Source organism: Artemia sp. Qi Xiang Cuo, chromosome 8, assembly GCF_049724085.1.
Source record: "Artemia sp. Qi Xiang Cuo chromosome 8, ASM4972408v1, whole genome shotgun sequence".
Classification (NCBI taxonomy): Eukaryota; Metazoa; Arthropoda; class Branchiopoda; order Anostraca; family Artemiidae; genus Artemia; species Artemia sp. Qi Xiang Cuo.
The window spans coordinates 4716680-4788768 of NC_142801.1; the positions used below are offsets into that span (position 1 = coordinate 4716680).

General features: G+C 36.6%; 1 protein-coding gene across 1 annotated transcript; it reads right to left on the reverse strand.

Annotated features, from left to right (window-relative positions):
* Positions 1-29272: 29272 nt before the first annotated feature.
* Positions 29273-49133, reverse strand: LOC148949087 (peptidyl-prolyl cis-trans isomerase-like 3). The gene is made up of 5 exons (XM_089093162.1): positions 49080-49133; positions 46395-46469; positions 43999-44160; positions 36111-36229; positions 29273-29399 (listed from the first exon to the last, which is right to left on the reverse strand). The coding sequence occupies exons 1-5, from the start codon at positions 49116-49118 to the stop codon at positions 29273-29275; spliced, it is 522 nt and encodes a 173-aa protein (XP_088949288.1). The 5' UTR covers positions 49119-49133.
* Positions 49134-72089: the final 22956 nt, after the last annotated feature.

A 72089-nucleotide genomic window follows, 5' to 3' on the forward strand; every position in this document is an offset into this window, starting at 1 on the left:
ATAGTGTTATTATCAATAAAGGGAGGCATGTTCGACCCTTGGGTCTAAAATCCCAAGGACATTCTGGTGAAACTTTCAGGGCCTACTGAGGGGGTACGTGATTAAATCAAAACACACTATATGCATACGGGTAGCCGAAAGGGCGTATATCAGAAGTGGTTTCGTGTATTAAATTGGAACTTTCAGGGAATGATGTGGGGGATGATCAACTGACCAAAAGGCAATATGTGCAAGCTACTGCTACTACTACTCACAACTACTACTTCTACCACGACTGTTACTAAGGCTAAGGGTATTAAAGTGAAAACTTAAGGAAATATTGAGTGGAGGAAGTGAAACTAAATCAAAACATACTGTACTATATGCAAAAAGGTTGTCAAAGGGTGTATCAGCAATACCTTAGGAACAACTTAGAGTGTTAAATTGAACCTTTCAGAGTATGTGGAGGGGGGTGTTGAAAAAAGGCGCTATCTGCATGCTGCTAGTAATACTACTACTACTACTGCCACTATTGTCACACTTGAGGTTTAAGGTGCAGCTTTCAGAGAATATTTTGGAGAAACACGCTATGTGGATGTAGGTTGTCAAAAGGATGCTACCACTACTACTGAGGCTAAGGATATAACGCTGCAACTTCCAGAGCATATAGAGGGTGATTTTACATGGGCACCAGCAGGGGGGCGGAAGGGGGGCTTCCCCCTGAAAATTTGGGACTGTAATTTGGGACTTCATATACTTTCAAAAAATAGAAAATCAAAGTCTATACCTATTCGCCTTAAAGACACAAATGGTAGATTAATTGACCCTTTACATGCACCTGATGCATTTAATAATTATTTTTTGAATGTTCCTCATACTGACTCCCACTCCTCCTCACAGGCTGTATTCCTTTGCTTCAATTTTAGATCCATGTTTTTTTGCCCAACTGATAGCAATGAGGTACTTCAAATCATCGGTTCTCTCCCTATTAGTTTTACTCCTGACTGTCTTGGATTAAGCAATCAGCTCCTGAAGACCATATCTCTTTTGTTTACGAGGCCATCGAGCATATTGCCAACCTATCTTTAACGCACGGAGTTTTCCCTGATTTACTAAAGTCAGCCATTGTCATTCCAGTTCTTAAAAAGGGCGATCCAACTGAGATAGGTAATTATCGTCCAATCTCAATTCTTCCTGATATATCCAAAGTGCTCGAGAGAATCATCTCCAGACGTCTGTCTCCCTTTCTGTTTGACAGTCAGCACTCCGTATCCTTGATTTCTCCTCACCCATATGGCTTTAGGCCGAAATTCTCAACTTCCCATGCTCTAATTGACGCCACACAGTTCATACGCTCACAACTCGACCTTAAAAAAACTGCGTTGGGCTCATTTTTCGATTTTTCTAAGGCCTTTGACACGGTCGATCATAGTATTTTAATAAGTAAATTAAATAGTTACGGTATTCGTGGTGTTCCTCTCTCTTGGTTTGATTCTTATCTATCTGGAAGGTTACAGAGTGTGAGCCTGGGTGGAGTATCCTCTCAGCCCTTACCTGTTAGGAGGGGTGTCCCGCAAGGCTCCGTTCTAGGCCCTATTTTATTTCTCCTGTATATCAATGATCTTGTTATAGACCTGGGCCCTTCAGTGTATCATGTATTATTTGCTGATGACAGCAACTTCTTCATCACTGGCACCCATCTACCATTGGCAATAACCTCTGCCCAAGTCCTTCTGAACAGAGTCCAGACGTGGTGCCTTACGAATAACATGACCATTAATAGCAAAAAAAGCCAAATAGTGTTATTCAGAACCCCCTACAACAAAGACGTTATTCAACCTGCTCTTGGTCTCAGGTACTCCTCCGACATCCTCCCACACGTGGAGGTTGCCAAGTTTCTTGGTGTATTTATTGACTCATGCTTGTCATTCTCTAATCATATTTTTTACATAACAGCAATAATTTTGAGACAAGTTGCTATGATTAACCGTGTGAATTATTTTTTTCCTCCTGACATCCTAGTTACCCTCTACTATTCCTTTATTTTTCCTTACCTTTCTTATTGCGGATCAGCTTGGGGAAATACAAAACGGTCCTTCATTAAAAAACTCAAATTTGCCCAAAACCGCGCCATTAAAACAGTTTTTCGGCTTCCCCGTCTATATCCAACTCGTGATTTGTATTCAGACTTTGGCATAGCTCCACTTGATCAAATCATACAAAAACTAAATTTATCGCTTGCTTACTCTGCTTTCCACAATAATCTTCCCCCTCAACTACTAACCTTTTATGACATTAATAATTCGGAAGCCCACTGTCTCTGTTCATTTAATAGAGCCTTTAAAATTCCTAAATGTATTTCAAGTGCTGCCCAGCAATCTCTCATTTACAAATCCATTATTCAATGGAACAAAATACCCTCCAACGTTGAACTAGCCACAAGTTCTTGCCAGTTGTATAAAAATGTAACAAAACTTGATAGTATAATTTAATATTTCCATTTTTAACAAATTTGTTCTAATTAGCCATGTTTTATTCTTCTATATTTTTTTTTCAGTGTTGCTTTAATTTTTTTCTTCTTTTGGTCCTTAACAAGTTATCTTCTAGGATCTTTATTGTTATTGATGTTTGTGTTATGTTTTTATTCGAATAAAATTGAATTGAATTAAAGTAATTGTATGAAAGCCAAAGGATAGAGGATAGAAAAGGGAAAAACCATGGAAAAAATGGTCTCTACCCCATTGCTGGCCATCTACCAATAGATTTTGACCCTTAATAATAAAAATATAAGTTCTAATTTTTGACTGAGTGACCCTTTTCCCGTTTTTCACAAACAAATTCTGTATGATTTGGTTTGAGTAACAAAAAAAAAAAAAATCAAATTCTTCATAGTAATGAATGGTAAGTAATTAAGGATCCTTGTCAATAACAAAAAAGCTCAATTATTGATAAAATTTAATCAAAGAATCAGCTTTTTGTGGTGATCCTAAATATGTATTTGTTTATTTGTAATTATTGCATTTACTGGAGCACAAGAAAGTTCGTTTAATTATAGAAAACACAAGGTAAATAACTTAAAAGGGGCAATTTCGGTAAAAAATATGCCGTCAACTTTTGCTTGCATTGCAAGAGTACCAATGAGCTGATATATGAAGCAACTATAATCAGAAATGTTTCCCCTGAACAGAATTCTGGGAATTTCTAGGAATTTCCCCTGAACGGATACGTTTTTTGTGTCTTATTAACTTTTTTTTTCAAGAGTGATTGTATTTATCTAGTTGTCAGTTTGAAAAATATTTAATTTTTTACAGTTACGAAGCATAAAGATGTCAAATATATTGGTTTTTGGTATTCAAAATGAAACTAAAAATATGAGGGAGGGAGGCAACTCCCCTCATATAATTAATAATCTAATTAATAATTTCAATTCGTTTTAAGTTTTAATGTTGCTCCTTACTTCCATTTGAAAAAAGTTGTTTTTTTTTATTTAGTTTCTGATCGTTTTTTAAATAGCGCCAGGATACGGGGCTCCAATTCAGCGGAAAAATCCCCCTCCCCACAGAAAAATCCTCTGGACAATTCAATTCTGGCGGAAACTACCCCTGACAATTATCCTTAACATCTCCATGTGTAAAATTGAATCAGTAAAGAGAAAGCGAGATATTTAAATAAAATTCTGTATAGGATTTCTGGCAAATTCACCCAGTGCAAAATTTCCCCTGAAAAATTCACCCCCCTGGTAGCTTCCCTGTACATAGAAAATTTTGCCCGTGCAAAATACTCCCAGCAGAAAATTCGTCCTCCCCTCCCCACCCGAAAAAGGTATGCATATTTCCCAATAACAAATACTACACGTAAACAATGGGCTAATTTCATAACTTAAAAATGTATCCCCGGGGACTGTAGGGGGTCATGTTATCTCCAAAAACATAGTTGTTGGGCCTTTCAACTATGCTGAACAAAATAGCTATCTCAAACTTTTGATCGGACGATTTTGGGAAAAAAGGCGTGGGAGGTGCCTAGTTGCCCTCCAATTTTTTGGTAAATTAAAAAGGGTACTAGAACTTTATATTTCCGTTAGAATTTGCCCTCTCTCGACGTTCTAGGCGCACTGAGTTGATACGATCACCCCTGGGAAAAAAATAATTATACAAGATAAACAAGCATCGATGGTCTTTCTTCTGGCAAAACAAAAAAAAATACAAGATTCCACATTTTTGGAGGTATGAGCTTGAAACCTCTACAGTAGGGTTCTTTGATACGCTGAATCTGATGATATGATTTACTTCAAATTCTATTACTTCAAAGGGGTGTTTCCCCCTGTTTTCGAAAATCAGACAAATTTTCTCAGGCTCGTAGCTTTTGATGGGTAAGATTAAACTTAAGGAAACGGCTGATTCCATATTTGAAATCAGCATAATAAGCCAATTCTTTTGATATATCTATTGGTATCAAAATTCCGTTTTTTAAAGTTTCGGTTACTATTGAGCCGGGTCGCTCCTTACTTACAGTTCATTACCACGAACTGTTTGATTACCCATCAAAATCAAAACAGAGATCATTGAAATATTGATCGTTTTTTCTGCGTCCCCAAAAGTATTGGATTCATAAAACTTTACAGTTTCATGAGATGTAATTAAACAAATAGAAAAGGATTTTCCACTAAAATAAGGAGCAAGTTTAAAACTTAAAATAAATATAAATTACTCTGTATATAAGGGGGATTGCCCCTTCTCATCACCTCACTGCACATTAAACAAAAGTTTTTTAGTGCTTTGGAAAATCTTTTTTTTCTAATTGCAAATTTTCTTTAAAAATTTAGACATAAGCCAAACTTCAGTAAAGAGTAAGGAGCTAAGGAGGAGGCAGCCCCCTTCGTATAAAGAATAATCTTTTCAAATAGGTTTCAAATCTGTTCCTTGCTTTCAGTTGAAAAGTTGTTTTTTTTTTATTTAAGTTCTGATTGTTTTCCAAATCATACCCAGGCCTAACCAAGATATAATTTGAGGTACTGATCCCTTAAATCCCTGGTTAATTGCATTTAAAATGTGTGAATCAATAATTGTACGTTGATTAGTACCATCCTACGTTTAAATTTACAATTTAAGATGGATGAAAAGGATTATTATCGTTTGTATGGATGGAAATTCTGTGAGAATTTCGATCTTCAAAATAATTGAAGCCATCACAACCTCCACAAAAGGATTTTCTTATCGATAAATACATTACATTCATTTGTTTAAATGCATTGAAGTACTTCATATAAATAGAAAAAGAAAAATATTACCATTGAAAATTGCTGAAAACTAAATTCCAAGCAGTATTTGCCACCCCAATGAAATTTCCTGGCGGGGCTGATGATGACCTGCCTTGCCTTTTCCACCTCCGTGCTGGTAGATATGGGAAAGTTCTACAGAAAAACATTTTAATTAATTCCTACCCCCCGGTAACTCTTTCAAAATTTATCTGAAGCCTCATGAATAGTAAGCGGTTTGTCCATTAATTTTTTTTTTTAGGAATCTACTCTACCCCTACCTAAACAATGACTCACCCCCTCATTATAGCTGATACGCAATTATAGATCACCAAACGTAGCCTAATTTCATTACAAATTGAGCGAATCAACTTGGTTGAATCCAGTACTGCCGTCGTATGGCATTATTTTTTTGCAACTGGGAAGCCTAAAATATAGTTATTGATAATTTTAAATCAATTAGCTTCTCAGACTTTTAAATTGATTGCAAATTCTTCCTCTTTGGGGTAAAGTCGTAGTTTGGTGCCCTAAAATGGCAGAAAGCAAGAATTTTCCCTGGCCCAGTCTTTATGATCACTTAAAAAAAAACTTTAAATTTACGTTTGAAAAAGCTCCCTTCCAATTATCTTGGACCTTCGGTTTGATGCAATCACCCCTGGAAAAAAAAACACGCATCGACGATGTTTCTTCTGAAAAAAAAAATGTGAAACTCAACATTTTGAAGATTGGAGCTTGAAACCTCTACGGTAGGGTTCTCTGATATGATATATCTAATAAAGGGATTTTCAATAAGATCGCTTGCTTTTTGGGGGTGTTTTCCCTTTTTTCAAAAATCAGGTCAATTTTCTCAGATTATTGGGTTTGGGTGGGTAATAATAAACTGAAAGAATTATATATTAAGAATCAGCACAAAAAACCAATACTGCTGGTGTAGAAATTTTCATGAGAATTTCATTTTTAGTTTTGGTGAATATTGGCCCAAGTCACATTTTCCTTTCAGTTTTTTATCACAAACTATTTGATAAGATTTTCTTGCAACGAAAATTTTTCTGAACCAGTTCATTTTATTTCGTTGAATAGGACAATAAAAAGCGAGATGGTCATTTTGACAGCTGGATAGTAGGTTTAATTTTTTTTTTTTCGCTATTCTATCTTTTTTAAATATCGTATTATATGAGGAATTTAAGTTCGAGGGGGAGAATCGTCCTGTTATGAAAGAAGTACATTTTTTATGGCAGGTATAAAATCAAGACGTGGTACCTATTCAGGCAGGATGATTTTTGAGCATCTCTACTCTTTCTGTAAATTATTCTAAGGCGTAGGATATTGCATAAGGACAAGTCTACATCTGTTATAAGCTTATACGGAAGCAATAAATCTTTTTGTAATTTTGGTTTGAGTTTGAATTTCTTTTTAACATTATATGCCTAATAATTAAATATATTATTGGCTAAATAAGTTGATACCTTTGCCAATAATCCTTGAGATTTAAAATTTACTGTTATTTGTTTCATTTTTCATGCAATTTAATTGCTCTTTTTATTTGAGAGTTTTTTCCTAAAAGTATTTAAACATGGACTTTTTCCTACGAAAAAATGTCATGAAGTTTATTCCCTGTCACCCAACCACCACTGTTATTTTAGCATCTGCCCACGCCCTGGAAAATTTTCTGCCGGCGCCCTTGGGATGTTGAATTAACCAAAAGGCACTATGTGCGTACTACCACTATTGCTTCTACTAGGTAGCAGCTGCTACTATCTCTCCTTACTGCTACTATCACGAACATAATTTGCACTTTACTGAAAAAAATACAAATGTTTTTACTTTTATAACTATAATAAATCAAATAATATTAACATTTTGATAACTAAATATCAGTATATGTATATTAAACTGACAATGCACATTCATTTGTATTTTTTTCAGTAAAGTGCAAATTATGTTCTGGCCTTGGGAAGGCATTGGGGTTTTGAGCCCGACTTATGTTAATTTCTGCTCGTTTTGAGTTTGACTCGGTTATTTATTGTGATTTCTGTTCGTTTTCGGTTTCATTTATTTATCGATGCTGATTTGTGGTAGTTTCACGCTTGGTAGATTATTTGGTATTATTTTTGCTCATTTTTTTGTTTAATGGAGGTCTTTACTTTTCTTTCAGAAAATTATTTTGTGGAAAAAGTTTTTTTTAATTAAATTCTGTTCGTTTTATATTGACATAGTCTTTTCAGGGAAAAAGAAAATAATACTTTAAATCTTTTCGTTTTTTTAAGAATTTATAGTTTGTAGTTTGGCCTACTATTTGTATGCAGGAGAAAAATTTTCAAAAATTTATAACAACATACACTCTTTTAAAAATCTGGACACAAATAGTCGTGTTTAATTTAGTTGGCCTGAAATAGAAAAATTGATACCATTCGCAAAAAAATCTGTTTGCTTTCTTTGATAGCTTTATACACTTACACTATTTTGATTTGGTTAAATTTTAGGAGCAGAAGTAGCCCCGAAAGTTTGAACATAATACCCTCATTCGTTCTTGAGATACTGCTGAGATGCCTTATTGGAAAAGAGCATTAACACAGTGCATTTTGATTTAATCTTAAGACAACATTTATTTTTTCAACATAAAGGCAAATGGGAGGGTGGGCGTGGGAGGGGGATTAGTTACCCTCCGATCACTTTCGACCATTAAAAAGGGCATCAGCCCTTTTTATTTTCAATCGAATGGGCCCTTTTCGAAGTTCCTGCGACAACTCCTTCGATACGAAGTGCCCTGGTCTAAATCACAACAAAAATAATACATTATACCCACATCGATCTTTACTATAAAAATTTTAAGCCTTCCAATCAAAATGGTTAAACAAAATGGCTATCTCAAAATTTTAATTGGACGTGTCTGGGAAAATGGTGGGCGTGAGAGGGGCATTAGTCGCTCTCCAATCACTTTCAACTATTAAAAAAGGCACTAGCCCTTTCAATTTCCAATCAAATGAGCCCTTGTGAGGTTTCTACGACAACGCTTTCAATAAAAACCTTATATGCCCCAAGGGCATAACATACAACCCTTGCCCTGAGGGCTGGGGGGGGGGTCATCCTCAAAGACCTAATTTCCAGAACTTTCTGCAACGTTGAACAAAATGGCTATCTAAAATTTTTGATTGGATGTGTTTGGGGGAATGGCGGGCGTGGGAGGGGGGTTAGTTACCCTCCAATCACTTTCAACTATTAAAAAGGGCACTAGCCCTCTCAATTTCTAATTGAATCAGCCCCTTTTGAAGTTTTTACGACAACTCTATCTAAAAAAAACCTTATATGCCCCCAGGGCACAAGTTACAGCCTCTGCCCTGGGGGCTCTGGGGGGTTTGTCATCATTAAATACATAATTTCCAAAACTTTCAACTGCGTTGAACAAAATGGCTATCTCTAAACTTTGATTGAATGTTTTTGGAGAAATGGTGGGCGTGAGAGGGGGGTTAATTACTCTCCACTCACTTTCGACTATTAAAAGGGGCAATTGCAATTTCCAATTAAATGAGCCCTTTTTGAAATTTCTACAACAACTTTCTATATAAACTTTATATGCCCACAGGGAAAAACTTACAAACGTTGCACAGAGGGCTCTGATGGGGTTATCATCCTAAAAGACCTAATTTCCAGAACTTTCGACTACGTTGAACAAAATGGATATCTCAAAAATTTGATTGGATGTATTTGGGGAGATGGTGGGCGTGAGAGGGGGATTATTTGCCCTTCAATCACTTTTGACTATTAAAGGGGCACTAGCCCTTTTAATTTCCAATTGAATGAGCCCTTTTTAAAGCTTCTACGACAACGCGTTCTATAAAAGCCTTATATGCCCCAAGGGGATAACTTACAACCCTTGCCCTGAGGGCTGTGGGGGGGGGATTGTCATCCGCAAAGACCTAATTTCCAGAACTTTCCACTGCGTTGCACAAAATGGCTATCTTAAAATTTTGATTGGATGTGTTTGGGGAAAAGGTGATTGTGAGAGGGGGGTTAGTTGCCCTCCAATTACTTTCGACTATTAAAAAGGTTACTAGCCCTTTGAATTTCCAATTAAATGAACCTTTTTTGAAGTTTCTACGACAACTCTTTCTATAAAAACCTTATATGCCCCCAGGGCGTAACTTATAACCCGTGCCCTGAGGGCTGTGGGGTTGTCCTCCTCAAAAACATAATTTTTATCTGGAAATCAACTACGCTGAACAAAATGGCTATCTAAAAGTTATGATTGGATGTGTTTGGGGAAAAGGTGGGCATGAGAGGGGGATTAGTTACCCTCAAATCACTTTCGACTATTTAAAAGGACACTAGACCTTTGAATTTCCAATCGAATGAGCCCTTTTTCAAGTTTCTACGACAAAAATTTCAATAAAAACCAATATGCCCCCAGGCCATAAATTAAAACCCTTGCCCTGAAAACTGTGGGGGGAGGGTCCTTCTCAATGGTATAGTTTCCTGAACTAGAAACTGCGTGGAACAAAAAGGCTATCTCAAAATTTTGATTGAATAATTTTCGGGAAATGGTGGGCGTGGAAGGGGTGTTAGTTGCCTTCCAATCACTTTCAACTATTAAAAAGGGCACTAACCATTTCAATTTCCAATCAAATGAGTTCTTTTTGAAGTTTCTACAACAACACGTTCTATAAAAACCTTATATGCATCCAGGGCATAACTTACAACCCTTGCCCTGAGGGCTGTGGGGGGGATTGTCATCCTCAAAAACATAATTTCCTGAACTTTGAACTGCGTTGAACAAAATGGCTATCTTAAAATTTTGATCGAATGTGTTTGGGGAAAAGGTGGGCGTGAGAGGGGGGTTAGTTACCCTCAAATCACTTTCGACTATTAAAAAGGGCACTAGACCTTTGAATTTCCAATCAAATGAGCGTTTTTAAAAGTTTCTACGGCAACGCTTTCTATAAAAATCCTATATGCCCCCATGACATAAATTCAAACCCTTGCCTTGAGGGCTGTTGAGGAGTGTCGTCCTCAAAACATAATGTCTATTTCAAAATCAACTACGCTGAACAAAATGGCTATCTCAAAATTTTGATTGGATATATTTTGGGAAATGGTGGGCGTGGAAGGGGTGTTAGTTGCCTTCCAATCACTTTCGACTATTAAAAAGGGCACAAGCCATTCCGATTACCAATTGAATGAGCCCTTTTTGAAGTTTCTACGACAACTTCTTCGATACGCAGTGCCCTGGTCTAAAGGAAAAAAAAAATAATAGATAGTTCCAACATCGTTCTTATATGCCCTCAAGGCATAACTTAAAACCCTTGCCCTGAGGGTTGTGGGGGAGTATCCTCCTGAAAAGCCTATTTTCTATCTGGAAATCAATTATGCTGAACAAAATAGCTATCTAAAAATTTTGATTGGTTGTGTTTCTGGAATTGGTGGGCGTGGAATGGGTGGGTGTTAGTTGCCTTCCAATCAGTTTTGACTTTTAAAAAGGGCACAAGCCACTCCAATTTCCAATTGAATGAGCCCTTTTCGAAGTTTCTACGACAACTGCTTCGATACAAAGTGCCCTGGTCTAAAGGAAAAAATAATAAATAATATTGTGCCAACATCGTTCTTATATGCCCCCAGGGCATAACTTAAAACCCTTGCCCTGAGGGTTGTGGGGGAGTGATCTCCTCAAAACATATTTTCTATCTGGAAATCAACTAAATGTGTGTGTTCCACTGTCGAATAAAAAAAAATTCCCTACGGAACTGTTATCAATGCTATCGAAACTAGTGAGGCTAAGGGTATTAAGGTGAAACGTTCAGGGTATGTTAAGGGGGATGTTGAAATAACCTAAAGACACTTTGTACATACTGCTACTACTAATACAACTGGTACTATTAGTGCTATTACAACTGCTAACATAACTACTACTATAACTGCTATTATAACTACTACTACCACTACTTATGCTAAGGGTTAAAGATGAAGCATTCAGGGAAAGTTGAGGGGGGCGTTGAACTAAATAAAAACATACTATGTTGATACAGGTTATCAAAAGGGCGTAAGAGCTATATCATATGAATAGCTTAGAGTATTAAGTTGAACCTTTTAGGGCATGCTTAGGGGGGTATTGAAACAACCAAAAGTTACTATATATATACTACTCCTACTGCGTCATCTGCTACTATTACTGCTACTACTTCTACTACGAAGGCTAAGGATATTAAGAAGAAATTTTCAGGAGACTTTGAGGGGATTTTGAATTAAATCTAAACGCGCTATGTGTATGCAGGCTGATAATAGTGTATCAGTAATATGTCAGGAGCAGCTTAGAGTATTATGTTGAAACTTCCGGGGCATGTTGAGGGGGATGTTGAACTAGTAAAAAGAGACTATACTAATGCTGATGGTAATGAGTTAAAACATTCAGGAAATGGTGAGGGCGGTATTGAATTAAATCAAAACACATCATGTGCATGCAGGTTGTCAAAAGGGCGTATCAACAATATTAAAGGAACGACTCAGACTCTAAGTCGTTTGAAAACAAGAAACGGTCCTAGAACTAAGCTTTAGAGTAATAAGTTGAAGCTATGCGGGTGCTTTGAGAGAGATTTTGAACTAAACTAAAACACACTATGTAAATACGGGCTATCAAATAAGCACTATCCCAGAAACGCCACAGGATAATAGAAACTAAGGGCCCCCAAAACCAAGATTTGTCGGGAGTAGTTCCCTCACAAGGGGTAAATTGTTATTAGAATTTTTTTCATTTTAATCCTCCACAGATTTATTAGTAAGGTTTTTCAGGACTTATTTCATAACCCCTCTCCCAGACCCTCTAGCAAAATCTCAAATTGAAAATAATTAGCAGAAATCAGCCCCCCCCCCCACCCAATTCCTATCTACCCTTTTTGAGGTAAATCTGTGTTAAGCATAAAATTTTCCTCTAAACTTCCTTAAGAAACAGCGTCGTAGCTACAGTGTTTTTATTGGCAAGAAGGGCAAGAGGGGGCGCTATTGAAGTAGGTGCTATTCAAGCGGTAGCGAAGAAAAGTAACTATTTAAGAAACACGCGACATGGTGAATTTAAAAATTATGCAATACATTATAAACAATAAACACATATCAAACAATCAGAAATATAAGTTCTAGCGCTTGGCTTTTTACTAAAATTGTCAGCAATGAGCTTCTGCAGACGACAGTAGTATAGCGTAAACAAGCTCTCGGGTGGGCAAAGGTAAATGTCGTATACAATCGGCTTTTTTCCAGCCAGATTCACCATTGTTACTGCACTAAATATCCCCCTCCTTTTCCCCAACCCCACGCCCAGCACAGGATGCTCAATCTTATAACTGAACCAAGCCCTATTGTAATAGTCTATTTGCTCGTAATTTTGAATAAATTTTGACTCTGTAAGATTTAATTTGTTGTACCAAACTTTTAATATACGTGATTTATTGAAATAATTTATGATTTTTTATTAAATTGATTTTTTTGTTGGTTCGCCTAATTATTTTAATAAATAGCATTGATATCAGCGGGCCACATAAAGCCAAAACAAAAATTCATAGGCAGCGCAATAGCGCTGTCTAAGTAAAAATACAGGATAAGTCAAAGTATTACACACAGATTGTTTAACATTATATAATGACATATTCCCCACATTTAAAATTTGAAAGTATTCGAAAAGTTGAAGTTAAAATTTAAACTATTAATTTATTCGTTGGGCATTGTTTGACGAAGAATGTCCAGAAAATCTGAACAACTCTTGACATCATTGCGGCAGAAACCTTAAATTAATCAAAAATTCCCAGGGATGCTAATTGGAAAGTAAAATTGACTCCTAGAGTTTGAAAATTACCTTCCCCTTTGTATCTTTGTTTAAAAAATGAATTCTATAAAAATTACACAAAAGTTTTTCTTGATTAAATCAGGGTATGGGGGGTATACATTTTAGGAGGGCTGTTACGCTGAATATGGTTTTTATGTCTATAATTCCTTAATTCCTATAATTCCTTCACAAGCAAAGCTCGGTCTCCTAGTGCTGCATGATCCAACTGATAACAATAGAAAAAAAGAATGGGTTAATACCGCTTATACGTGCACACAAAATTTCTAAATTGCGAGAAAAATATACGCATTTTGTTTAAATTCACTTTATTCTATTCTCAGTAGACATTTCGTAGAGCATGCTGATGCAGAGATAAATGTCCCACAAGTAGCTCTGGTGTTGTGTGAGATTTTCGCCAATTTTAGTCATAATTCTTAGCACATTTATGTCAATTCTTTTTTTGGAGCTGGTTAAAAGAAATATTTGGAAAAGCGAAAATAGCAAAAAGTCAGCATAGTGTTGCACATAGAGGCAATCCTACATTTGTGGGTTGGTATGTGAATCCAAAACATAAGAAATAGGACTTATGGCTTATTAAGCATTTCAATTACAAATAAGAAAATCGAAGTTTCAATTAAATACTGGAGATAAAAATGAAACAATTAAATGACTATTGGAGCGGATCCCCCTCTACCAAATTCCATGACAAAACTACAACCGATTTAATCTATCTAGTTATGTAGTACAAATATCATTATAAAAAGCACTAAGTCTTATTTTCTTTTTCAATGATTTTTTTTTTAATTTGGGAAATTATATTCACTGCATACCTACCTTCTTATTCTTCAATGGTTCCATTTCTGTCCTATTTGCAGATGTAGAGGGTTTCCCAGTTCACTTAAGCGAGCTCGAGTGATTTTTATATTTGAAGGTAGACTTGGGAGCGATTCAGTTAATTAGCCGATATCTTTATTGTCTGTATTTAGGAAGATTTTTGAAAAGACTGTGCTTTCCTGATTACTTTCCTTTTTAGAAGTAAAGGATTTTCTCATAATTTTAAATTTGGGTTCCGAACTAAGCACTCAACTGACTATGCTTGCGCTACTCTCTGAAACTTTCTACATTTGGCTTTTGCTTCTGGTCTAATCCCCGCTGCTATATTTTTGGACGTCCGAAAAGCTTTCGATTCCTTGACCCGCCATATTCTACTCTTTAAATTCCCTCATTAGGGTATAAGAGGAATTGTTAGCTCTTGATTGGTTCTTATCAAAGTTCGTGGTAACGAACTGAAAGTAAGGAGCGACCCGGCTCAATAGTAACCGAAACTCTAAAAAAGGGAATTTTGATACCAATAGATACATCACAAGAAACAGATTTTAATGCTTCCAGACAAATTAAATAAAAAAACAAGTATTTTTAACTGAAAGTAAGGAGCAACATTAAAACTTAAAACGAACAGAAATTATTCCGTATATGAAAGGGGCTGTCCTCTCCTCAACGCCTCGCTCTTTACGCTAAATTTAAACTCTTTCTCACAACGCTTTTTCTTAAAACAATATAAACTTTAGCGTAAAGAGCGAGGCGTTGAGGAGAGGACAGCCCCTTTCATATACGGAATAATTTCTGTTCGTTTTAAGTTTTAATGTTGCTCCTTACTTTCAGTTAAAAATACTTGTTTTTTTTTTATTTAATTTGTCTGGAAGCGTTATTTTCGTGGATCCTCTTTTCTGCTCACCGTCTCATTCTGAGTTTGGGGCCCCACAGGGCTCAGTTCTAGAGCTCGTTCTGTTTTCGGTTTACGTTAACAATCTTATTTTTAGAGTTACGAACCAAAAACAAACAGCTGGTTGTCGTATATGTCACCCCGAATTTTCCCACGCCCACAAATGTAGATCTTCATCAACTGGTGACGATATTCTAGTTGCCTTTGCTGTACTATTTTGTTTGAGAGAGTAAATCTGTAGCTCGATGGTAATTGCCTGTCATTACATGCCACCAAGTTGAGCTTCCTGATTTTCTCATGAACTGACCCTCAGACTTGACCCTAACTTTCGAAAATTTTTCCTGGATTTATAAATTTTTCCTGGATTGATTTTAAAGATCAACCTTCAATCTTCCTCAGAACAAGCAAAACCTCTGACTTCAAGATGTGGTTTCGATCCCCCAACTGCATTTCATGCTTCCTGGAATACTCTACTTGAGTCAGTAAAAAAGTCTCATCCGTCTGGTTTTTTCAAAATAATTGTCAAAATACTTCTAATCTCTGGATAATAAAAAAAATCTGCTCTTTTTCTGTTTTTAGTCCTCTCTTTATCTATCCTTTTCCCTTAACACTCCCGTGCGGTGGTGTTTCTGGTCAAAATTAGAATTATATGTTAATTTTTTTACTGCGCAGGAAACTTTGCCCCAGCTCAGTTCTCTGTCAATGATTAGTGGTAGGTGGCTGATTGTTATTTTCCTTTTTAATCCGTGTATTTTTTTTGTTCTTTTCTTTCTTTTGTTTTTTTCTCTCCTTTTTTGCCATTTGTTGTTGTTTTTTTTTTCTACATTCCTAACCATAGCTCTATGGATATTTAACACGGGGGTATTTGACGTTGAATTTTCAGATTTTGCTGACTGTTTTTACTGATGATACTGATAGCTATCAATATCGCATATTTATTGTACGTTTTCTTTTTGAAAAATAAACGAAAAACCTCAATCTTAAATCTGGTTCATCGTTTCTGCATTTCCTGTGATATATTTAGACTAAGCGCTAGATATTGTTAGTGAATTTAGTGACATTTCCTATTATTAAAGAAAGATTTTAATGGTTAAATAGAAGATTACATTCACATACTTACGAGCACAGATTATCCTAAAAATCAAGACTTGCCGGGAAAAGCCTGCCCATGTAATACGTTTAAACTAGTCTCTGAAAATTCGCTTTATTTGGTGTTTCAGACACAAGCTTCGAACAGGGTTTTTGTCACTATTGAAAAGCCTTATAAAAAACTTGCAGTGTCCAAGAACACACTCACAAAATGATACGCTTGGATCTCAAGCATATTATTGTACCGTCTATAGTTCACTTATTATCAAACAGCTCGTGGTAACAAACTGCAAGTAAGGAGCGACTCGGCTCCAAAGAAAACGAAACTCTAAAAACCGATTTTGATATTAATTTGATATTAATAGATGCAATAAAACAATCAGCTTATTAGGCTGATTCCAAATATATAAGATTCATCAAGCTTAATGTTACCCATCAAAAGTTACCAACCTCAGAAAATTTGCCTGATTTTCGAAAAAGGGAAGAAACACCCCTTCAAAGTCAAGGAATACTAATGAAAGCCATACTTTCAGATTCACCGTATCAGAGAACCCTACTGTAGAAGTGTCAAAGTCCTATATACAAAAATGTGGAATTTTTGTCAAATAGTAGTCCTAAAAGATCGGAAGAGGGTGCATTCGAACGGAAATTAAAAGTTCTAGTGCCCTAATTAAGCGACCAAAAAAATGGAGGGCAACTAACCCCCATCTCACGCCCTTTTTCCCCAAAGTTGTCCGATCAAGATTTTGACATAGTCATTTTGTTCGGCATACTGGAAAGATTTTAATAACTATTATTTTAGCAGTAACATGACCCCCAACAGTCCGTGGGGAGAGACCTTTAAATTATGACATTTGTCCATTGCTTACGTATAGTATTTGTTATTGGGAAGTATACAGACATTTTTCTGGAGGAGGGGATTCTGATCTTGGGTTGGGTTTCCATAGGGAGAATTTTCCATGGGAAAGAAATTTCCGGAGGATGAACTTTCCAGGGGAAATTTTAACACTGGTGGGATTTGACAGAATTCCTGTAGGAAATTCTTTTTATTTGTCTTAACTTCTCTTGGCCAACTCAACTTTGCATGTGGAGGTGTTCTGGGGAAATTATTCGGGGGCTTTTTTCCGGGAAAAAATACCCACGGAAGGAATATTTCTGGAGTGATGGAGAAAACGATTAGAAAGTAAAGGCTTTTTTAAATGAAAGTATGCTAAGGAGAAGAATTTTTAGGCTGAATCGTCCACAAGAAATTTTACGGGGGGGGGGGTGAATTTCAGCGAGGATGGAACTTTGCGGAAATAATTTTACGGAGGGAGGTGTATTTTACGCGGGAAAAAATTCCCACAGAGAAATTTCCGCGAGGGGGGAGGGAATTTTTTATGGAAGGTGAGCCAGATATACCGACATTATTTGAAAAACGATCAGAAATTAGTAAAAAAAAAGCAGTTTTTTTTAACTGAAAGTGAGGAGCAACACTATAAATCAAAACAAACAGAAATTATTCCGTAAACGAAGGGGCTACCCCCCCCCCCCCCTCGGCAAAACTTTGGCCGTTAAGCTAATGTTTGACTGGTTGTCCCGTTTTTTAAGAACAGCTCCTGAAATGCAAGGGTCATTTAGTTCGAATAGGAATCTTGTTTTTTAAAGTGCTACAAGCTTTAGCGCAAAAAGCAAGATATTGAGGAGGGGGGCAACCCCTTCATATACGGAATAATTTATGTTGTTTTGATTTTTAATGTCGCTTCTTACAACACTCCGTCCTAGCCAAGTGGTTAGCACTCCAGACTTGAAGTCCTGAGGTCAAAGGTTTGAGTCCTGGTGTCGCTGGTTAGCGAAGGTCAATGGTGTGACCCTGTAAGCTCAGCCAGAGTCGACTCAGCTCTAAATGGGTACCTGGAGAAAACTGGGGAGAAAACATGGGAATCGTCAGATGATTTAACACCAACCACGCATTAAACACCCGGCCGAATGCATTGAATCGGGAGATCGGTACCAGCGCAACGGAGAACATTGGTCAGCATGCGAAAAAGATTTAAGTTAGTTCCTTTCTTTCAGTTAAAAAAAAACTTGTTCGTTTATTTAATAAAGAAACTAAGAACGGACAGAATATAAGGGCGACGCGAAACGATATTATTTCTAAATATGATGTCCAGCTCTCCATCACACGTTTTCAGAACTCCAACTTCAATACGAATCTGCTTTGATGCCAACCAACTCAATTATAGCTTCATTATAGTCTAGATAATCTGATGCCAACCATAGCTTCATTCAAATCATGATAGATAAAATGAATATAGATAGATAATCTGATGCCAACCATAGCTTCATTCAAATCTAGATAGATAAAATGAAATGTATCTGTCTTTGTGTCCTATATTTATTACTATACTGTTCGTCCGATCGCCAAGAAACTTTAAGAAGTCGTTGGGAACACTCTTGTAAAGTTCTTGGGTAAAAAAAAATCACCCCCCCCCTGAGTTCTTCTTAATCTTTCGAGCAATTTCAGCAATTTTAAGGAACCCTGAACATAAAATGCTTGGAATAGATGGCAATGAGGTGATAAAGCGGAAGTTAATAAGCCTAACCAAATTTTCAAATACTTTTAAACTTAGAAGTACGATCGTTATTAATACGCAGGGGGAATTTCTGATGTAGGAGGAATTTTCATAAAAGATTTTAAATTTAAAAGGGCGATTTTTATTAATACGCGGGGGAAGAATTTTTGGGAGGTAATTTTCCGCGGGGAGGAATTATCCAAAGATGAATTTTCTGGGGGGGGGGGATTTTCCTAGAATTTACTTTCGGTACTTTTGTGTTATCCCGAACAGATTGAAGAAGTAAAGTTAGGTTAATCATATTGAAATATACCAAATATGACGGAAATATAACACTTTAGTAACAAAATTATGGAAACAACAACAAGGAATTATGGAAATCAGGCAACCCAGAACGCAATAAATTTGATACCTAACCACCTCTATACATTAAATATTTGATTAAAATATACCTGCATCGCAGTTTATTTCACGAAATAATAAACTAATTATAACTGAACGCGAGAGAAAAACCACTTTTAGTCAAATCAAACAAAGCAAACTTCTTGAGTGTGTTCAAGATAATACACAAGTACCTTAGTTTCTTTTGAGATTGTAGAAACGCGCGATAGATACGCTAGCAATTTAATAAATACAAAACACAATATTTTCTTTCATTTGAAGACAAAGGGTAGCATGAAAACTTGAGACGAAAACAAATCATGTAAAATATCAAGATGGCTATTGCCCCCATACCCATCCCATCGTTCCTTATGCTAAAGTTTCCCATGCTTCAAAATTTTTACATCAGGATTGTTCCAGAATGAGGCGGTTGTTTTAGAGCCTCGTTTTCAGACTCAGTGGGTTCAAATACGAGTTAGGCGCGTTTAGCGCAACAAGAGTTTTTACAAAGTGTGTTCTAGAGCCAAAACAAGGTAAAGGAGTCACTCTGCTGAAAATGGTTTATGCTGGGAATAAAGCGGAGATTTTGAAATTGGATACAAGGGCTCAACTGCTAGATATTTGTATTTGTTGTCGAAGGAATTAAAGTATCGGGATGTAATAGTCCACATATCCGGATAAAGATACAACAATCAGGATTGGATCAAGGAATGTATAGATTTGTTAGTATATGACACTTCAGATTTTTGTTAATATCGAGTTCATTAATTTTATTTCAGGCATAAATTATAAATTCAGTGGCTATTGCCATTGATTTTCACCTTTGTAGTTCATCTTTGAATTTGAGCCAGGAATAGTGAAACCCCAAGTTTGAACTAGAGCCCTTTTTTCCGGCCATCCCACATCCAACACGGAGTTGGTCATGGGTTGCACATATTCTCATTTTCAATACCCGTGTTCGGATTTTTCAAAACTTGTGTTTAACCGTACTATTCTGGGGTGTTCTAATTTTGAAGTTACCCGTGTCAATCATGCTTAGAATCCATAAATGAAAACACTTTAAACTTTTGCTGGGTGGAACACCGACTTCATGAAAACTATTTTTTGAAGCCCACTTCCAACTTGATGCCTGAAAACGGGACTCTATTCTGTTGCGTTCTAGTTTTGAAAAACCCGTTTCAAGCACGATTAGAACCCTTTGATGAAAACGCTTTAAAGCCTTACCGGGTTTAACACGAATAACCTGAAAACGTTTTTTATCTAACCCAGAAAAGACATGCTTCTAACCCGGAGCCTGAAAACGGGACTTAAGTATAAAAGCGGGTTCCTGAATCAATAAACCCAGACGATTTTGAGGAAAAAGGGGTGTGGGAGGGGGCCTTGTTGCCCTCCCATCTTTTTAGTCCCTTAAAAAGGGCACTAGAACTTTTAAATGAATGAGCCCTCTCCCGATAGTCTAGGACTACTGGGTCGACACGACCACCTCTGGGAGAGAAAAAAATAAAATAAATACGCATCAGTGATCTTTCTTCTTGCAAAAAAAAAAACACTATTCCACATGTTTGCAGATAGGAGCTTGAAACCTCTACAATAAGGCTCTCTGATACACTAAATCTGATATTGTGATTTTCAATAAGATTCTTTGATTTTTTAGGGGGTGTTTCTTCCTTTTTTCGAAAATCAGGCAAATTTTCTCAGGCTCGTAGCCTTCGATGGGTAAGACTAAATATATTGAAACTTGTATATTTGGAATCAGCAGGATAAGCCAATTCTGTGATATATCTATTGGTATCAAAATTCCGTTTTTTAGAGTTTCGGTTACTATTAAGGCGGGTTGCTCCTTACTTGCAGTTACGTTACCACGAACCGTTTGATTAAAAATGAAAACCTGCCTTCATCCTCGCTTTTCCAAAATATTACTTGGTATCCAAGTGGTTAAAAAATTCGCACTGGGTGATATTATCAGCCATAATAAACCTATTCCCCGATGCTTCCTTAATCTTCACATGGAGAGAGAAAAAAAGACGCGGATACATGGCATTGCCTTTGCAGATTCCTGAGTCTCAAAGATAATCTTAACTTATGTCGCTTTGTAAATATTACCAAGTCATTAATATTAGATGAAATATTAAAAATATTAGATTGGTAAAACAAGGAGATGTCTCAAGTCTCCAAAAAAGCTGAGGGTATTAAGATAACAACCTCAGAAAACATTAAGGGGGATGTTAAAGAATAAATCAAAACACATTATGTGCATAAGGATTGCCTAACGGTGTATCAGCGATATCTTAGGAACGGTTGAGGGTATTAAGTTGAAACCTTCAGGGCATGTTGAGGGGCAGGTTGAACTAACAGCTTCTACTACTACTACTGCTTTTACTACTAATACAGCTGCTACAGCCTCTACTACTACTACAACAACTACTACTGCTGCTACTATTACTACTACTACTAGTACAACTAATATTTCTACAACAAATAGTACTAATTCTACTGCTATTACTACTAATACTACCACTACTACCTCTACTGATACTATCTACCTGCTACTACTGCGACTACTTGCGACAGTAACTACTTGTAACTGCGAACGCAACTTCTTGTGACTGTGGCTACTTGCAATTGCTACTGTGACTGTGACAACTTTTGGACGGGAAGTTTTGAATGAACGTTTCGAGTTTCCGAGTTAAACTATTTTGGATGTTAGATGACGTGTGTGATGTGTTTTTATAAATCTCGTTTATCTTCCAGGAAAATAATGTTAAAATATCCTGGACTGACTTAGATACTCATTATTGATGGTGCAACTGTTGTTACTATTCTACAACATCATCAAGTCTTTTTTCGTGATACAGCTGCGACAATACCTAGCGTTGTCTGCTGTCGAGTGTCGCCTATTCAGAAGTCTGAAATTGTATTTAAAGAAAATTAAACTACAAGTTTAATGAAAACTCAGAAAATTGTTTTTTAAATTAATTAAGATCAAAAGTGGAAGAGATGGCTATAACTCAATTTGACATAACTAAAATCAAAATTTGATTATTCATCGAAAAACTCTTTTTCTGAACACTTTTACTTAAGTTGGTATGTATAGATCAAAGTGTAAGTATCGAACTTGTAATCATCAGATCTTGTAATAAGAATGAGTCCTTAATCTCCCCGACTCTTCCCCAATCCCAAAACTAAATTTAGGTCAAGACCCCGATCGACAATGAAAAGGTTTATAGTAGAAAATCTTACAATTTTTAAGGAAAAGCTTACAGGGAAAAAATCACAGGTTAGAACATAGCTATACAACATTATGTTATGATCAATGAATTCGATATTGTGATCGTTGGATTTTTGGGCTCTGAAAAGGGGGCTACTTGTTGAATATATGAGAATGAGGGGAAAAATCACTAGTTCTTAAATTTAAATTTCGATAATTTGGATTTGCTAGACTTTGACTTACTTGACTTATGTCCCGTACGTCCTCAAGGGTCGCGTTGGGGCCATCTCCTTCACACGTTCCTGGATCAGTTTCCTGTACAAAGCCCAGTCGTCAGCTTGTCTCAGAAGGCATAAGAGGTCACTTCTGCAGTTGTCACGCCATCTCTTTCTAGGTCTTCCAGGTGGGCGGCTACCGTGGACCCTTCCTTCGAAGGCAACTTTTGGCAGGCGCGAGTTCTCCATTCGCTGTAAGCGGCCCAGCCACTTAAGTTGCTGCGGGTGCACTTTTTGGAGAATTGTAATTTCCCGCTTCAGCTGCTTCCGAAGGACTTCGTTCGAAACTCCGTCTTGATATGTGATTCCCGCAATATATCGGATACATTATGTTTCGAAAGCCGAATTTTTGCGTTCATTTTCAACCTTCAGTGTCCAAGTTTCGCAGGCGTACATGGCGACAGGCATGATTAGAGAGTCCAAAAGTCGAAGTTTCAGTTGCATAGAAAGGTGTTTATTTTTAAAGAGGGGGAGTAGCCTCTTGAAGCTTGTACTTCCTAGGGCAAGTCTTCGTTTTATGTCGTCGGACAAGTTGTTGTCTGAAGATATTAGATTCCCTAGGTACACGAACTTGGTCACCAATTCGACTTCTTCGCCACTTACTACGACATGAACAGGGGATGGGTTCGTGTCTTTTGTGATGGCAACACTTTGGTCTTCTTTGGGTTTATGAACATACCAAATCTATTTGCGGCTGTTTCAAGTTTAGAGGCTTGGGCTTGTATACTGGAATCAGTTTCTGCTTGCTTGTCGAGGTCGTCAGCATAAGCTAGGGTATCGATGTTTGTACCGTTAACGGTCACTCCTACATTGTTATAAGGCAGGGACAGTATGGCATGTAAAAAGAGCTTGAAAAGCTGCGGTGAAAGTATGCAGCCTTGTAGCAAGCCCGAAGTTGTAGCAAACTCTTCTATTTTGCCTTCTGGGGTCTAAACACAGCTACGGTAATTGTCATACTTATTTTTGACTATGTTGACTATTTTTCCAGGAACGCCACAGTGGGCTAGTTTATGCCAAAGTCTATTTCGCCATACTAGATCGAAGGCCTGCTTAAAATCAATGAATAGTTGGAGGATTTCTTTGCCAGATTCAAGGTACCTTTCTGCGAGTTGCCTCACTACAAAGATCTGGTTGGTGGTAGACCGTCCAGGGCAAAAACCGGCCTGATAGTCGCTGATGATGTGGTCTGTTATTGCTCTGATTCGGTTTAGAAGGATTCTTGTTATGAATTTGGCTGGATGACTTGTACGGCTTATGGGCCGGTAATTCCCAAAGTCGTTTTTAGGACCTTTCTTGGGGAGCGGTGCAATGACTGCCTTCGCCCTATGCCCATTTTTGGGAAATGGCCTGCTGACCACACGGCGACAGCCACTTTATGTAGTAGGTCCTCTAGCAGAGAAGATCCAACTTTAAGCAGCTCGGCAGGGATACCATCAGGGCCTGGGCTTTTATTTTTCGTGAGACTGTGAATGACCTCTTTTACTTCACTAATTAAAGGTGGGGGGCTAGGGTCTCAGTCCATCTTGAGGAATCCTGATAGTACAGTAGAGTTTCAGAAAACAAGCGTAGTGAGCTTCTCTACAAAGTGGCTTTGCCATCTGTTTTTAATAGCCTCGCTGTCACTGAGGAGCTTACTACCCTTTCTCAGGACACAAGCAGCGATGGTGGACTTTTTCGAAGAGAGTTCTTTGACTGTTTTGTACATTCTGTGGCTGTTTCCTGATTTGAAATCCTTTTCAAGGGACTCGCACTTCTCCCGTACGTAATCTCTGAGGGCAGTCCGGATCTTTTTGTTTATTGTCCGCTGTATCCACTTATACATGTCCCTAATTTCTCGGTCCTGCTTGTTGCAAACCCGTCGCTTTTGGTCGCAAAGATCTAGGATCTCATCTGTGATCCAGGGCTTCTCTGTTTTAGGTTTGTGGCCTAAGATTTCGTTAGCTCTATCTATGAGTGCTGTGTTCAGTTTCTTAACTAGGGCATCTAAGATGCCCTAGTTGGGGTTATGGTCAGGGGTCTAGTCAGGGGTTATGGTCGACGGGAGTGACTCAAGTACAGGACCAAGACTTCCTTCTAGTGACCGCAGGAAAGTGGTGCGTGTGGTGGGTTCTTTCAGTTTATCGATGCGGAAACTTGGGATCTTATTATTCTTTACATGATGGGTTTTGAGTCGGAGTTTTGCCAATGTGCTCATTTCAAGGACATGATCCGAATCGAAATCTCCTCCAGGAAAAGCGGTGGGATTTGTGATAGATAACTTCCACCGCTTTGAGATGAGGACATAATCGATGATGAGATAGATACCAGATGGATATCTCCATCTGGAGATATCCAAGTTGCCTTTCTTCTCTTTCTATGTTTGAACATTGAGTTCGTAACAAAGAGATCATTATCCCTGCAGAACTCAAGCAGACGCTCCCCATGTGCGTTTCGCCTCCCAAGACCGAATCTGCCTAAGACATCACTGTCAGGTTGTGCAGCTTTTCCGGCGATAGCATTGAAGTCACCCATTACGACGAGAAGATCTTTCTTTGGAACTTCATCAGTTGAGACTGAAGTTGTTGATAGAAGGTGTCAGTTTCTTCATCAGGTCTTGAGGAGTCTCGAGCGTACACTTGGATGACGGTGATGTTTTGTACTTTCGCTCGCAGCCAAATCATCATAAGGCGCTCTGAGACTAACTTTGTGGCTATGAATGCGCGCGTCGCTTTGCGTGACAGGAGAAAGCCAACGCCTTGTCGGTATTTGCCATCAGATCTACCAGAGTACGAAAGTATGATGTCACCGCATCGTTGTTCTGAACCAGGTAAGTGAGTTTCCGAGAGGCCAATAACGTCCCATCTGTACCTCTCGAGCTCTTTGAGAATTAACTCTAGTTTCCCAGTCTTTGCCAAAGTTAGCACATTCAAAGTCCCCAGGTAGAATGGGGCTTTTTGGTCAGAATAGGGGTTTCTCCTGGTAAAGTGCTATCATCCTCAATGGGATTCGTCATCATCTGGCGAGTTTGCATATCTTCGTCTGAAGTCGTCAGATCGTCGGTTCCCCCGTATGCGGTAACATTCTCATCATTATAATCATTCGCTATTATATCTTGCCTTCTGTCGGTTACCCCGGACACGGTAGCACGGTTTCGTCTCTTTGTTTTCAACTGATCCATAACATTTAAAAGAAAAGGGTTTCATGGCTAGGACAGCGGCAAGCCACTCCTCTCTGTCCTTTGCAGGTGGCCGATTTCCTTCATCTTGAGAGTACTCCACCCTCATAGCTTTCTGCTCGCCGACTATTTACCCATAGCTGGGACTAGGGTTTGACTCTGTCGGGACGTGTCCACACGCCGGTGGGTCCAGCACAGAACCATAAAAGGGGCCTTAGTTCCTCTTCAACTTTGTTTTGCCCCACAGTTAAGGGTCCCAGCTATGTTTAAGGACCCCCAAGAACTGGCTCCCCCCTTGGTCCACGCCTTCTTGTTGGTTATTCAAAGGAATCCCCCATATCTGGAGGACTTTTCCCTATCCACCACATGGGGACGCGCCTGAGCTGCCTGGGGGCGGTACTCACTGAGAAGGTAACTCAGTGTAGGCCTACTCAGGATTTGCTAGGCAGGACGGCAAATGACGGGTCACTCAACAACGTGCCATTTGACTATTGTATCCACACTGTAGCCTCTCATGTTCCCTCTACACCCCTTGGTCCGCGCCTTTTTATTGGTTAATATATTCTCTGAGGCCAACCTGACTCTTGTACATGATAATGGTAATAAGCTTACCTAAGCTATGGATGTCAGGTATTGTGTTATCTTGGAACGATAATTTCGACAGGACCTGTGCCTGTCATCATCAGGTTCAAATTCAAAACTCTTGCCAGAATATAAAATCACTAAATAAAATAAAACTAAAATCACTGAACAACACTAGTAAGAAGTCGAACCTGGAATTATTGTTGTAATATGGCTCAGATTTTGGTAGAGGCATTGATGGCCGCTATCCTAGTAGATCTCAAAAAGGTTGGGTCTTTAGAAGTATGGTGGAGTTTTTTGCGAGTTCTTAGCCTATGGGGAATGGGTTCCCAAATTTCACTGATGCGGAACTCTCCATTGTTTTTATTAATGGCTGGTTTGTTTTTAGCCATTTCCAGAGCTTCTCTGATTTTCTGCTTTAAGAGTTGTGGAACAATAGCAATAAGTTGAGCCTGGTCAAAGTCAACGGAGTGAGAAGGGTTTTCAAAAATATGATGGGCCAGTGCAGAAAAAGTATCTTCCTCCTTAAGTTTTGTCTTTTTAAGGCAGGAATCAATGGAATCAGCATGTTCTTTTAATCCGTGATGTAGAGATCTCATGGTACGACCTATATAGGTATCACCACAACTGCAAGGAATCTCATATGCTCCTGGTGGATCTGAAGTGATCTTATCTTTACCTTTGTTTAAGAAGGAGGAGACGGTCGTTCCAGAATGAAAAAACACCTTAAATCCTAGCTTAGTGAGTTTGGAGCTTAAAATGTCAGTAATCCCCTTAATATAAGGTAATGACAAAAAGGGTTTTTCTTCTTCAGTCTTAGGGGAGCTCTTGGTTTTTGTGCTAATCTTTCTCCTGGAGATAACCTTATCAATGACTAATTAGTTATTTGTAGGAATCTACAACATCTGGAGGATTTCCCCCCACCCACCACCTGGGACGTACCTGAGCCGCCTGGGGGCGGAACTCACTGAGAAGGTAACTCAGTGTAGGCCTACTCAGGATTTGCTAGGCAGGACGGCAAATGACGGGTCACTCAACAACGTGCCATTTGACTATTGTATCCACACTGTAGCCTCTCATGTTCCCTCTACAACCCATTTCGAGGATTAAATATTATAAGATTTTCTTGAATTTTGAAACGCAATCGCAACTTCAAATTGAAATTAAATTGGTCCATATTGCTTACTGCTACCCACCCTACAAGTCCCTTCAGGTGAGGAGCTGTGTTGTAAAAGTTGCAAGCAATAAGCAATCCAATTTTGGCTCAAGAAATAAAACAAGTAATCTTAATTAGAGGCTTAGAAGCCGAAATCGAAAATGCAAGCTGAATTTTATTTTTATTGCCTGCAGTTAAGTTTGTTTCTTCACAAGACTCCGAAATTTTTAACTACTAAAAAAAAATTTTTGGAACTATCAAAATGTCTAATTATAATTTTGATAGCCCTAATATTTCCTGCACAGGGATTTTTATCTTATTTTTTTCCGAGATAATAAATATCTACACGCAAAAAAAACAAACACCGGAAAATCGTTACACGAAAACTACGGACACTGGAAAAAGTCCAATCGAATTTTCAAGTTTTGCTTAAAGAATCGAGCTAGAAAAACTTAATCTACAATTAAACATTTTACAAATACAATTTCAGAATTTAAAAAAATGACTTTTAAAAATCGTAGCGAGAAAAATTCAAGTGAGGGAAATTTTTTTAATCCCCAAGCAAAAATTGTAAAAGTTCAATTCTAAATAATTCTTAAATTGAGAAACACAGTATTAATATTTCGATGTTCTTTAGTGCCACTTATCTTTCTAACTAGAATTTCTCACCCTACAAAACTCCAGGAAAAAGTTTCACATACATATATTCTGAAATAATGTTCTTATTAAATATTCTTAAATATTTAAATAAATCAAAATAAACAATATTAAAATAATAACATTCAAATAAATTAATATTAAATTAAAATAAATGTTAAAATTAATATTAAAACATCGTGTTTTAATCCTGTTTCAAAGAACCTATATGTAAACAATGGGAAACTTTCATAACTTGCAGCCCTGTCCCAGGGGCTGTGGAGGGTTCTTGTCGTTCCCAGAGGCAGATTTATCTGATCTTTCGACTATTCCGAACAAAATGGCAATTTCAAATTTTCTTCAGATGTCTTTGGGTGCTGAGGAGAGGCAGTCAACAAAAAGGCGTAGGATAGGGGATCCTTCTCCTCGTATCTCTTTTGACTCTTAAAGAGGGCACTAGAATTCTCAGTTTCTAATCGAATGAGCCCCCTCAAAAGTTTCTATGATAACTCCTTTCATATGAAGTGGCTTAGAAAAAAAAATAACATATGGAGCTTCACTACATATAGTAATATCTATGGCAATTTTTTAGAGAAAGGCTAAGATAAAATTTAAATTCTTCCATTATGCTGACAAACTGCATTTCCTACAAATTAGTAAAAATATACTCATCTAAATCACTAAACTTGAAAGTTATCATAAAAAATGGATTGTTTAAAACCTAATTAATAAAATACTTAAAATAAGACAGGAAAAAGTTTGCTAGGAAAAAAGAGTATTCCCTCTCTCCCAAGAGAATTCGTGCTGCAAAAATGCGTCCTAATAAATGGTAAAAATTGGTACGCTGTTAAGTGAAACATTGTTTTCATTTAGACAAAAGAAATTGCTACCAATTAAAAATTTGCTAGTTTAAATCTAAATTTTGTTGTTGAGGTATTTTACCGTCTAATGCACACAAATGTAAGCAGAAGCTTCCCAAAATTAAGCGAAATTAGCAAATAGACAGTAGAAACCAGCAGTAATAAACTGGTTTGCCTTCCAAGATTTTGGCAATTTTACCGTCTAAGATCCAGTCGTAACAAGAAAACAATTGTAGAATTCAAAACAAAAACAAAATCCTAAAGCCAAAGATAATGAAACAATAAAGAAAATAATCAAGTAGAAAACAGAAAGATAAAGCAAAATACTTTTTTATATCCTGATCTTACTTTCTTTTTTTCCTTTTATCACTTCGTTGATTCCATTTTTGCATGTTACTTCTTTTTCTTAATTATTTTCCTTATTTTGTATGCTTGGAAAACTAAAATCTCCAAGCATTAAAAAATGGCCAACGGCCCTGTTTTGAATTTGAATGATACTTTAAGAATGAAGGAAACATGGTACACTTCTATCTGCAACCATGTACAACTAAATCGGAACAAATTCTTTAAAAAAAAGAAAAGAAAAAAAAAACATGTATTCATTATACAAAACACACTAACTTGCAATAGGATTAGCATGTACGGTAACACTTTGAATTTTGACATCAGTAGTCGGTCTGAAATTTTTTTGATTTACGGGAAGCTTCTCCAGTTCGTCTAAAACCTCAAATCCATCAATTATCCTTAAAAAAGAGGGAATATGTACACTTTCATTGAATTAAGCAAAATGTTTGCTCAATCTGCACATTTGGAAAGTTGTGTGGAAGCAGAGCTGAGCGTGCGGAAATTGAATTAAATTAAGAGGATATGGTGCCTTAAAATCATTTTGTGAGCCTCAGTGTTGGCTGACCGTCCGGAAGATGAAGAGTCTATTAGCAAAGTCCCCCTGAGGACTAGCCATCAGCGAGAATCTGTGGTTTGACTAATTTTCGACGTAACACCTTTAAATTAGGTGTTGTTTTCTTAGACCACGCTGCCGTTCTAAGACGAACAAATAAACTTTCAAATGGGGAAAATACGTCGAATATACGGGGAAATGAGACCAAATCAGTAAACATCTATAAACTCAACATTTGGTTTGCAATTAGAAGACCCGGAAGGCTTTGCCACTTTCATTGGAAATTTGTTTTACATTTCGGCAAGGTTAAAGGAAAAATTTTACATCAAGAACTTTGAATGAACTTTGTCAATGAACGCTCTCTGAAAATAATATAGTAAAAATCCGGAAGTTCATTATTTTGTGAATGACCCGAAAAGTTATTTATTTTGTTCCATATAAATATGTTAGTTCCAATTTTATTATTTTACTATTTCTACTGAAGACGGTCGCTGTGTATGTGATCGAAATATCTGGACTTTTGCACCTGTTTTTTCACTGTCTAAATAAATAGATTTATCCCCATTTGAAAGTTTATTTGTGGTTTGACTACAAAATTTTTAATAAAAAGACAATGAAATTTCACATCCCTTTTGTCGGCAAGCTTATCAATCAAAGCGGGTGGCACCACAGGGAACTCCCAGAGCTGCTAAATCTCTCAAATGACAATTCCTTTGAGGTAAATTTGCATTTTTTCCTAGCAGGTTTGGTAGAACATTTGGTACTTGTCTAGAATCTGGGTACACACGCGAGAAGTGAAGTTTCGTTAATGCTAATGAAATAAAACAAAATAGGATGAAAATATAATAGTTTTGAAACAAATTTGGGTTATATATTTGCACATTAGGGGTGGGTGGGGGGTAAAGCATAGCATAAATTAAATACGTAACCTAACCTAGCTACCTTTTTGTCCCCCTAGACCCCCATGAAACTAAAGTTTAAATCTTTGTCACGGAGTAAGCAACACCTCACAAACCTGTTTATCAATAGCGGCTTTGAGATTTTGATGCGGTCTTTCTTTCGTATGTACCCAGATTCTAGACAAGTACCGAACATTCTTAGGGACTGCCCTATCCTGAATTTTAAAAAGAAAAGTTTGCTCTATTTAATGAAAAGACAAAATTCACTGTTTTACAATGACGCAAGTTTCATTAAAACAGGATGTCTCTATCTTCAGTATACAACACGAGAAGTTAAGTGTTTCTTTTAGGATTTACGGTAAATAAGGAGTTGGCTGTCAGTTTTCTTTCGCTTATTCGAATTTTTTATCCACGCTCTAAATGCTATGGCAAGACCGCCCAATCAGTTCTAAAAATTTTGCCCACAAAATATACACCCTCCCTTGACCCCTCCCCCGAAACGACATCACTAGTAGTAATTAAAATTATTTAAATTAAATTATAGTAATTTAAATTATTAGTAGTAATTAGTAATAGAAAAATAGTATTAGTAATTAGTAATAATTAGTAATAGAAAATTAGTATTAGTAATTAGTAATAATTAGTAATAGAAAATTAGTAATTAGTAAATTATTAATAATTAGTAATAGAAAATTAGTATTAGTAATTAGTAATAATTAGTAATAGAAAATTAGTATTAGTAATTAGTAATAAGTAGTAATAGAAAATTAGTATTAGTAATTAGTAATAAGTAGTAATAGAAAATTAGTATTAGTAATTAGTAATAATTAGTATAGAAAATTAGTATTAGTAATTAGTAATAATCAGTAACAGAAAATTAGTATTAGTAATTAGTAATAGAAAATTAGTAAATTAGTAATAGAAAAAATTCCTGATTGGTTTTGAGCTCATCGAGTTACACGGCTGAAATAAAAAACTAACCAGGCAAAAAATCGGAATTAGACGATATAGAAACTTAATGAAATCTGTTTAATGTCGAGATTCACTGGTGAATGTTTGAAATTCCTTTTTCTCTACTTGGATTCAATTAGCTTTGTGAGTCAGCCTTTTCAATCTTATAGAATAGAATAGAATATGATGTATTGGCTAAAATAGCACAAAAGCTAGAATAAGCACGTCAAAATTAATAACAAAACGAATGTTAGGGGATAAACATAAGACAAAAAATTGAATCAATAATAAAACAGATGTTAGGGGATAGACATAAAACAAAACTTAAATCAGTTATTAAAATGGGAAACAAAATAGGGGACAAAAGAGTTTTTGTACCTCAAGGTCAACATTTGGGGATACAGGTCCAGTTGGGTATATGGAGATCTACGAGCATTGAGTCTTGTATTAGGAAGGGTTGGGGGATTTTCTTTAAAGGGAGGGAGAAAACGTCGATGATAGTCAGAACTAAGGCACTTGTGACCAAAGTTCATGGTAAGGATGTAACGTCGTGATTCCAATGTAATAAGTTCAAGTCTAGCCACACCTTCATCGTATGTAGTATAGGCCGTCCCCAGAATATGATGCAAGCTATGATGGTAAAAGTTAAAGTTAGGTTAGGTTGGATTATTTTAGTTTAGGGCAGGTTAGATAAGGTAAGGTTAAATTTTGTTCTAAATATCAGAAATGGGTTAAAAACCTAACCTAACCTCACCTAACAAACCTAATCTATTCTAACCTAACCTGTCATCATCAAACCTTGCACTAAATTGAAAAAGTTGACTAGCAACTTTGACTAAATCCAAGGGGAAAAATAGATATTTCGGACATTCACCGGTGAATGTAGACATTCACCAATTTGCGGACCTCCACGGTAACATGTCTTCATCATGTAGAAACACATTGAAATAATGGAATTCCTTAGAATATCTATCGGTGTTACTTTTCTATCTTACTTTTGGAGGGGAAGGCGTAATAGAGAATTTTTTTTAATGAGGATTCTTTGGGGAGGCAGGTCGAATACAAGAAACAAGTCTTTAAAGCCAGTAACCATACACACAAATAAACAATGAACAAATCGAAAAAAGCTAAAAATTGAACAAATCGACCAATAACACTCAACACATTAAAATTATATCTTCCGTGCCTCTAAAACTTTCTCTATAGAACTTTCTACCGCAATAATGAGGCCCCTTCTCACTCCAAATCATTGCTAAACGGTAGGTATAAGAGTATTTTTATAGCGTCTTTGTTTCTGATGGATGACTGCAGGGTTCCAAAAAAAAAAAAAAAATAGCAACCACAAGATCTCATCGCAGAGGTAGACTGAGAAACGCCATCATGCGCACTTAGCAGAACAATATGCGAAACCACTACACTACTTTGCTACCTCCATGGAGGACATCATTGCAGGAGCAACTTGAGGGAATAAATGGTAGCTCTTCTTAATGCCCTAGGTGCCTCTGGAGGCACAGGCAGAACTAAGGTCAAAGGTAAGGTTTGTTTCTTATACTAACGTTTAATTAGTCAATGAATTTTATTTATAGACCGTCATAAAACCAAAGAAGAATGAGCGGAGTAAAAACAAGAAAAAGAAAAAATGAAATAAACTAATAAGAAAGATTCGTATTAACAAATATAAAAAACACGAAAAATCGAACATCCAGCAAACGTCAATGTAGACCCAGTACACACACAATCAGAAAGACCACTCGGAGCTTTCACGCGAGCATGGTTTTCGAACTCAGGCCCCTGAATTAAAGTATTACGTAATTTAGACTCATTCCCAGGTATGAATCTCTTGTGTTAAGAGGGAGCCAGAGGAAAATTTCAGGTACTTGAAAAAAATGAGCTAATCTTAGTTTATCTGTATTAGATAGCGCATTCTACATTGGCGAAACATAATAAATAACTGATAAAGCAACGGCTGAATAAAGACGGAACATAACTTTTGAATTTGGAATGAATTTGAGTGAAGCCACAATAAGGTAACTTATCCTTAAACCCATTATAACGCAGTAAAATATAATTGTTCGACTGTTTTTTGTATTAGTTTCATAGAATACACTAAGGTACTTCAGACAATGACTCGAATGTACAGCATGGCCGTCTACATTTACAACCAAATTATTGTGTAGCCGCACACACGGGACGGCTTGTGAGTGACGAAATCCGTCTTAGCAGAATCGACCCAGTAGGTTTGTAACCTTCTACAAGTACATCAAAATTCATTTGAAGCGTGTGTACATTGCTGCTTATCAGCAGCGTTCGGCAAATAAGTAATCGGCATAGCTTACAAGACTCAGGTCAAAAGATTCAAATGCAAATCCTCCAATTATGCTCTTTGTAATAGTGAAGTTAACAGTATTAAAAAGCAAAGTCACAGAACCGATACCAGCCTTACACCTTTTAAAAGGCGTATGGACGACGTTAAACTTCCATCCGGCAGTTCAACACGAGCTGAACTATACGAGTACCAATGCGACAAGAGGGTAGAACTACTATAAGAGTTAACTCTTTGGTCCTGGAGAGTTAGGAAGAACTGAGGATATACAACCGAATCAAATGCAGCCAAGATATCGACATTACATAAAAATAACGGCAGATTCTGAACGTAAGCTTTTGCCAATATTTCATTCATCAGTCTGTGCACAAAATATATTCAAACAACATTTCAGGAAGTAGTATGCTTGTAAAACCGTACTTGAAGTTCCCGACACTGTAATGGAGCGGTAACTAGCGCACAAATTAGAGTGTTCCCCCTTTTTCAAAATATTCAAAACATCACCGCTCCAAAAAAAAAAACTTAGGGACCGCTCCAAAATCAATACATATCTATTGTCGCAATATAAGTTATTGTCGCAATAACTGATTCCTTGTTCATTTGTTATTTTAAAAGGTTTAAGCCAGTTGCTTTTGTGAGGTGGTTTCATGAAGGTAGCTCCCAATTGAAAATTCTACGCAATTGCATAGTCTATTATTAGGTGAGTCTATTTTAGTTTTATGTACATTTTTTATTTTTAGTTTATTTTTTTATCTACGCTGAGGACCCCTTGTTTGATACGGGCAAAATATTCGTTTTTGTTTGTTTTTTTTTCTTCGTTTTCATTTACTGGCCATAGACCCATTTATCGTATTTATATTTTTTCTGTTGCTTATGAGCACTAGAATCTCAGGCTTTGTGTCCACTAACTTGGGTCAAGCAGGTGACACTGGCAGAGAAGCTTTGTAATACACAAATAAACCTTTAATCTAATCAGCGCAGTCGTTGATCATCACGGTCATTGATGTCATGACGTCGCGAGGGACCCTCGGCGCTTTTACAAATGGTGAAATATGTCTTAATGTCGATAATATTTAAAGCCACTTCAATCGGTTAGTAAATATCAGACATGAATACATCAGAGGTTGCTTGATTTCGCTTATCTTTCACGAGCTGTTCGTCAAGTTCATGAACTAAATCATTGATCAACGTGCGGCCAGCACGGATTAAATCTTTACCGAAAAACTACACACCTTTTCTGACTATGGCATCTTTGGTAATATCACTGTGTTTTAAACTGGTTTCAACAAATTTCAATAAAGGCAAATAGAGGTTATTGTATCCGCTCATTGTTAAGCAATTCGATGCTCATGGCACGAGTGCTGAATGAATACTGCAATCAAAAACACAAAGTTCAAGAGGCGGAGCCAAAATGATAACTACTGCGTAGTACAGATCTTTTTCCTGGGGATGTTTTCGCACTGACTGCTGAATAAATACAGTTCTTTTGCTGTTTATTGCTATGTACGTAAATGTTGGTGAATAAGCCAAGGGAAGCGTCAGTTCCTGTACACCTATTCCCTGCAATGTAAAGGAGATATCTCCTGGAAGGTACATCGGCGCTTGCGGTAGGTAACCACCCCTCTTCTGGTTCTTTAATCACACTCGATCACGTCAGGCAACGCTCAATCTATTTGGCAACTGCTGACGCACTTTGAGATAAGGGACTATAGATGGCGTGATCCTGTAATAATAGATGGCGTTGGCAAGTATTGAATTATATACATTTATTCACAATTTTTGCTGTTTTACCCTTTATTTTACTCCAGCTTTAACTCTACTTTTACATTATCTTTTGCCACTATTTCAATTTTGTTCCATTTTGAGCTTGTCTCACACCATTTTATCTTCTTGGCTTTAGCCATAGTTCTTTGAAACGAGTTTTAGCTGAGTTACAAACGGATGTATGGTCTCAAAGTCACTTTGGTGCCTTTTATGAAACTTACAGCACCCAAGTGTGAGGTTGTATTTCGGTTCCACATATTCTTGGAAGAGTTTAAAGTAGTCTTGAGTTTTTTCGTTGCACTAAAAAAAATACGTCGAAAAGGTTTTCAGAAAAGGATAGGTTTGCTTTTTTTCCTTTTTTTTGCAAATTCAGATTATTCTCTCAGAAAAATTTGAGTTAATATTATAATTCTGGCTTGGTGAATGGGCAGATTTTAAACTAATATCTAATAACAGGTATCTTTTCCTTCTGCTGCAATTTGCAGCTGTAATCGTGTCGCGATACCACAAGAGAGTTCTTAAAAAGTCATAAGGAACAATCATATTGTCGAAACAAGCGTAAAGGCTCATGTTTTGCACGTGCTCTAGCAGTTCAAAAAAAGGCAAAAAGTAAACTTACCTTCCAAATACAGTGTATTTCAGATCCAAATGCGGTTGAGGTCCATAAGTAAAGAAGAACTGTGACCCATTTGTATTAGGACCACTGTTGGCCATGGAAAGAATTCCTCTTGCTTTATGCTAAAGGGTAGGCAAAAAAAATCGTTAGTCTAAAATTACAATAGCTAAAGCAACTAAAAAATTAAGATGTTAGTAATTATATGGAAATATGAAAGAATTCCATTATTCTTATTATCTGTGTTTTTTAATATTGAGATGAAACTATTAAGTTAGCGTTTTCAATATTAAGTGAAATAAGTAACTACAAAGTAACTTCCACTACTCGCTATCTTACAACGCGTATCACTTCCTTAGCAAACTATTCTTCGAACAAATGTGAGCATCTCCACCATTAAGTGAGCAAAGCAACTACGAGCTATCTTTCACTATACGCTTATCAATACTTTCACTACATTACCACAATACCCTTCTATATAAGCGAGCATTTCCACTCTTACGTGAAAAAAGGAACTACAAACTAAATATGACTAGTCACTGCCTTACTGCGATCACACTACTTTCGAAACCTTAAAACACTACCTTTCAGTGTGTATCACCTTACCACTATTTTTACCACCTTTCCACTCTATGTGAACATTCACACTGTTAAGTGAACAAGGTAACTACGTTCTACCTTTCACTCATCACCAGCTTGCCACGCTTAACACTATTTTCACCACATTACCACACTAACTTCCTATTTAAGTGAACGTTTCCACTGCTGTGACTACAGTAACTACAAAATTACTTTGCCTACTCACTCTATAAACAAAGTACAAATTCGTCAGTATGTATCAGCGGCGACACTTTCAAATAAGATCTGAAATTACTCGTTGTTACCTATTTGTTTACACGTAGACGTGACCATGCCAGGAAAACGACGACTTAGCAAAAAATTATAATTTTTAGGTAGATACAAAAAGAACCTTAAATGTTTTCCCCATTTTCATTGATAAAAATACTAAAGATAGGAGAAGAGGCCAGGGGCGCCAATTGAAGATTGGGCAGGGGATGGGCAATTGTCTTACTATATTTTGAGAAATATTTGTCTTGGTATTCTCATTATATTTTTTTTTAAACAGAATCCCCCAAGACTTGGAAAAACACCTTTTTGCACACCTTCACTAAAAATAAGTTAAGAAAAATCTTGCCCCTCCCCCTCCTTTTCCGTCGGAAGGAAACTTATTACGAAACCGTAGCAATTTTTGTTTAAAGTATGGTGTCATTTAATTTAGTTTTTTTCACCATACAGTAAACAAGAAGAAGAAGAAGAGAACATTCCGAATAACAAACAAAAATACAGATGTACGTGTATCATATGCAAATCGGCCAAAAAGATATTTTCCTTTTGCTTTTTTCGTTTAAAAAAGTTAACAGCCAAATGTAAAAGGAAATTCCGTGTTCTCTAATACGTGGGTGTGGTAAATAATTTTACTAAACGTTAATATATCACGTTATAAAAAATGATATAAGTAACGTTAATAAAATATTCTTTACCAAACGTTATGATTCTAACCTACAGATCATAAATTAGAAAGGGATCTTTGAGGCTTTAATATGGGTTAACCAGGAATCAAAAATTACTAGAACCATACAAACTTAAAACAGGCTAAGTTTTGTTTATTATAATGAAAGAACTGACTACCCATCTCTAAAGCGAAATTTTCTGAAAATGCCCTATACTTCAGAATTCCAAGTGATACATTGACCCTGAGCAAAGAAGAATAGGGCTGGAAGATAAGAGGGGACACAAATTGTAGATTTTGTTCTTTAGTTCCTGAGAACATCTCATCTTTAGCTGCAATGGTATTGCAAAGTCAGTAAACAAAACAAGAAATATTTTTTTCAAGATTAAAAATAAAGTCTGACACAAGTGAGCTACTTAACATCAAGCTGCCAAGAGATGAATAAAGAATATCATTCCGGGAGATTATTCGTTTATTGGGATTCAATAATATAGTTTAGCATGGTTGACCTGACCCTGAAACCTGCTTCAGTTTTAGTTAATTAGGACTGTAATTGGAAGGGAGAAGAAGAATATTTGACGCAAATAAACCAGCAACGATGAATAAAAGTTCAAATAGGGATAAAATCCGTTTAATAGACAGTGTTTCACAAACAGTGATAGAAATTTGCAAAAATACCAGATATTTCAGTCACATATGCAGTGACCATCATCAGTAGTAAAACTAAACTAAAACAGTTTAAAACTATAGTTTATATACGAAATAAAATTGAACTACATATTGTTTAATTCTCTGATTCTTTTCAAAGCAAAGGCGGAAGCTAGCCTCTTTGACCTTCTTGGATTCGATCCATTAGCGTTCAATATTATAACACTTGAACAGAGGTCAACTACATTGGGTGAATCGAACTTTACTCTGTCAGATTTTAATAAAGTATCGTAGATTGAGATCTAAGATAAGTAGATCGTAGATCTACGTATCGTATAGTAAATTGTGTTAAGATCTGGCTTTATTCCAATTGGAGAAAGAAGGAAATACAAAGGATTCGTCACTGTGAAAGTCCTTATTCAGGCCAAATGTGCACAAATAGAAGGAGAAAAATAAGTTTTGACCAGGAAAAAATTGGTACAGAAATGGTTTCTTCGCCATCCGGACCGGAAAAAAAATGCTTAACAACATATCAAAAATCTAAATCTCTAGCTCGATGCAAAATTGTTTTTTTTTTAATGTTTTTTATTTATTTTCTCAAAAACCGGGGAAAAAAATTAAAAACGTAAACTATAATGTTATACACATCTTTTTAGATCAGATTTTGGCTCTGAATTCATTTCTGATACTCCTTTCGTTACCTGACCAAAAGAAAAATATTTATCAGCAAAAAAAAAAATGGGGAAAAAAACTTACCAGCGTTTATCAAGGTCTACTACGGAATAAGTTTGTCGTTCTTGTAGTCTATTTGGCTATGTAAACGGAAGGCTTAGAAAAAAAAGACTAAACAACAATAAACATGAATGACGAAAAACCTCAGCGCCAAACACCATGAGACAAGGTAGGTTCTAACTTAATGTGTTCAGAGAAAAGCTTTTATCTTATTTTCAAATATATAAAAATTGCACATCATCAAAATGTAGGAACTAGATTTTTCATCATCACAATTAACTGTTATTCTTCTTCACCAAGTTTTTCTTCTTGAAACTTCGAATTGTTGCACGAGCTTCCCTTACAGGTACGGCAGGCTATAGTACACTCAAGTCCGTTTTTCTTACAGGTACACTTTTCACTATCACAGCCGTCAATACGACAAGAGCATTTGATAATTTTCAGCAGCTGAGATGGAGCGGCAGGAAGATCTGTTTTTATTGGCGCAAAAACTTCGTTATCCTGCAGTTTCCATTCCAGGCGTAAAGGGTCTACTGGGTTCCCGAGCCAGATTTGAACTTGGCAGTAGACACGTAGCGAGTGGTACTTCGCTGCTGCCTGAGTCGGTGGCAGTTCTTGTGGATGCACGAAAGTGGTGGCAGTGCTCACTTTTCTGTGAAAGATTAGCTTTCTGGCAGTGTCCAGGTTCGAAACATCAGGGCAACCATACAGTATCAACAATGCTCGCTCTCCTGCTGCCACAATATCGTCAAGCGATGCGAGCTTGTCACCAAATATAGCAGCGCTGTCCCTAAAACTCTTGTTGGAAAGTACCAGCTGAACGGCTCTGCCTTTTCCAATTCCATAAAGGTGAGACGTTGTGTCACAACCCAGCACGGCATGACAGAACGGTATCAGATTGCTGACATCTGTTCCTAGCTTCTGCTTCATCTCACTAATAGCCCAAGCTGAACTAGTACCGCCATACTTAGCTTCAGGTGAGAATTATAAACGCCCGGAACGCGAATCTGATCGACTGATCAGAAGAACTAAGATGTCAGTATCATCAGCAACCACGATTGTTTCTGTAAGACTAGCAGCTTCTACGGCTTTTTCTACAATCAGAACGTCGGCGTCTCCTTCCGAGTGGAAAATTCGGAAACCAACGGCTTCCAAATGGTTGCCGAGCAGCTTCAGGAAACGTCCTTTGTTTGTCTTAAATGAAAGAAACTCTTCTTTCTTCATGCAGATGGTCATCTCTTCGGTGAAAAAGACTTGGCGGCCAACCATCCTTGCTCGACGTAAATGGGTAGCATCTTTGATTGCTGGACCACCTTCATATCCGTCAAAAACAACGATCGCACTAGGGCACCTTGCTTGTACGTAATGGACGTATGAAGCAAAGATGACCTTGAAGTTTGACCCTACCTTCCATGGAACTCGATGTAGAAGAGAACCACCATCCAAGACAATGTTACACGCAGAAGCAGGTCTTGAGGGTGACTGAGTCTCAATCCCGCAAGCCTGAAAGATCGCTTTTGCAAGCTCTGGCTTATTTGCTTTTCTCATAAGGCCATCGCTTTCGAAAAGAGAAGGAGGAATCGTACAAAGTTCGTACTTGAAGTATTCTTCTCGGAGGTCAGTTCGTTGGGCTACTATTATAAACCGCTGGAAAAGGAGCGCCGGATCTATGTGTGCTACCACAGAGGACCCGGCCTTTTTGGCATTCATTAGGGTCACTTGGTCTTTTTTCTTGAAGACTTGCTCCTTCAAGGTTTTTCCCATCATCTTACTTAGAATCAACTTTCCAGCCACATCTGCCTCGTCAACATTAATATCTTGGGAAGAAGTTATGCTGTTGGCAGTGTTTCTAAGCTGATTGTCACCTCTGAACGGAGAAGATTCTATAAAGTATGCCACGAGCTTCTGGGTATCGTCGAAGTCACGCTCCTTTCTACTGGAACTCATGTCGTGGTGCTGCTCACTTGTCGAGTAACCAATTTTTGTCAAATTTTGAATCAAGAGGTTGATCTCCAGGCATGCTGGTCTTTACAGAACCCAAATGGCTCTCTGCTGTTCTGTCATCCCACCTCCAGTTGTAAGACCGCCCGATGTTTTCAGACTTCTCATATACTCCTGCTCGATGACAAGATCTGCCGAGAGCCCAGCCCAGCGTCGCTCTGATCTTCTAATGGTATGACCTCCCTGTTCAAATGCTTCGAAGATTGGTGGGTGACTAGTCTGAAGCTTAGCCATCTCTTGCTGGTATATCCAGACTGACTTGACATAGAGGTTATGTCCAGATGCTGTTAGAAACGGAAGCATCTCTACTGCAGATTGTAGGTGCAAATCCCACTGGCCTAGTCTCTCGGCACGTATGAACTTAAGCAGTATCCCAACCATATCAAGATACTGAAACCAGAGCTTCACAGTTCTCTGAGTCAGGAGGTCTTGGCGTCTCTGCTTGAGAAAGTTCCCAATAACAGCTCGTCACCAATAAAGCTCGATAGGAAAAGAAATGGATTCGGAACGCCGGTAGGCTATTTGTTCAGATGGGGAAAAATGAACCGAAAATTCGTGCTCCTCTTCGAAAAATACCCCGTGATCGTGTGTCGCTTGATTTTTTTTTTATTTTTTTTTATTTCATACAAAAACAAAACCAAAGCATAAAAAGAATTAAATGATTAAACGTGACGTTTCTGTCTAATAAAAGAGCACAAAAACAATCGTTTCTTAAAAGGGAAACCATAAATAAACTACTTTTCTTTTCACGGTTCCTCATTCTCGGATTCTGGAAATATCTAAAAAATAGGCGCAAAAAACGTGAAAAAAAAGGGAATTTCGCAACAGGATGGAGATTTATCTTTTTGATATGTTGTAGAGCTCTCTTTTCTGAACACAGTGGTGCAAAAATAATTTCTGTACCAATTTTTTCCTGGTTCGACCATTTTTTTCCGGGTCTTTCCCCTACTAAAACAGCGATGAAGATTTTGTCCCCCTCTTAGCTATTTACCAATTTAGCTATTAAGACGGATAGGTCGGTTTGCTCGGGTACCGATGGAACATAGAAAGAGAAATTTATAAATTTACAGATTTTATAGACTTAAAGGCTCCCTGAAAATTTATTAGGCAACAGAGATTTTGGGATTTTTGGGACCCTAAAGGCATGCAACTTTGTTTTGTTTTTTCCATTTTGATAGTTTATTCTTATACCACGTGTGACTGCAGGACAGATCAGGGTCTAAAAAGATGCTCTGATGCCGTTTTACACGCTGAAATTTGCTCGCTTAGTATCTGCATCTATCATTAAATGAATCTTTTGTTTTAGATTTGAACGAATGTACAAAAAGAAAACCTGTCTTTTGGTTTCTGTCTGTTTGTTTCTTCAAACAGCAAGAGATTTTTGGGAGATTTTAATAAATACGGTTTAGGTTCGCCAAGTGCCATTCTTATGTGATACGTGATATAAAGCGATATTATCAAAAATTGTGGCGTTTAAAGTTATTTAATGTTTTTTATTAATATTTGTCCACATCGTATGGAGATTCTGTGGAAAATAGATGTGTCTATGTAGCTACTTATATCTTTGTTTAGTATAAAAGTTAAACGATTCTGCGCAAAATCGCCCCGTCATTTTTACTCGCCTTGTATGCATACTCAATCGGCTAATCTCATTCATCAAAAAATCTCATTCTCATTCATAAAATAATGTCATTCATTCATAAAAGATCTGCCACCCCGCCATTTTTACTTGCCTTGTATGCATATTCAATCGGCTAATCTCATTCATAAAATACGCTAAATACAGAAGCTCGAAAACTGATACATAATAATAAATATATATAAAAACAATTCAAATCTTTATCAAAATGGACTAAGAAGCAGGTTTTTTTTTCTCAAGAAGATATACAAAAAAGTGAAAACGAGGGGCTCAAAACTTGGGCTTGACGTAACATAGATATTAAATTGATCTAAATTATAAATGTATAAATTTTAGTGAGTTGAGGAAAATCAGTTAAAAAGATCAAGCTATGTTAAGCTATGATAAGCTATGTTAAGTCCAATCCGTACATTTTGGAAACGAGTCTTTTTATATATAACATTATCATAAAGAAATAACACAATCAAAGATGGGATTTTTAAAGGTCAAACGAAAATACTGAAAAAACACAAAAATCAAATATTTCGAGAGGACAACCGCCTCTCTTCTTCAGCGCGAGTTGTTCGTTAGTATCCGCCAATGGCAGTTCAGAATTTTTGGATTTTGTGCAAATTGCAGATATTGGCAAATGACTGACTCATTTTATGGTTGTTAGGTATTTGATTTTAATTCTTGTAATTTCGTCTTTGATTGAATTTTATTTATCTTTTAATTTTTTGGCTGTTTTTTTCATGGGTTTTTAATTGGTTTCATTGACTTTCAGCGTTTGTTTTTTTCTTCGGCATTTTCCTTGTTTATATTATTTTGTTCGTGCTAAAGAAGAGATACGGTTGTTCCCTAGAAATATTCGCTTTGTGTGTTTCTTCAGTAATTTCGTTTGGCCTTTAAAAATCTCATTTTTGATCGTTTTCTTTCTTAATGTTATGGCAGGCCAATGTGGTATAAGAAATTATATATTATTCTCGACTTTTTAGTTTTCTCTAAGACAAAAAAGGCTTTAGCCTTCTCTAAGATCCTATCTAAGATTCCAAACTAAGTTAACATGGCCACAGGAAAATGTTCTTAACGCTGCGCATTTACGTTTTGCATAATAGTGTTCGTTTCATACTTTTTTATTGCCCAATCACCCAATTATATTGTTTTATTTATACAAGGCGGAGCATACAACAGGGGGGAACTTTGATGTTGTATTATTGCAATGCCATCGGAATTGCATATACCAATAAAATTTGGAAATAATTGAACAATGACAAGTGGCGGAAAATTTTTCACAAATTTATGCGACAAACTGACAAAAAAGCGACCGAAACACGATAGAAAAATCGTTGATCTGAGTAAAACGAGTTAAAAATAAAATAGATTACCTTCAATTCTTCTTTGAGTTCATCCTCAAATTTTCTCCCCCATATTGAAGTGCCACCTTTGCCAGTCCCAGTAGGATCACCTGTTTGCACCATAAATCCTTTAATATTTCGGTGGAATATGCAGCCATTATAATAATCGCTGCCACATAAGGCAAGGAAATTCTAAAAGTAGGAACGAATTAATCCACCTAGAAAAAAAATGATAGCAAAAAAAACGAAAATTTGAAAAGCAAGATCAAACAGAGTGGAAATAATGAAAATGAGGATGTGCAAAGAGGAAAAAGGAAGCTAAAGCTTTCTAAAAAAAAACTGTCATAAATGATATATAAACTCGAATTAAACATCAAAAGGAAAATCTTGTCCTACGATGAGCATTTCCTACAAAGAAGTCCCTTCACGTGAGTCAGGGGTGTACACTCAGAGTTAAAGAGCCACTACTATGTCACTGCTAGTGATCGGAGCCGTTCAAAACTAAGGTTTTAAATTAGGGTGTATACAATTAGAGTTAGAATAAGGAAATATAAGAACACTCTAGCTTGTATAAGGTCTTCAACTGTTGTGTCTAACACTCCAAAGTTCTTACCTCAACATTTATCTGTCAAAATAACTTGGAATTTTACTTGATAGGAATGACAGCACACTATTCTGGGTAAATAGTAATTGCCTCAAAGCGCTGTTAGCAGGAGTCCAGGCTTACGATCAGAATTATACCCATACTGTAGAAATTCTTAGGATTTTGGTTTGGTTCTTTGAAGACTCAAGGAGTGAGACTATGCGTTGAAAATACTTTAACTTTCAAAGTTTAAGTAAACATACATAATTGACGTCAAAGCCTTAATGAAAACTGGGATCTGAAGTGTTTACGGACGTTCAAGATTTTTTAAATGGTTTTAATTTTTAAAAGATTTTTAATTTTTAAAATAATTTTTTACAAGATTTTTTAAAATAGCACATCCAAATACTTTAGGACATATCTTAAAAACTAGCATTACCACATGATCACCCCCCCCCCAAAAAAAAATAAGGTACTTATGATTAGTCTCCCTAATAAACAAAATCACATAAGTTCCTTTATTTTGGACAACTGGAGCTCTATTGTTGTTTGAGAAGAAGAGAGGCCCCCAAGACACATTTAACTAAAGCATTTATGAGAACAAATCTTAACTAAGGAAATCCTAGCAATGCGAGCAAATCGAGGCAACACACTAGCACTACCTTGGTAAAGGGTCATGTGTTTCTCATGTGCTGTATTTTTTTCTTTTTTTTTACCACCCATTTCGTATGGAAATCAAGTTCATGGAAACTTGTGAGGGGCTCATTTGATCAGAAATTAAAGTTTATTGTACCTTTTCTAGGGACAAAAGTGATCGCAGGGCATCTTCCCACGTCCTTTTCGCCCCCAGGCAGCCTTGTAGTCCCCATGGTATAAGGTACAATTTTGACCCAGCTATTTTGTTCAGAACAGTAGAAAGGTCTAATAAGTATGCCTTAAGGATAAAAAAAACAACTCCGAAAAACCCAAGGGCAAGGGCCCTAAATTATATAAATTAACCATTTTTAACATATATGTTTTAATGCAAAAGGCTTCATTGTCAAAGCAGCTTGGACCTTTAAAAATCATTGGACAAAAAGGTTACATAATGTTTATCTTCTTTCTGAGCACCACACAGTATTTTACAGAAGTTACAAGAACTCTATTAACTTAATAATCATCCTTTTGCACTTAACTGATACCACTTGAACAGCTTCTGTGGCACCCTTATTAAGCATCTCAAAGGGAGGCAAACGTAAACAGAAATACAAAAGAAAGGGGGACCAGATTTGGGAAAAAAGGGAATTGTTTCTAAAAAAAACATTCATATTTTAAAGTTAAAGAAGTTGGTCTTTTTTCTATATTCAGACTTCTGGATTGAGCTGAAAATACCCCTGCGGGTATCTTTGTGGAATTTCAATCATTGGAAAGACATAAAGCAAATGAACGGTTGCCTAGACTATTGCCATATCATCATGGCTCTACAAAGAGTGCAAAAAATGTAAAAAGGGAAACTCAAGAAAGTCAGTCAACTAAAACTAATATGAAAAAAAATATTACAAAATTCTTCATCCAGCTAATTCTTTACTGAAATAATTTTCTGCATCCAATGATGCTTTAGATTACATCTGAAAATCTGGCCAAAAACTAAAAACTAAAAAAACCGACAAAATCAATTGAGGCAATATTAGAGAAAAAAAAACATTGGACAAACCCTGCAGTTATTTTTTCTTTGGGAATATTTTATTCTCTCCTTTACTGTTTTGCCTCTCTGTGTCTCTTCTTCTGGCCAAGTAAAGATTAATTTATAGACAGCAGAAATTGTGTTCATGAATACAGATTAACAAGGACAGTGAAGACTTACCTCACATGTCCTGGGACAATCCTCACAAAATAGTTCAATCTTAATATCACCTAGGTCTGTATGTAGAGTAACAGCCTAAAATCAAAATTACATACTAAATCAAATGTGAAGAATTAAGAGACATAAACTGAGAGATACTTAGGGAGGATTAAAAGACCATACGCCCCTTAAGTTCCAAAAATAAATGAATCTATCCCCCAAAAAAATAAAAACTCTTACTATTGGGGTAAAAAAAGGGGTTTTTCTAGTCTTTGCCCTCTTGGTAAATCTGGGACCCCTTCTTGGAAATCGTCAATGAGCATACACATAAATTAACAGAACTTAACAAAGGCAGTTCTAAGCTCTTCAGTTTCCAAAATTCAAGCTTTCTTCAGTGAACAATCAGTGATGTAGAATTAATTTCGTCTTACACTTCTTTTACTAATTAACTATTAAGAGAAAACAAAACACAAATAATTGGCACATCATACCCCAATGGCATCTTTACACCACAATGGGCCACCTTCTAAAGTAATACAATCGTCTTGATTAAGATCACTTGATGTCCTTAAATTGTTTCTTTCTTTTTTTCAAGCCTGTCTGTGAATACAGTTGCACCTTTGTTTGTCCAGACAATTGCATTTATGGATTTCATTCTCCGTATATTTATAGGTTTGTTTTCTGTTGCAAATTCCCAGTAGGGATTCTTTGAAACCTTTCACTTCATCAATAAAGTAAGTTTATTGTTCTAAGTGAACTGAAAATTATTGACAAGGCTGGTATAATACTTTAAGCAAAACGCAATTCTATACAAAAGAAAGCAAGACTTGGACCAGAATATTCACTATGAACAGCCAGTTTTTGCAAATTAGGCTAAATGATGGCTTGGTAATTTAAATAGAAGATTTATATTAAGCAAAGTTCCAATAATTCTCAAATACTCATTTTGTTTGTTGGTGAACACACATAAGTCAGCTGTACTTTCATTCTTTTTTTTAAGTATGGGTAACAAGAAAAATAAGAATAAAGCAAAGAAACAAAATGTATCTGTAAGTGGCAGTTTGCCAACTCTGTCTTCATTGATGTTTTTTTAGTTTAAGAGTAAAAACTACCAGGATCACTCCTAACAATACATGACAGTATCAAATCAGAAGGGACCAACGTAGTTATGTGCATTCCTCCTTCTCTTCCCAGGTCAGAGCTTTACTCTTTCATCCTACCCCCAAGATTTTTTTTTTCAAATGCTTTATTCTGATGTCTTCAGCATCAAATGAAGGTCTAGCACAGAAAAGGCTGAATATAAAACGTTGGAACTGTTCCCATACGTGAAATGGTTTGGAATCTCTACTCCATCTCCTTCTGCTCTTCTTATCCCCAAAAGGGAAATCCTGCTTGCATGACCTCATAGTGGCATCAGGTTGGACCTTTCACAAGTTCAGTGAGTTGCTAGTAGTATCTAACTTGTCTTTGGTCAACATTTAGCATTACCTTATCTTTACTCTCAATTACTCAGCTAAAAGGCTGTTATATAGCTTGGGAAAAACTTGAGTAAGAGGAATGGAGCAAACACCATCAAAATCTTCCTTGTTACCTTTCTTTTTTATGGGAGTGATAAAACCTAATAAACAAAATTTGGGAATTTATCAGTAGAGGTAATTTCATTAAAAAGTAAGGACAAAGGCTCTGAGAGATTGTCAGCAAAGGGTTTAATTAGTACAATCCAGATGTCTAGTGGACAAGTACTGCACTTTTTAATGTTCTTAATTTTTTTTCCCCACTTCAGAAGGCAAAATAACAGGAAAATTTAGAGAGCACAAATCATAAGGAGTGTCAAAAGAGAGTGGAGGGAGGCTCTGAACTATGGAGGAAAGAAATTTGTACAGACTGTTGACTGTAACTGAGGGGCCTTCTTGGAAATGGAAATCAATATTATCATGAGTTTTCCCACAATTTTTTTTTATTCTATTATACCATTGTTTTGGCTAAAATATGTCCTGGGAAGGTATTTTGAAGTACTTATCTCCTCTCCTTCTCCCTCAAGAGGATCCTGAGATTTGCCTACATGACAGGTCTATACCTATTGAAATTTTGACAAAACAACATTTTACCTTAATTTTTAGTTATAAGATTCTTTTCCCCTGGCTTTAATTCTGCAGATGCAATTTCTGTTATTTGAGTAGTATTTTTAGCCATACCAATGTTAATTTTCAAAATTTAAGAAATATATCTGAATATCTTTAAAACTCTATAAATCAGGATTGAGCAAAGTTGTAAGGCTAAAAATAATTTTGTTGGATTGCATTTTAAGCAGAAGATCTATTTTACAAGGTTTCACTTTATAACACACTGATTTTTAAAGGTCATCAAAGGTCAGAACCCTCTAGAGCAAGAAGGAGTGGAGGTAGGTACTTCAAAATACCTTCCTGGAACATACTTTAGCCTTTAAATCTATCCCTGAAAGTTTCATTTTCCTAACCAAACTCCTTTCCAAGATAGCCAAAAGTAGCTAAAGTAGAATTTTACCCTAATGTCTTTTTTTATATGTTTTTTTTATGCTCTTTCACTTTCATCTTAGCTAAATTATATGACCCACCACAAATTTACCATGTTTTCTTTAAGAATGCTTAACCAATAAATAAGTACCTTAATAAGGGTAGGCCTAGGATATATCCTAAAGGATAATAATAGCATTTAAAATCAGCCTACCTTATTTTGGCAAATTTTGGTCAAGTTCACAATTTCCATACTTGAAAAACTTACAAATCACAATTATTTTTTGAAGAAACTCGGGTAAATTTTTACCAAAAAATATTATTGACTTACGAATAAAGTGAATATACCTTGCTTTAAACACAATCATGTCAAAAAGTAAAATTAGGCTATCTCCTATTTTGCCCAAATATAGGCTAATTAATATTTGCACAAATATATTTAGGATCCCTAAATTTAATAGATCAACCTTAATAACATTTTTATATGAGGACACCCAATTTTCAAAACAGATGATATAAAAGACACTATATTCAAAGAAACTCACCATAGTTAGAATTCCTCGTGTTTATGATTTAAAATTTGAATCCAAAGTTCCAAACCCTATTTTGCAACCACCATCTATTGGGCTTCCGTAAGATGTTAGCTGGATGTGAGCCATCCATCCACGTACAATTTTGTTTCATCTTGGATTTTTTCAATGATTAAATAAAAAAGAAGTTACTCAAAGATTTTTTTTGAGGGGGGGGGGGAGGGGGTGACACAAAAAACCTAAAAAGAAACAATAAAAATGTGTTTATATCCGTTTATGTTACGTTTTAACGAGTCAGATAAACATTTGGGGAGTGTGGGGGGGGGGGGGGTTCAAACCCCTTTAGCCCCCCTGGGTACGGCTTTGGGTACCTCTTGTTGTACTCAATAAAATAAAATGCACATATACCTTCCAAACCAGTGTGTGTCACAAAGTGACTCAGCTTTTGCGTTTTGTATGCAGCAGGACACAGAAGAAGTTAAGACTCAATTTGTTTGGAGAAAGGGGAAAAAAACCCAGACAACTACTATCTTATATCATCTGAATTAGACCCAGTTTGAAGGCCTTAACAAGGAAAAGATTTCAACAATGGTTGCCGCAAACCACGTAAATCGAAATTGATTTGGCTTTCCATTTTAATTTTAACGGACAGGGGCGCCAAAAGGGTGGGGCAGCAACCGAAACTTTCTGAGGATTGGTGAAAGCTGGACCAAAAGTCCAAAATTACACCAAATCAGAAAAAAAAGTAGCTATTGCGGATTTCCAGAGAGTCCAAAATTTTGATTCGATTTTGGTAAACTTCCAAGGTCTGATATTGAAGGTCCAAAATTCAGTAGTACAATTTATAAATTCGACAAAGGAAGTCTTATAGTGATATGTTTAGTTATTAAATATAATTAAAGTCGAATCAAAAATGGAATTGTACAACAAGGTTGAAAAAAAGTTTAGGTTTTAGCTGAATTTTGCACGAAATTTCAATTTTATTCCTCTCTTATTTTTGAAGCCTAAGTGAATTTTTTGGGACGGATATGGTGCAATACGAAATTTTTTTGCCTAATTCGTCAAATTTAAACTAATAAAGGGAAATTTGTTTCTGACCTTAAATAAGTTATTCGCTTATCAAATTTACTGCTTTTGCATTGGTTTCACCTATTTTATTTTCCATCTTTTTACGTCAAAGTTGAACATATAATTGCAACTTACGACTTCTTAGAAATATTCTGAGCTTAGAGTCGTTGATCTGAGCGAAATTTTTCATCTGCGTTAAAAAAAAATAAAAATAATAACGATTAAAGGTATTTTCCTATTAGTTTTTAGCATACAAAATTCGAAACGAATTAGGACTGTTGTGGCTTTTTCAATGCTATCATAGATTCAAGCTCTTAAAATCTTTTATTAATGCATGACTTTGTGAGGTTGACTTTGTGAGGTTGTTTTATGAAGCAAGAAAAAGTTTACGGAAAGGATACTTTGTAATTTTCTAAATTCCACATATATTTTTTGCCTCACGATATACTGAGTCACTTGAAAGATGGAAAGTTATAATCCATAATTCAAAAATAAAATGAAAAAAAACGTAAATTTTGCAATGAAATGCGCTGAAAACTAGAGTACTAGGCATAACCGAGAGAATAAAAAAGTGCGGTTAAAAGATGTCAGATAGGTCTTAAAAGTGAATAAACAAATGAACAAGTTTTTTAAACTGAAAGTAAAAAAAAAACATTATAACTTAAAACGAACAGAAGTAATTCCGTATTTGAGGGGCTGCCTCTTCCTTAATCCCTTGCTATTTATGTTAAAGTTTTTTAGTATTAAAAAAAGCTTCTTATTCTAATTAAACGGCCTTTGTGTTTTAGGAGTCGTTCTTAAGAATTGGGACAAAAAATCAAACTTTAGCCTAAAGAGTAAGGTGGTTAGGAGGAGACAGCACCCTCATATACAGAATAATTTAAATTGGTTTCAAGCAATTCCTTATTTTCAGCTGAAAAAATAGTCTAATTTCTGATCGTTCTTCAAATAATTCTGGAAAATACACCTCACCCTCAATGGAAAATCCCCATCCAGCAAAAATTCTCCAAGAATGGTTACTCTCTTTTAAAATACCTATTGGAAAATTTCTCTTTGCTTAAAATCCCTCCTGAGAAATTTCATCAGACAACTCTGCCAGGAAAATTCTTCCTAGCCTACTTTCATCTGAAAAAAGACTTATTTTTCATATAATTTCTGATTTTTTTTTAAATTATGCCGGAAATCCCCCCCTCCTAGACAATTTTCCGATAATTTGGTTTTCATTGAGATAACTTGACTTTTTGGGTACCCTTTGCCCCCTTTTAAAAAATCAGTGAAATTTCCCAGGCTTTTAGCTTTTGATGGGAAACATTAAACTTAATGAATGTCATAAGTAGAAGTGACCCTATAACTCCCACGGGGACTCCTTATATGGGCATAGAATACTGACGGGGCTCCATATATGGGCATGGAGTCCCTAGGGAGAAAGATTGCGTAATCGGTCAATGACCTCTTTTTTCCAAGGTCGATTTATTTGATGTTTCTATGTGTAATAACTCCGGAACGAAGGTTGCACATGCGCATTGAATTCTAACGGGAACAATGTTATTGGCATCTAGGACTCGAGGGGGAAGTGAATTTCCGAGAACTTGATTGCGTAATCGATCGTGAATGTTATGATCCAGAAATAGTATTTGTTGTTGTTGCTCGAGCCAAATGCTATGAGTTTCCGGGAAACAGTGAGATCACATGGTTCCCTTCTCAACCAATCAGAGGACTTTGTTTACATATCAGCGGTGGAGTGAATATGAGGAAGGGATTATCGATATATTTTTATTAGTCTGGGAATAGAATTCAAGAAGTGAGAAGAAGAACAGTTTGAGTTTACTCATTTAGATATATATTTGTGATGGCGATGAGTGGAATGTTTACCCTATTAGAAGTTGATAGTGGAGTTGATGATAATAGTACAAGAGCACCAAACATTGCGGTGGAAATCACGAAAGGATCACGTCTATGTCTGGAATGGGATGCAGTATATGCAAGATATTTGATATCCTTCAGCAAATTTAAAATGGAGGATCAATTATGTTTTGCTGCTAAAGTTGATATAGCACATGAGAATAGACTTCAATGTGCTTTAAGTGCATTGTTGAAACATATTGAAGACAATAAACAGTATCGTTAATTGTACATGATCTGTATTATTGTTGTTGTTGTAATTATTCAATAAATTTGTTTCGAAATCGAAAATGTTCTCTTTCTTTTCTTGTTAGGGCTAACGAATCATGGTCAGTCTAGAGTCAGCAGTCGGAGTGAAAGGACTGAAAAATGAATAAATTTGAGAAAGAGAGAATTAGATCAAATCTAGTGTTTATGGAAAAACATTTGATTTTTGATGATGCCTTTTCTCGAGTTATCTCTTAAACGCAGGATATTCTCTTGTCAGGGAACACTTGACAATATAATGAGGAGTGATTCTCCCCCATTGGATTATTGTATGAAACTTTTAAAATGTGACTCAAATGCTTATAGTCAATTTATTGATATATTAATTGGAACAAAGCAGAATCATATTGTGGATATAATTTTGAAAATATTGCCAATGGATTCAATGTAGATGGCTCCCCCCATCATTCGAAAGAGCTAACGTCACAGAGCTACTCCTCTCTCTACCATTTCACTCTCATTGAATTTATCAAACGAAGAGGATCAGTTTCGTTTTAGCTGTGAGTGAGTTGACATCGGAAACCGAAAAATGTTCTATATATGTCCATTGTGCATGTACACTCTTGGCAGTTACAATCAATGTGAGAATTGTACAATTATTGATGACTATAATGGAAAGTGTAAATTATGTAATCCTTGCAAATTACATAGAGGCTATGCAGTACAAATTAAAGGATGTAATTCATGTCTTGAGGAGGTGTGTGACTCTCATCCTAGAGGGCACCTCTGCTCCAATTGTCACAATGATAAATGTGATCAGTGGGAGAATACTTACCCCGCTATGATTGGAAAGAATCCTAAAGGTGATTTCAGTTTATTTCTACGAGATTGGTATCGTCGTGGATTTAAATTATTTTGGGAAGAGGAATCTGGTCTACGATTCAACTATTGGGGTAACAAGACAATCTGGTTTCTACGTCATCGTTGCGATGACACCACCTACTATGACTATAAACTAAGTGATTTTTATTTGGCAGTTACCGAATGTGATTCACCATTTGAAAACACTGTATGTGATATTGCTTCAAATAGACAGATTGAAACTCGTGAATTTCAAAATATGAATGCAAATAGTATCATTGACTATACAAAGAGATATGACAAGAGTGAAGTTACATTGTGCTGTAGAAAATGTGACCCTGACTTTGCAGTCAATCAAGATAAATATACAGTGAATCCAAATGATTTACCAGCATTAGTGGTTCACGACAGTTGCCTATACATCGAAGATGAAGAAATCTAAAGTGAAAATTTAAAGACATTGTTGTATATATATATATGCATTTTATTAATAAACAATTTCACAAACATTTTTTAAGCACTTTACTCCAGGATCTGACTGTAATAACAACCATTCTCCCTGGACTTGCTCGATGTCCGTCTCAAATGGAAGTTCTCTCGCGATGTGGAAGATATCACTGCAACTCGTTCTTTGGCAATCTGGACTGGGAGGGCTTACGCAGGCAAGGCTTCGGAAAAACTCGTTGTTCACAGGGCGTTTTGTCAGCAGGTACTGTACAGCAGCTTTGATATGCTTTCGAATTCTCAGAAAAAAAAAATTCCTGTCTTTCAGAATAACGAATTCAATCTAAAAATCCAGGGCAGCAATCATTACACAAGGGTTGCTGTAGGTGAAGATCTGCAATACGAACTAAGCCTTCAAAACCACCGAAGATCCGGAGATTGACATCAAAAGCCAGCACAATCTGCCCCAAAAGAACTGTGCATAACCGTCTCAGCTCAAAGAGTACCCCAGGAATTGACGGCTCCTGTTGCTGAAATACACCGGGAAAAGCGGTGAAAGTTGCTGCAGAGCTTACAATAAACTCAATTTCGGCTTTCATTGTTTGCTGTTTTAGCCATTTTACAATTTTCAAATATTTTGCATTTGACATCAGGTACTCCAGAAATTTTTTCTTTGGCACGAATTCTAGCATTCGTGGGCAACAATATTCAATCAATGCAGGCCACTGTTCCATCAAGTGGCTTGCTGCTTCCCCTATGGTGAGCCATCTTGTGGAGACGTGTTTCATAAACTTACGCTGAGGAACTTTAACTTTCCGTTGGCACTGGTTGAAATCGTCAGAACGAGCTGGCCATCCCGTGAAAAAGTGGTAAACAGCGATGATCATATCAGAGCACTCCTCCCCGAGTTCTTGCAGCCCTTTCAGGAATGCATTATGCACTGCATGAATGTTGTAGGTTCCCAAAATTCAATAGGCCTTTTGAATACCTTTTTCTCTTTTCTGAGTCTATGATGGGCCACACTTTCTTATTGACACTGGGCCATCACTTGCAAGCATCAGCAATCTCTCAAATGAAAGTTCTGCATCTTCAATACTCTGCAGGATTTTCTGGATCTTCACTGGTTGCATGTCCCATATAATATGTCCGAAAATGCCAACTAGCCACTTGTTTCTGCTCTTTTGACCAGTATCGAACTCTTATTCGGAGCTCCTCTACCCCACCATTGTTCGTTGTTTCATCATATTCCAGCACAATGTCAGATTTCTGGATGTCTTCAACTAAAATTCCTCAAAAGTACGGATAAATAGCCTCCGTCAACAAGCATCTCGTTTTTTTTTAGCATTTAACGACAAGCCTTCTGGTACAGAATCAGGGAACATTGTTTAGAACACCACGGCAATATGATCACACGAAGCTGCAGCAAAAGAACAATACTCTTTAAAAGCCAAACTATCTCCGCCCTTGACGCTGCATCTCGCTCGTGGAGCATTTCCAGATTCTTTTATGGTACGCTATCGTCACTCTGTGAGTTTGGGTGGCTTCCGGTTGGAGCTAATGCAGCTGGTTTAACATGACAGAAGCTTTCTTTTTGTGATCTTGTGCACCTGCATGTTGAAGAAGGGCCTGGAACCCTTTCTGGCAGCTGAGTGTTTTTTTGCAAACTTTACAATAGAACGAGCTGTCACTCCATTTGTGCACCACTCTTTCACTTTATGCCCAGCACCGTCTTCCCTACTGAGCCAGCTCTCCAAAAATTTTGTCTTGCCCATTATCTTACAGCGACCTGATATAAGAATGGGTTTTAGGACGGAATTCAAAAACATATGAAGCTAATACAAATACAAACTGCCCAAAACCAATGAAAACAAGAATTTAATCTTACATTTTGACATCCTCAGACCTGTGAGCATGCATGCCTTTTGCAGGAAATGGTCTAAAGTAAGAATTAAAGTGAAACTTTTTATCTTCTTGGAAAATAATTACAATCATAGTATAACTTTTCCTATCTTCTACGGAAAAATTTAGAAGTGTTCAACTCAGAAAAGCCCGAAAACGTAATTTACATATCCCAAATCATAAGTTTCAGACAACACACTCCTATGAACGGCTAAGACATCTTGCTCAGAAAAGCCTGAAATAGCAAACTAGTCATCCCAAACTATTGGTTTCAGACAACAAACACGTATGATGGACTAAGAATCCTAGCTCTGAAAAGTTCAAATAGCAAACTACACATCCCAAATCGTAATTTTCTGACAACATACACCTATGAAAGGCTATGAAACCTAGCTAATAAAAGCCGGAAATAGCAAATTAACCATACCAAATAATAAGTTTCAGACAGCACTCACCTATGAACGGCTAAGAAATCCAGCTCAGATAATTAAAAAAATAGCAACCCACACATCCCAAATCATAGGTTTCAGACAACACATACCTATGAAAGACTAAGAAATCCAACTCAGAAAAGCCCGAAATAGTAATTTACATATCCCAAATCATAATTTTCTGAAAGGACACACCTATGAAAGGCTAAGAAATCTAGCTCAGAAAAGTCAAAAATAGCGAACTAGTCATCCCAAACTAAGGTTTCAGACAACAAACACCTATGAAAGGCTAAGAAATCCTGCTCGGAAAAGTCAAAAGTAGCAATCCACCCATCCCAAATCAAAGGTTTCAGACAACACACACCAACTAAAGACTAAGAAATCTAGCTTAGAAAAGACCGAAATAGTAATTTAAATATCCCAAATCATATGTTTCAGACAGCACTCACCTATGAACGGCTAAGAAACCTAGCTCAGAAAAGTCAAAAATAGCAAACTAGTCATCCCAAACTATAGGTTTCAGACAACAAACACCTATGAAAGGCTAAGAAATTCAGCTCAGAAAAGTCAAAAGTAGCAATCCACCCATCCCAAATCATAGGTTTCAGACAACACACACCTATGAAAGGCTAAGAAATCCCACTCAGAAAAGCCTGAAATAGAAAACTACATATCCCAAAACATAGGTTTCAGACATCATTCACCTATAAAAGACTAAGAAACCTAGCTCAGTAAAGCCTGAAATAGCAACTTAGTCATCCCAAAATAGAAGTTTCAGACAACAAACTCCTATGACGGAATAAGAATCATAGCTCTGAAAAGTTCAAATAGCAAACTACACATCCCAAATCATAAGTTTCAGACAACACACACCTATGAACGGCTAAGAAATCTAGCTCAGAAAAGACAAAAATAGCAAACCACTCATCCCAATCATAGGTTTCAGTCAACACACATCTATGAAAGGCTAATAAATGCAGCTCAGAAAAGACAAAAATAGCAAACTACAGATCCCAAATCATGGTTTACAGACAACACACACCAACGAAAGACTAAGAAACCTAGCTCAGAAAAGTCAAAAATAGCAAACTACTCATCCCAAACTATTGGTTTCAGACAACATTCACCTACGAAATACTAGAAAACCTTAGCTCAGAAAAGCCTGAAATAGCAAACTACACATCCCAAATCATAATTTTCTGACAACACATACCTATGAAAGGCTAAGAAACCTAGCTCAGAAAAGTCGAAAATAGCAAACTACACATCCCAAATCATAGGTTTCAGACACCACACACCTATGAAAGACTAAGAAATCCAATTCAGAAAAGCCCGAAATAGTAATTTACATATCCTAAATCATAAGTTTCAGACAGCATTCACCTACGAAATACTAAGAAACCTTAGCTCAGAAAAGTCTGAAATAGCCAACTACTCATCCCAAACTCGAAGTTTCAGACAACAAACACCTATGAGTGACTAGGAATCCTAGCTCTGAAAAGTCCAAAAAGCAAACTACACCTCCCAAGTCATAATTTTCTGAAAGGACCCACATATGATAGGCTAAGAAATCTAGCTCAGAAAATTCAAAAATAGCAAATTAACCATCCCAAATCATAGGTTTCAGTCAACACACACCTACGAATGGCTAAGAAATCCAGCTCAGAAAAGTCAAAAAATAGCAACCCACACATCCCAAATCATAGGTTTCAGACACCACACACCTACGAAAGACTAAGAAATCCGGTTATGAAAAGTCGGAAATAGCAAATTACATATCCCAAATCATAGGTTTCAGACAACACTCACCTATGAACGGCTAAGAAACCTAGCTCAGAAAAGTCAAAAATAGCAAACTAGTCATCCCAAACTATAGGTTTCAGACAACAAACACCTATGAAAGGCTAAGAAATCCAGCTCAGAAAAGTCAAAAGTAGCAATCCACCCATCCCAAATCATAGGTTTCAGACAACACACACCTATGAAAGACTAAGAAATCAAGCTCAGAAAAGTCAAAAATAGCAAACTACATATCCCAAATCATCGGTTTCAGACACCACACACCTATGAAAGACTAAGAAATCCAACTCAGAAAAGCCCGAAATAGTAATTTACATATCCCAAATCATAAGTTTCAGACAGCATTCACCTATGAACGGCTAAGAAACCTAGCTCAGAAAAGTCAAAAATAGCAAACTAGTCATACAAAACTATAGTTTTCAGACAACAAACACCTATGAAAGGCTAAGAAATCCAGCTCAGAAAAGTCAAAAGTAGCAATCCACCCATCCCAAATCATAGGTTTCAGACAACACACACCTATGAAAGACTAAGAAATCAATCTCAGAAAAGTCAAAAATAGCAAACTACATATCCCAAATCATAGGTTTCAGACAATACACGCCTATGAAATACTAATAAATAACTCACATAATATACCGTAATATTAATCTACATACCCCAAAACATTTGTTTCAGACATCATTCACCTACGAAATACTAATAAACCTTAGCTCAGAAAAGTCTGAAATAGCCAACTACTCATCCCAAACTCGAAGTTTCAGACAACAAACACCTATGAGTGACTAAGAATCCTAGCTCTGAAAAGTCCAAAAAGCAAACTACACCTCCCAAGTCATAATTTTCTGAAAGGACCCACATATGATAGGCTAAGAAATCTAGCTCAGAAAATTCAAAAATAGCAAATTAACCATCCCAAATCATAGGTTTCAGTCAACACACACCTACGAATGGCTAAGAAATCCAGCTCAGAAAAGTCAAAAAATAGCAACCCACACATCCCAAATCATAGGTTTCACACACCACACACCTACGAAAGACTAAGAAATCCGGTTATGAAAAGTCGGAAATAGCAAATTTCATATCCCAAATCATAGGTTTCAGACAACACTCACCTATGAACAGCTAAGAAACCTAGCTCATAAAAGTCAAAAGTAGCAATCCACCCATCCCAAATCATAGGTTTCAGACAACACACACCTATGAAAGGCTAATAAATTCAGCTCAGAAAAGTCAAAAATAGCAATCTACCTATCCCAAATCATCGGTTTCAGTCAACACACACCAACGAAAGACTAAGAAACCTAGCTCAGAAAAGTCAAAAATAGCAAACTACTCATCCCAAATCATAATTTTCTGACAACACATACCTATGAAAGGCTAAGAAATCCAGCTCAGAAAAGTCGAAAATAGCAAACTACACATCCCAAATCATAGGTTTCAGACATCACACACCTATGAAAGGCTAAGAAATCCAGCTCAGAAAAGTCGAAAATAGCAAACTACATATCCCAAATCATAGGTTTCAGACAACGCACACCTAAGAAAGACTAAGAAATCCAACTCAGAAAAGTCAAAAATAGCAAACTACGTATCCCAAATCATTAGTTTCACTCAACACACACCCACGAAAGGCTAAGAAACCTAGCTCATAAAAGCCTGAAATAGCAAACTATTCATCCCAAACTATTGGTTTCAGACAACATTCACCTAGGAAATACTAGGAAACCTTAGCTCAGAAAAGCCTGAAGTAGCAAACTACACATCCCAAATCATAGGTTTCAGACAACACACATCAACAAAAGACGGGGGCCCGGGGAGGTCGTTTGGGGATCCGGGGGCCCTTGGGGGCAGGGTGGTCCTTTGGGAGCCCGAGGGACCTTTGGGGACCAGGGGAGGACCTTTGGGGGTCTGAGGAGGGCGTTTGGGGGATAACATTTAGAAATTTTTACTTTTTAGTTTACTTTTTTTGCGGCGCATTCCCTGCGGCGCATCCTGCGGCGCTTTCCTGCGGTGCCTCCCTGCGGCGCATCCCCTGCGGCGCTTTCCTGACCCGCGGCGCATCCCTGCGGCACATCCTGCGGCGCTTTCCTGGCCCACGGCGAATCCCGGTAGCGCTTCTCTGGTCCGGGGGACCTTTGGTGGCCGGGGGATGGCCTTTGGGGGTTCGGGGGGGGGGCAGTTGGGGACCGGTGGAGGGCCTTTGGGACCCCGTTGGTCCTTTGGGAGCTCGATGGGCCTTTGGGGGGCCCGGGGATGGCCTTTGGAGGTCTGGGTGGGCCTTTGGGGGTGCCGGTGGCCCTTTGGGAGCTTGGGGGACCTTTGAGGACCGGGCGCTTCCTTCGGGGTTGGGGTAGGAGGATTGGAACCCTTTCGAGTTGGGTTAGAGGACCTCACAACACTGTTCAAATGAAACTTGTGTATTATAACGACCACAGAGTTTCACCATTAAATTCTCTTCTAAAATCTCTTCAAAAATCATCTTTTAAAATGTCTCTAACTGTTTCGCCGAAATAGTTCCATAACCTGTCTAAAACAGTTTCGCCAAAATAATCCCTAAACGTAATTCAGCGTGTTCCTTTTGTTTTTGGCATCTCTGCGCTAATGCATTTCAAATTAATAAGAAACCTGATTCCCGCGCTAAAACAATTCATCGCTAAGATGTTTCTTGGAGAATTGTTTCCGTGGCCTTTGGTTATTAATATCCTTTGGAGTCCGACCAAAAGAGTTGTTTCCGAGGCAAAGACATTAATGACTTGGATCTATTCCTGGAGAATCGTTTCTAGGCGGAAATTTTTAAAGTCTGACAGATGATGTCATTGGTTGATTGATCTGTCAAGAAAGGGGAAATTAATTTTTTGTTTCTAAGGGGAATTATTGATTCACGATAGGTGAATTGAGTTCGACAGCACAGGTGTTCCAAGGTCAATGTTGTTGTTGTTGTAAGTGCACGCTCTCAGCGAATGTCAAGGTCGATGTTGTTGTTGTTGACACACTTGGAAAAAGAGGTCATTGACCCCATTAACCACGTGTTCTCCCTAATGACTCTATGCCCATATTAGGACCATAAACCACGTGGTTCGTTCTGTAGTCAATAAGGCCCTTCTACTCCCGTATGCAACAAGTCGTCTTCATCGTAGAAATAAACCCAAAAAACTAGAAACTAAAACTACAAAATATATATAAAACTAAAATAAACTAACATTAAATATATAATATACAATCGCTTACATTTACATTTGGCAGCTACCTTCATAAAACCACAAAAGTAACTGTAACTTTTGTGGTTTCATGAAGTTAGCTGCCAATTGTAAATGTAAGTAATTGTATATTATATATTTTATGTTAGTCTATTTTAGTTACATATATATTTTTTAGTTTTAGTGTCTATTTTTATTGCTACGCTGAAGACGCCATGTTGTATACGGGTGAAATATTCGTTTGATTTTTTTTTCGTTTCTCTTTGTTTTCATTTATTGAAAATAGAACCATATTCCGTCTTTATATTCATTAAATTAAAAAGACAAGTTTTTTTTTTAACTGAAATTAAGGAACGACATTAGAACTTAAAACGAACAGAAAATATTCCGTATGTGAAAGAGGCTGCTCCCTCCTCAATGCCCTGCTCTTTACGCTAAAGTTTTTTATTGTTTTAAAAAATAGAATTGTGAGAAAGAGTCAAACTTTAGCGTAAAGAGCGAAGCGTTGAGGAGGGGACAGCCCCTTTCATGCACGGAATAATTTATGTTCGTTTTAAGTTTTAATGTCGCTCCTTACTTTCAGTTAAAAAAAACTTTTTTTTATTTAATTTCAGAACGTTTTTGAGTTAATGCAGGTTTGATTTTGGCTCACCGTACATGAGTAAATAAAACGAAATTTGCATATTAATTTTACTTTTTTTTTGGCTAATTGGCTTTCTCGAAATTTTATCAGAAGATTTTGAGAAAAAAGGGGCAGAGGAGGGGGCACAGTTGCCCTCCAATTTTTTCGTTACTTAAAAAGGGCACTAGAACTTTTAATTTTATTTACGGACGTTTTTATTAGTAATAAATATACGTAACTTACGAATTAACTTAGGTAACGAACTTCAGTATTCGAATATTTTTAGTAGGTAAATTAGGTGGTTCGCCCCCTAGTCATTACCTCGCTCCTTACGCTGAAGTTCGAATTTTGTTCCAATTCTTTAAGAATAACCCCTTAATCAATAAGGCCGTTTAATTAGAATAAATAGCTCTTATGAAAGTTCTAAAAAAAAACTTTAGCATAAAGAGCAAGCTATTGCCTATGGGGTGAACCCCCTCACATACGTAATAATTTCTGTTCGTTTTTAGTTTTGATGTTGCTCCTTACTTTCAGTTGAAAAAAATTGCTTTTTTATTTAATTTCTGATCGTTTTTTAAATATAGCTGGGGAATCCGGCGCTTCCTTCATAGGAATGTCCTTTCCTCCATGAAAAATCATCCCACGTAACCCCCGACCCCCCACTCACTACCTGAAAAAATCCTCCCTGAAAACGTCTGTATACTTCCCAATAACCAGTACTATATTTAAACATTGGGCAAAATTCATAACTTGCAGCCCGCCTCACGGGGACTGTGGGGGGGGGGGGGTTAAGTCATAAACAAAGACATAATTATTATATGTTTCGACTATGCTGAACAAAATGGCTATCTCAAAATTTTGATCGAGTGACTTGGGGAAAAAATGAGCGTGGAAGGGGGTCTTGTTACCCTCCATTTCTTTGGTCACTTAAAAAGGGCACTAGAACTTTTAGTTTCCGTTTGAATGAGCCCTCCCGCAATATTCTATGATCAATGGGTTGATACAACCACCCCTGGAAAAAAATTAAACTAAAAACGCATCGGTGATTTTTTTTTTTTTCAGGCAAAAAATATAAAATTCCACATTTTTGCAGATAGGGGCTTTAAACCTCTACAGTAGGGCTCTTAGATGCGCTGAATCTGATGAAGTAACCTTCATCAAGATTTTACGATTTCTAGAGGATGTTTTTTCCCTTTTTCAAAAATAAGGTAAATTTTCTAAGGCACGTGACTTTGATGGATAGGGCTAAACTTGATGAAACTTATATATCTGAAATCAGCATAAAAATTCGGTTCTTTGATGTATATTTTGGTATCAAAATTCTGTTTTTTAGAGTTTCAGTTATTATTGAGCCAGGTAGCTCCTTGCTTACAGTTCGTTACCACTAACTGTTTCATTTCTTTGATTTTTGTCATGGCTGGCCAGTTTTGCTTTAGATCTTTAGTGGTTTATATTTATTCAAAGTATTTTACATTTTTTAGAGCATGTATACTTGGCGTAGAATCAGACAGACTATGGATCGCAAAATTTTTATAAGGAGTCTTCAATGTCCAAAAAATGTGAGGAAGATTTCATTTTCTTATTTGTTGTTCCATTCACTGAAAAACACTCAATTCTGCGTGATTTGAATTAGCATTGCAATACAAGAAATTGACGATCTTTTCTTTATCCACGAAGAAAATTTCAAGACTCGCGGCAAAAGACAAGCGGCAAAGTTTACATATCTGAATCATAAAATTAGATTTTAAAAAATCTATAATTGCAGTCTAAACTACAAAAACTAAATATCAATACAAATCATATAATATTAATTAAGAAACAATAAAAAATTCCAAGACAAGGCTGAATTTCTTTTAAGTAAAATTACATATTATTAAATAATAAATATCACCAAAGAAAATAATTACAACAAGTACTAATTAATGAGCCGCCCTCATGAGAGGTAAGTCTTACATTTAGAAAATAAAACGTCAAAACCATAGATATTGAAGAAACTATTATACACAATTTTTATTACTTTGACAGAACAATAAATATAGGGTATACCCAGTGCAAACAAGGGATGGCAGTTTTGAAGCGCCTTGATTGGAGAATCGAAAACGAAGTATCCCAAAGTTATAAGAATCCCTTAGAAGCAGTTCAGACACAAACAATCAATTTAAGCTGTCCTCTTCAACTAACTGCCCCCAATTGGCATCAACAGACATATTAAAATGCATCAAAAGAAGGAAACGCGGTACTCTAATTTAAATCCTGATAAAAGCAAAGCCCCTGGCATTAATAGGCTCCTCCTGGAAAAACTCCTGGCGGCATGCGTGCTCGTATCTAAAGGTGGAATTATGGTGATAAATGTTGTTTAGTTTGATACACTTTACTATGATGATTCTTGGGTGATTCTGGTGTCAGAAAAGACAAAGCCGAGTCCAATAGCTAGCTAATGAGAAAAAATAGATGCTGGCTTTCCATGTTCATATAATGTCTCTTTGGTCTGTGTAAGAAAAGCGGCAGAGTGCAAAGATCCGAGAAATATTCTGGTTAAAAAGAACCTAAGAAAAAGATCACTTTTTCTTATTTTTGGAAAATTTTAATGAATAGTTTGCAGGTTATATCTAATTTTTTTGTCCAATGGATTTTGGTTATAATTTTTTGACATAATTATCTCTCATTTAACAAAGATGTTCCTCTCTTTGATATATATCACTATTCGGCACTGCTCTCCCTCAGTTATCGAAAACACACCCATCACCTTACGTTTAGAAATAACCACAAAGGGAACAATTGGTTAGCTTCCAAAACTGATTAGCATTTTTCAGCCTTCATATACATCCAAAAAATGTCTACACGATTTTGACATACCTGGAGTTCGCACTACTTAACACAAAATATTCAGTTTTCTCGAAATTTTCCCAGTTTTCCTGGAAATGGAAACCCACTAATTTGACAGTGTTGTCACTAGTTACAGGTAGAACTTACGGTCGGGTAATAGTCTAACCACAACATTCAATGAGTAATGTAATATTTTAAGTTTACAAGAATTCATTTATGCTTTTTGCTAACAAATAGATTACACCTAAAGGCATCATAGAGTGGGAGATTTCAGAGATTGCCTTTGCAAGTAAGGACGTGGCTAGGGATTCTTAGGGGGACAACTTGCAAATGGGGGAAAGAAGGCAATTTATTTTCTTCTGTCATAACCTGGCTTTACTTTTGTTTCTGAGATTTTTCTTATTACAGAACGTGTTTTTTAGGAGTCAGTTCTTGCCCTTGCCCCTTAGCTACACTTACACTGCAAGTTTCTAAGGAAAAAGTTTTTACAGAAAGCCAACTTATGAGAAAAGACTAAGTTCATCATTACAGTAAATTATATTCAATTCAGTAAAAAAAATCAAACAAAAGTTGCAATCTACGAATAAATGAAATAACGATAATAAGTCTCAATATTTAGCTTAAATGAAACCATGCGACAGCACAGTTGATAAGGCCAGGAGTGGAAACTTTGGATCAAACCTGTTTGCCGCGCAAAGAGTGGCATCCTCAAGATAAAAATTGTTAAGAAAGCACAGTAATGCGTGCTGTCGTGTTGGCTTCAGGCATTTTTGTACTCTGATGAATTAGTTGTTTTTTGTTATTTTAAAGCCCTTGAACCCCTTACAAAGAGAAAAATTAAATACATATATCAGCTTTTTGGCTATACCTGTAGAAAAGTGGGTAAAATAGAGAGTTCACCTGACATTGTCCCAAATGACCCCCTAGAAAAATCAAAATAGAAAAAGGCACCTCGTCCCCCTGCATGGGAAACATTTTCTGATTGCCAAGAATAGGCCCGTATGCCCAAAAAACTGAAAAAGCCTAATACTGTAATTAGTTTTATCTATTTTTTTTCTTATCAATGAAATATGTACTGAAACTATGCCTCTGTTAAAAAAGAAAATCATAGGTGGAAATTATGAAACTTGAGCCTTCCTTCCCAACCGTCTTTTTTTTACTAATTTTAAATCTTGGAACTTATTTCAAATAATACACTTGAGCCCCTGCTTAAATACTTTCACAATCATCTTGATCTTTGTCAAACAATTGTGTCTCAAAAACTTTCTTTCCATGTAGTTTATTAAACAAAATACATATGTACATACAATCTTTTTGTACAATTTTGTTGCCAAAAAGGGAATCTTTGCAAAACGAAAATATGGGTTTTCCCCATACAAATGACAGCATCAATATGAACAATAATGCACAATATATTATATTTCAATGAAAATAAAACTCTAGACCGGTAAAATGGACATGGGCATGGAACTACTACCCGGTGTAGCATAACTATACAACTTATTTAAGGAGCCATTTGTAACCAGTCAATCAATGATCAGATTGAATTCAGTCCAAGATCATATATTGAATTCAGCTCTATCTTAGCATTTTTTGTTTTACATATGGGCATATATTTTTACATAAGGGTAATAGATACGACCGATAATTGGCCTTTTTCTTCTTTAAATGGCATACTAAAACCAAAATAACAAAAAAAGGAGATTTATCATTCGACTGTTTAAAAAAAAATTTCCAAAGTTTGATTTCCAGGTTCGGGTTTGAACCAGAAATTTCCGTTCATACATGCAGCATATATTAGATGTAGAGTACCAGATAAAAACAATTAATTGTTTTTTTTCTTCTTCAAATGTTGTACTAAAAATATAGTAATAAAAAATAATTTATCATTGGACTATTTGAAAAAAAATATTATCCCCAGAGTTTGAATTCCAGGAACAGGTTTGCAGCAGAATTTTTCGTTTTTAAAAGAAGAATATATTTGTTCATGAGAGTACCAGATACAATCATTAATTAACCTTTTTCTTCTTCAAATGGTGTACTAAAAAAGATTTATCACTCGACTATTTTCTAAAAAAACTGATTCCCAGAGTTTCTTTTCCGGGAACGGATTAGAACCAGAATTTTACGTTCTTTCATGCGGCGTATATTTGTTCGTAAGGGTACCAGATAACAATTAATTGTTTTTTTCTTTCCATATGGTGTAAAAAAATATTATAATTAAAAAGGATTGGTCATTCAGTGATTAAAAAAAAAAAAAAAAAAAGAAAAAAAAAAAAAAAAAAAAAAAAAGGAAAATCACTGAATGATCACCAGAGTTTGACTTCCATGAATGAGTTTGAACCACGATTTTCTGTTTTCACTTGGGACGTCCATTTGATGCCATATATAATAACAAAGGACTCATCACTCAGCTTTTTCCCAAAGAAGTTTGATTCCTAAAGTTGCACCAGAATTTCCACCAGAATTTGTTGTTTCTATATGTTTGGTCACAAGAAAATTAAATACAAAATATAAAAAGGTAATGAAGAACTTTCTAAAGACGGTAAAAAAAATATATAATCTTAGGGCTATTATTTCGGCAATAGAGCCTAAGATCTAAAGGATACAATTTCGGCTGTATAACTAATAGCCACCATCAGCTAAATCTAATACAAATATTAAAACCAGTAATTATGTAAATCGCTCAAAAATCTTCAATTAAATTCTTACATTTTGAATGTTGGAAAGGCAGTATGGTCTTTTTCATTATTTAAGCAATAGATACGTCATTTAATTGCCTTTTTCTTCATTAAGTGGTATATAAAAAAATAACGACAAAAACGAAGCATTTATCCTCCAGTATTTTTCAAAAAAAAATATATATATATATATAACGATAAAAAAAAGCAACATTTCTAATATGGAAACCTTTGAAAAAAATTAAACAATATTAAAATTTTACCAATATTATAATGTAAGAGCCTATAAGAACACACAAAATGTAAAAATAACTTTTAGATATGACGACATCACTATAAAAATAATGAAAAATAATGTAAATTTTACATTTACAAAAAATGTAAAAATAATACTCCAAGTGAAAAGATCTTTTAGATCGAAGTACATTCAATTAAGGAGAGCCTCGGCCTCATGGTGCTCTAACGGTTCTATTTCTAACGGGTCCGCCAAGCTATCATCACCATCATCATGTAAACACTGGGACGATTCCGACGTCTCCATAGATGCCTCTGTACTAGAAACACTTGGTTTTTCTGGGATAGTTATTTGTTTGCCCTTTTTTCGTCCAAGACATTTGGAAGAGTTTCTCATAGCCTGACGTGTGTTGCAGAACCATATTCGGATTACTTCTCGCTCGTAGCCTAACTGATGAGCTAAACTGGTTACTTCACTCTAAAAATATGAAAATTTTAGTTTTTTGAAAATTTAATTTTTTATTCAAAAAGGTTTTATGTAACATGAAGTCTTTGGGAAACTTTCTTGCCTGTTCTCTGCGCTATGCTAGCCCTGGATGATTTATAGATAAAGCAATTTTAGAAGTGATGGTTATCAATTTTGCTTTAGACAACCTCATCTTGGTAATAGGGCTTTTTTTGGAGAGGGAGAGGCCCTGAACTTCCTTCCTAGGCTATTAGCCGTGTTAATGAGCTAAACTGGCTATTTCAATCCCTGGATATATCAAAATTCGATTTTTTTTAACATTGCCTTTTATATTTATTTTTTTGTATATAAGGTCCTTTGGAAAACTTTGCCTCTTCTTCTTTTCGGAGCTACAACAACACTGGATATTTTCTTGAAGATCTAGCTTTTGAACGTTGACGGGTTCCAATTTTAATTTCTTACGTTTCTTGGTTTGTAGCTTAGTTGCTCAGCTAGACTGTTTATTTCATTCTCTTAAAAGACGAAAACTCGTTTCCTTAGAGAATTCTATTTTTTATGTTTAAATTTTAATTTTTAGAAAAAAAACCTGGGGCATATATATTATTTTGAATACGATCTTAAGTTTAGTTCACTTTTTAATTTGCTTTTAATTCCTTTCTTGAAAGAATTTTCATAGTCTGACTTCAAACATGAGTAACAAATAAATTTGGAAAAAAATTGACTTGACATGTTTTCAACAATTAGTTAACATGAAGAACTGGACTAATTTTGAAAATAAAATATCGAAAAAAATATTTTACTGCACAAAAAAAAAAAAAAAAAAAAAAAAATGCTCAGCTGGTGTTAGAAAACTAACAGACAGTAACAAAAAACAAAACACTAACAAACTGCATTTCAGTTAAACAGTCAGGTGCCTATTCCTCGGAGATGATTCATTCCAGAAAAAGACAGGCTATACTCGAATGTGTGTCAGACAGAATTTTTTATCTGGAAGCAAAAGAATTACAAAGTAAACAGCCATTAAGGCTTAAAACCTATATAGCTATCCTTTAAATAAATTACAAAAAAACATTGAAATGAAAATAAATAAAAAACAATAGAAACTGAAACATAACCTTACCTGGTTATTAACCTTGTTGCTTATTGATTTCAAAATACTGGGAGAGTAGAGCAACTGCTTCACGGGAAAATGATGTTCTTCGTTTGTGGATCTTATTCAATCCTGGAAGTCTGACGAATTCAACAAGGTCGCGACGCCCCTTAAGAAACCTGAAAGAGTAAACATTTTGATGAGGCAAAAAGCCTTTGTCGGGCACGAAGGTCCCAACGCCCCTTAAGAAACCTGAAAGAGTAAAAATTTTGATGAGGCACAAAACCTTTGTCGGGCACAGAGGTCCCGACGCCCCTTAAGAAACCTGAGAGAGTAAAAATTTTGATGAGGCACAAAACCTTTGTCGGGCACAAAGGTCCCGACGTTCCTTAAGAAACCTGAAAGAGTAAAAATTTTGATGAGGCACAAAGCCCTTGTTACTTAGTTTTCAGAGAAAAAAATTGCTATATGTAGTGCTCCGTTGTCATTTTACTGAGCTTACCATGGTTTGATACAATTCTGTTTTATTTACTTCGATTTTACCGACTGTTGGAGGAGTATCGGTCTCAGGTGATATTATAGCCAATAAACCAGTTAGCAAAATTGACTGGCGCCTTTTTGTAGTTTTCAACTGATGCTTTGATTTCGAAGGGAAAGCTAGGAAGTGCGTATTTTTCTTTTTTACTAAAATTTTCCCAATATTAAACATGTCATTTTGGCACCATTTGTTATTTTTACAGAGATTTTTGGATTTAAAACAGAGGCCCTCCACAACTTCACAAATATTTCTTCAATGAAAGGGGAAGCACCACCCCATCTTACTTATATTGCACACTCGGTAAAAAACCTTCCCTGGATTGAAGGGAGATTAAAAATCAATTTCTAATCCCTATTCTGCCTCTCCCTCTAAACATATTTCTGTATTTATCTGAAGGCTGACGAAGAGTTGTAAGACTTGACAGAAAAATTCAATTCTTGAGACTAAAGAATCCCCCCCGCTTAACAAATATCTTCCAGCCCTCCGCCATAACAACTAATACCATGGGCACCCTTAAGGAGGGGCCGGGGGGTGCCTGCCCCCCCCCGGGCTGAATGATGATGCCTTATTTTCATATATTTGTTCTGAGATTTCTATTATATAGCATTAAAAGTGCCAATTAGACAAGGTTTGCCCCCCCCCTGGAATTCAGCTTATGGACGCCCATGGCTAGTACGCAAATATACATTACTGTTAGTAATTTTGATTAACTTAGTTAAATGAAGATTTAAATAAATATCTATAGTAACAGTATTGGAGGTTTATTGTACGGGGTCACCACTTTTAAGGCAAAAATGGCGCAAAGAGGTTGCTATGCCACTTACTGGAGGGGGAGATCCCTCGTCGGCCCAAAATAGTGGGATTTCCGCGGTTACTCCAACGGTTCCGTATCTACTAGCGTGATCGAATGGTCCAGGGCCACTTTTAAAAGCCGAGGATTACCGATAAAATTTATAACTATCTCTTTAGACTCGACCTAGGCTGAAAAGTCAAAAGAGTACATAGTATAAAAAAGTCTTACTGTATTCAAGTCACGCTGTATAAGAACTGAACTTAAAAAGGGAATTATTTCTCCCAGCCCGCTCCGCTAGCCGCGTGTCTGCGACATGGGGTACGGGGTGGTAAATTAATTCTTCCAGCCAATCCTAGGACCTACTAATTTACTGGTCAACCTCCCTAACTGCGCAATTTCTTACCTCGTGGTCTATTAAGCGACTACGCAATTAAGAAGACCCAAAATGGCGTCACAAAATAGAAGGAAAATTAACAGTTATTACTCGGGGAAGGAAAATAATTAAGGGGCCAAAAGAAAGGAATCTGGGAGGGACATTTATCTAAACAAACTGGGACCAAGGGTTCCAATACCTCCCTCCTAAGATAAATGGCCTGTATCCCCGGTGGATTGGCTTGAAACTCAGACATAAAATAAGTAACATTAAACTCAAAATCATTAGACTTGTATCTTCTCTATTTTCACCGCTTGGCTCAGGATTCGTCGTCATCTCCACGTATCCACCTTAGAAACCACCATGGTCTAAATCGTCTATCATCTGCATTTGGTCTCGAAAATCGAAGTCCCCAAGATTCGTAGAAATTCATTGTGCACAGCACAATCAAAAACAAAAATTTTCTGGCTCTCACGAATTTACACTGTAGAAGAGCAGAGAATCCCCTTCTAGCACATATGATGATGCTAGCCATCATAAAAATTGACAGCACTACCCTCTTAATGTTCGTCTGTGAGAACAACCTCAAATCTCAATAAAAAAGCAAATAGTACCTTGGCATAATTTGATATAGTCTCAGGACGAAAATACACAGGCCTGTGAAAACGATAAGGGTACTGAGAATGAAGTAAAATTTTGAGCGAACCATGAATCGCCTTTTTTTCTGTCTTTTTTTTCTGGCTTCCCTCCTCTGGGATAATCAAATGCAGAATATGCGTTGATGCTAATTGAAAATGAAATTTGGGTACATCTCCCACTGAATACAATTTGCCGGAAATAATTGTCGGTTCCCATGAAGAAGAATAACTATGAATAGGGTTACTGGAACAAGGTTTGGGTGAAGTATGAAGTGACTGGGAGAGAGTATCCCCCAAGGACTCCAGATCAGAAAGGCAAAATCTCGGTAAAGGGATCACAACTTGTCCGCCAGTTGTGCATTGAGGAAAAAGGGCTATCTTTCGCGACTTCCCGCAGGGGATCTTCCCGAAGGGATTCCTCCCCCTCATAAAGGATCGACATATCTTTTGAATTGATAATACTAATCTCAGATTCGTTTCCAAATTTTTCCAATCCGACTCGACATTCAATATCTCCCAACTTTCCCCCAACCCGTTGTAGGTCATTCATCTCTATTTTGTAACCATCTTGTTTAACACCCCATGGGCCTTTTACCTCTCCCCCCCCTATTATTTATGTTA

Bases quoted from the DNA above. Each gene is read 5' to 3' on its own strand.
- LOC148949087 (XM_089093162.1), bottom strand. From the start codon at position 49,118: ATGGAAATTGTGAACTTGACCAAAATTTGCCAAAATAAG. The intron at 46,470-49,079 runs GTAGGCTGATTT...TTTTGATTTTAG, and splicing joins CCAAAATTTGCCAAAATAAG to GCTGTTACTCTACATACAGA. The intron at 36,230-43,998 runs GTAATCTATTTT...CCTACCCTTTAG, and splicing joins AACTCAAAGAAGAATTGAAG to CATAAAGCAAGAGGAATTCT.